The sequence below is a fragment of the Staurois parvus genome, unplaced genomic scaffold (assembly GCF_062004578.1).
Source record: "Staurois parvus isolate SC_StPar_1 unplaced genomic scaffold, SC_StPar_1.0 ptg001599l, whole genome shotgun sequence".
Taxonomy (NCBI): Eukaryota; Metazoa; Chordata; class Amphibia; order Anura; family Ranidae; genus Staurois; species Staurois parvus.
Window position 1 is genome coordinate 187,297 of NW_028319395.1, and position 72,089 is coordinate 259,385.

At 47.0% G+C, this 72,089-nt stretch overlaps 2 protein-coding genes across 2 annotated transcripts; one reads left to right on the forward strand and one right to left on the reverse strand.

The window, feature by feature from the left end:
• Positions 1-4,102: 4,102 nt before the first annotated feature.
• Positions 4,103-15,909, reverse strand: LOC149435136 (uncharacterized). The gene is made up of 4 exons (XM_089662979.1): positions 15,770-15,909; positions 11,395-11,473; positions 10,747-11,034; positions 4,103-4,252 (listed from the first exon to the last, which is right to left on the reverse strand). Exons 1-4 carry the CDS (start codon positions 15,907-15,909, stop codon positions 4,103-4,105), a joined length of 657 nt encoding a protein of 218 aa, XP_089519105.1.
• A 15,881-nt stretch (positions 15,910-31,790) lies between these two features.
• On the forward strand, positions 31,791-48,701 carry LOC149435137 (uncharacterized). The gene is made up of 3 exons (XM_089662984.1): positions 31,791-31,818; positions 40,711-40,869; positions 41,085-48,701. The coding sequence occupies exons 2-3, from the start codon at positions 40,732-40,734 to the stop codon at positions 48,588-48,590; spliced, it is 7,644 nt and encodes a 2,547-aa protein (XP_089519110.1). The 5' UTR covers positions 31,791-31,818; positions 40,711-40,731; the 3' UTR covers positions 48,591-48,701.
• The last annotated feature ends 23,388 nt before the right edge of the window (positions 48,702-72,089 follow it).

The following is a 72,089-nucleotide window of genomic DNA, read 5'->3' on the forward strand; positions in this document are numbered from 1 at the left end:
ACCAAACCCAACCAATCCCTACTCCAGCCAAACCCAGCCAATCCCAGCACAAAGATATTGCTTTTGTGACCATTGAAGAAACGGAGAAGCCATCAACACCATCAACCATCAACAGCCTACAGTAAATCCCAACCAAACCCAACCAATCCCAACCAAACCCAGCCAATCCCGGCACAAAGATAATGATTTTGTGACCATCAAAGAAATGGAGAAGCCATCAGCACCATCAACCATCAACAGCCTACAGCCATTCCCAACCAATCCCAACCAAACCCAGCCAATCCCTAACCCAGCCAAACCCAGCCAATCCCGGCACAAAGATAATGCTTGTGTGACCATCGAAGAAATGGAGAAGCCATCAACACCATCAACAGCCTACAGCCAATCCCAACCAGACCCAAACAATCCCAATCAAACCCAAACAATCCCTACCCCAGCCAATCCCTACCCCAGCCAAACCCAGCCAATCCCGGCACAAAGATAATGCTTGTGTGACCATCGAAGAAATGGAGAAGCCATCAACACCATCAACAGCCTACAGCCAATCCCAACCAGACCCAAACAATCCCAACCAAACCCAAACAATCCCTACCCTAGCCAATCCCTACCCCAGCCAAACCTAGCCAATCCCGGCACAAAGATAATGATTTTGTGACCATCAAAGAAATGGAGAAGCCATCAGCACCATCAACCATCAACAGCCTACAGCCATTCCCAACCAATCCCAACCAAACCCAGCCAATCCCTAACCCAGCCAAACCCAGCCAATCCCGGCACAAAGATAATGCTTGTGTGACCATCGAAGAAATGGAGAAGCCATCAACACCATCAACAGCCTACAGCCAATCCCAACCAGACCCAAACAATCCCAACCAAACCCAAACAATCCCTACCCTAGCCAATCCCTACCCCAGCCAAACCTAGCCAATCCCGGCACAAAGATAATGATTTTGTGACCATCCAAGAAACAGAGAAGCCATCAACACCATCAACAGCCTACAGCCATTCCCAACCAAACCCAACCAATCCCAACCAAACCCAACCAATCCCTACTCCAGCCAAACCCAGCCAATCCCGGCACAAAGATAATGATTTTGTAATTACGACAAAAATTCAACGTCAAATCAAAATCACGTAAAAGACCCCTCAGGATGAGTTTATATCGACCCAAACGAAGCTCCCGCCTCCATTTCTGGTAGACTTTTATCTTATTCATCCGCCGAGATCGTTACAAAACCGCAAATCCAAATTGATGTGTCAGCCACAACGTTAATGACACCGACGACGTGTCTGAGGAAATAATTACCCAATAAAAAAGAGTCAGAAATCTGCCGTCAGGAGATGTATATTCCTACAGAAAATATTCACAAATAGAGGATCTGTATGTATCGGTCTACAGCGGGTATAGAAGAGAATCCCCCCCCCCCCCCGCCCTTTAAAACAATCCCATTTTGTTGAAATGAAGACAGACACAGTTTTTGTTTTATCCAGCTTATAATTTATAACACCAACATGTCAGGAAAAAAATAAAAAATAGAATCATTGAGTTGGAAAAGGGATCCCCCCTCCTAAAAAAAAAACTCAATCAGGCTGCCCTAGGGTTCAATAACCAATTCTGACTGGGGGGGGGAGCACCAATTTTGATAATGCTTAAAGGGCAACCTTAAAGAATGCACAATTCCTTAAAATACCATTCCTGGGGGGGGGGGTGCCCTGACAACGTCATTGCCCAAGTATGGCCATGTACCGTGTAGTCACATTTAATCAGTGATGTCATCATTATCCCGCCCCTGTTTTCACATGGCTGGGGATACCTGGCCAGCAAATAAATGGGGCTAGGTGATGTCACTGGTTGCTAGGGAAGGGGCGGGTGCTGGCCCCCTCTGCTTCCTTAGCAACCATTGACAGATCCTTATCAATGATGAACGATGCCCGCTAACTCACCAAAAGAAGAGAAAACATGGCCTGATCCCATTGGATCACTCACCACAAAAGACAGCTCTGGTCCCTGCTGCTAAAAGTAAGCAAAGGGGGTGGGGAATACCCAGTGATGTCATTGCCCAAATATGGCATTCTCCCCTCCCCTGTGTTAACATGACCAGCAAATAAATGGGACTGGGTGACGTCACTGGTTGCTAGGGAAGAGGCAGGCGCTGGTATCCAATGTCATTGCCCAAGTATGGCCATGTAGCAACATTTCATCAGTGATGTCATCATTATCCCGCCCCTGCTTTTACACGGCTGGGGATACCTGGCCAGCAAATAAATGGGGCTGGGTGACATCACCGGTTGCTAGGGAAGAGGCGGGAGCTGGTATCCAATGTCTTTGCCCAAGTATGGCCATATAGTCACATTTAGTCAGTGATGTCATCATTATCCCGCCTCCTGCTTATACATGGCTGGGGATACCTGGCCAGCAAATAAATGGGGCTGGGTGACATCACCGGTTGCTAGGGAAGGGGAAAGTGCTGGCCCCCTCTGCTTCTTTAACAACCATTCACAGATCCTCATCAACCATGAATGATGCCCGTCAACTCACCAGAAGAAGACAAAACACGGCCCGATCCCATTGGTACACTCACCACAAAAAGACAGCTCTGGTCCCTGCAGCTAAAAGTAAACAAAGGGGGTGGGGAATACTCAGTGATGTCATTGCCCAAATAGGGTCACGTGACCATACTTGGTCAGTGATGTCAGCACTCTCCCCTCCCCTGTGTTAACATGATTTGGGATACTCGGCCAGCAAATAAATGGGGCTGGGTGACATCACCGGTTGCTAGGGAAGAGGCGGGCACTGTTATCCACTGCTTCTTTAACAACCATTGACAGATCCTCATCAACCATGAATGATGCCCGTCAACTCAACAAAAGAAGAGAAAACACGGCCCGATCCCATTGGTACACTCACCACAAAAGACAGCTCTGGTCCCTGCTGCTAAAAGTAGTCACATTTCATCAGTGATGTCATCATTATCCCGCCCCTGCTTTTACATGGCTGGGGATACCTGGCCAGCAAAATAAACGGGGCTGGGTGATGTCACCGGTTGCTAGAAAAGGGGCGGGTGCTGGCCCCCTCTGCTTCCTTAGCAACCATTGACAGATCCTCATTAATGATGAATGATGCCCATCAACTCATGGTCATGTGACCATACTTGGTCAGTGATGTCAGCATTCTCCCCTCCCCTGTGTTAACATGACCAGCAAATAAATGGGACTGGGTGACGTCACTGGTTGCTAGGGAAGAGGCGGGCGCTATCTATCTTACCTAGACCTCCAGCCATGGTGATATCTAGTTAGAGATTCTCCTAGTTATCTATTTATCTAATTATCTTGGTTCTTGGCTTCCCTATCAATGATAACTAGACCTCCAGCCTTGGTGAATTGTTGGTTGAGTATCTGGTTGTGGGGTGTCCTAGTCTATCTATCTATCTATCTATCTATCTATCTATCTATCTATCTATCTATCTATCTATCTATCTATCATCTATCTATCTACTCATCTTCTTTCATTCTATCTCTTTCTAATTATCTCAGTTATGGCCTCGCTATCAATGATAGATAGACCTCTAGTCTTGGTGGATTGTGAATGGTGTTATCTAGTTGAGGTGCTCCTAATTATCTATCTAATTTATTATCTATCTATCTATCTATCTATCTATTATCTATCTATCTATTATCTATCTATCTATTATCTATCTATCTTACCTAGACCTCCAGCCATGGTGAGTATCTAGTTAGAGGTTCTCCTAGTTATCTATCTAATTATCTTGGTTCTTGGCTTCCTTATCAATGATAACTAGACCTCCAACCTTGGCGAATTGTTGGTTGAGTATCTGGTTGTGGGGTGTCCTAGTCTATCTATCTATCTATCTATCTATCTATCTATCTATCTATCTATCTATCTATATCTCAGTATCTCGGTGTAGGTAATGGCAGGAAGATTTTCCTGTTTCCCGATTGCTCTGTCAGGGTTTTCGGAAGCTGCACCTCCCTCCTCATTAATGGTGCCATAGTAGAAGGTCGGATTAGGTTTAATAGAGCGTGGAGTCTTTTCTAGAACATTACAGGGGATGTGGAGGGATAAAGGTGGTTTTAGGGACATTTACAGGCTAGGCGTGTGGCAGGAGTTCTTGTCTCTGTAGAAAATCTGTAAAGCCTTCAATATGGCGCTCCGTAATCCTGAGATTGTCTCCTGAGCCGGGACAGCTGCCGGTGAAAAGTGACAGAGACCGGGGCAGGGATGGCGACACGTCTGTGTAGAAGAAGAGTGACAAATCGAAGCCCATCGTTGTCCTACCTGCCCCCTGAGGAATGTAGTCCTAGTTGTGCTCCTGGAAATGTCATGATACAGGTTTTATTCAGATTTGTTTGGAATAGAAAGGGGCGAGAACTGCTGTCAGGTTTTCATTGCTGTCTGAGACCCCTCTGGAGAGATTCACCATTGTCACCTTCACCTCTACGGGGGTCCAGAGTGACCCTGAGTGTCCAGTATTCTAGTCCTAATCTCTAGCCAAAATGGCCTCCTAATAGCTGGGAGCATGCAATGAGATATTTTATAGATACTGAAGATATGAAGGAACAGAGGAACCCAAATACTAACCATATCCCTAATGCCGACTGTACCCTTAATGATAACTAGAACCCCAATCTCAACTGTAACCCCATCCTTACCTCCAATGGTAGTCCTCGCTCTAGTCCTCACCCTGACTCCAATGCTTACCCTATCCTTAAATCTAATCCGATCCCTAACCCTAATGTTCACCCTATCCTTAACTGTCAGGCTCCGCCCAACGGGATCTCTAGTGGTCCACGGCACGGGGTCTCCCAGGACGCGGAGTCTAAGTCCCAGTCTGCCTTTTCACCAGGGCCCCTGATGGTGGGGATGGACTTGGTGCAAGACTGAAACCAGGTCGCGTCCCTGGGCACCCCCGGCGGTGGCAGAGGGGTCCCGCTGAGGGTATGTGCCCGGGTAGAGCCTGCTGTGAAGGGGATGACAGATCCCGATCCGAGCGGGATGGATAGGATGACAGATCCTGATCCGAGCGGGATGGATGGGCAGCTATCAGGAGTAGGCGAGGTCAGACTAGCCGGGTCGGTATTGTGCGGGCAGCGTGGTACGGGGGAGTAAGCGGAGAATGGTCGGGGTCACAAGCCAGGTTCAGCAGGTAGCGGGCAGCGCGGTGCAGGAGGTCAGGCAGAAGGATGGTCAGGGACGAGCCAGGGTCAGAGCAGGAGAAGGTCAGCAAAAACAGGACAGGCAGAGTTTGGCAACAAGAAGCGTACTTACAGGAACAGGAACGAGACCTTGCGGCAACTTGGAGATGCACAGGCAGCTTTAAATAGGGCGCCCTGCTCTCCCATTGGTGCGGCCGCGATCGCTACTGCGCATGCGCGGCCGCCGCGATCGCCGAGGATTCTGCGCTCGCCGGCTGGGACGGATCGGCGGTCTGCGCATGCGCGCGCCGCCGAGGACCCGGGATCCCTGACATTGCCCCCCCCCTACGGGCAACCTCCGGATGCCCAACCGACCCCTACTCAACGGCTGGTTCCGAAAAAATTCCCGCACAAGCCTTGGGGCGTGCACATTTTGGGCCGGCTCCCATGAATTCTCCTCTGCCCCATATCCTTTCCATTTAACCAGAAACTGAGTTTGGCCTCCCCTCTTCCTGCAATCTAAGATAGCTTCAACTTCAAATTCCTCCTCCCCATCCACGTCTACTGCCTCCGGTGGCTTAGACCTTCGATCCGGGAAGGGGTCTGGAGTTGCCGGTTTCAACAGGGACACATGGAAGACCGGATGAACCTTCATAGATTCGAGCAGTGCCAGCTCGTATGCCACCTCGTTGACCTTACGTTTGACCCGGAAAGGCCCCAAGAACTTGGGAGCCAATTTCTTTGAAGGGCAGGACATTTTTAAATTTGCGGTGGACAACCAAACCTGGTCCTCTGGCCGCAAACTCAATTCCCCTCTTCTCTTCCTATCAAACGCCCTCTTGTTGTCATCCTGGGCCTTTGCCATTGCTTCCTGCAATACCTTGCTATTGGTTGACAGAAAGGTCAACATATCCTGCGTGGCTGGGACTGCGACCTCTGGGATTAGATCTGGCAGGAATACAGGGTGGAACCCATAGTTTGCGAAAAACGGGGACTGTCTAGTAGCAGAGTGACTCGCATTATTATATGCGAATTCCGCAAGCGGCAGGAGAGTAACCCAGTCATCTTGGAGGAAGGTGGTATAGCACCTGAGGTACTGCTCTAGGGTCTGGTTTGTACGCTCCGTCTGGCCATTGGTCTGTGGGTGATAAGCAGAAGAGAACGATAACTTAATCCCCAGGGTTTCACATAGAGCTTTCCAGAACCTGGACGTAAACTGAACCCCTCTGTCAGATACAATGTCCCTGGGAATTCCGTGGAGTCTTACCACTTCCTTAATAAACACACGTGCTGTTTCAAGGGCCGTAGGTGTGTCCTTTAAGGGTACAAAATGGGCCATCTTGGACAGGCGGTCCACAATCACGAAGATTGCTGTGTGGTCCTGAGAAGGTGGAAGTTCCACGATAAAGTCAATGGAAATCATGGTCCATGGCCTGTCGGGAATGGGTAATGGGCGCAAGAGACCCCAAGCTTTATTCCTAGTGGGTTTGTTTCTCTGACACACGGGACAGGTTTTAATGTAGGTTTCGCACTCCCTGGCCATATTAGGCCACCAGAAAGTACGCTGCAGCAGCTCCAAGGTCTTACGTACCCCGAAGTGCCCGGCCAGCGGGTGATCGTGGCAGTATCCTAATACCAATGTACGGGCCTCCTTAGGGACCACAATCTGATCCTCCTTCCAAAAAAGTCCTTCCCTATTTAGTAAGGGAACCCCAGGTGGACCTTGCATTCCTACGGACGCGGTCTGCAGTTGAGAATGGAGCTCCGATTGGAGGACTAGGAAATTTCCTGGGGACAGGATAGTGTCTGGCTTGGGGTTCTCTTCGGGATCCCCAAACATGCGGGAGAGCGCGTCTGGTTTTGTGTTCTTGGACCCTGGCCTATAGGTTATATGGAAAAAGAACCGTGAAAAGAACAGCGCCCACCTGGCTTGACGTGGCCTCAGACGTTTAGCTGTCCTCAGATACTCTAGGTTCTTATGATCCGTAAAAATCAATATTGGGTGTACCGCCCCTTCTAACAAGTATCTCCATTCCTCTAGTGCCACCTTAATCGCCAAGAGCTCCCGATCCCCGATATCATAATTCCTTTCCGCAGGAGTCAGTTTCCTGGAGAAGAAAGCCACTGGGTGCATGAGTTCTTTGATGCCCTTCCTCTGGGACAGGATCGCCCCGACCGCATTCTCGAATGCGTCCACCTCCAAGATATATGGCAAGGACGAATCAGGGTGGCTCAGAATAGGAGCCGCCGTAAACAATTCCTTCAAGGCTTCGAAAGCCCTCTGTGCCTCGGGTGTCCATTGAAAGCGAACCCCCTGCCTGGTCAGCTGGGTGATTGGGGACACTAGGCCCGAAAAGTTCTTAATGAACTTTCTGTAGAAATTCGCGAAGCCGATGAAGCGTTGGACCGCTTTCTTATCGGCGGGGGCTGGCCAATCTAAAATGGCCGAAACCTTTTGAGGATCCATGGCTATTCCCGTGGGAGAGATGGTTAGACCCAGAAACGAAATGCTACTCTGTTCAAAGCAGCACTTGTCTGCCTTGGCATATAAGCTGTGTTGGCGGAGCCGTTCTAACACGCGCCTCACGTGACCTCTATGGTCCTCCAAGGTTGGGGAAAAGACAAGGATATCGTCCAGGTATACAATGACGAAGATATCTAGGTAGTCCCTGAACACATCGTTTATGAAATGTTGGAAGGTGGCAGGGGCGTTGCATAGGCCGAAGGGCATAACCAAGTATTCAAAGTGTCCGAATCTGGTACGGAATGCTGTCTTCCACTCGTCCCCCTCTCTGATACGAACTAAATTATAGGCACCTCTCAAGTCTAGTTTAGTGAAGACAGATGCTGACTTCAGCCTCTGAAACAGCTCGGGGACTAGTGGCAGCGGGTAACGGTTTTTTACTGTGACCTTATTCAAGTCCCGGTAATCTACGCAGGGCCGGAGGGACTTGTCTTTTTTCTCCACAAAGAAAATGCCCGCCCCGGCTGGTGACGTGGAGGGTCTAATAAACCCCTTATGGAGGTTTTCATCTATATACTCCTTTAGTACCCCTAACTCCCGCTCAGATAAGGGGAATATCCGCCCAAATGGGATTTCCGACCCCGGGAGGAGATCAATTGGGCAGTCATAAGCTCGGTGCGGAGGGAGAATGTCCGCCCCCCGCTTGCTAAACACGTCCAGAAAATTATGGTAAACTGACGGAATGACTTGCGCCAGCTCTGCATCTGTCTCCAGACACAACAAAGTCGGTGGAATCGGGGAGATCTTAGGGAGGCAATGCTGCTGGCAGTATGGGGAGAGGAACTGCATAGAACCCGCCTTCCAGTCCACCTGGGGATTATGGGCTCGTAACCACGGGAGCCCCAAAATAATTGGAAATAGTGGGGATGCTATGGCGTCCAACCGAAGGAGTTCTTCATGATGGGTCGATATGGTAGTACGGATAGGTGGGGTCTCGTGGTCCACCACCCCTGACTTAATACGTGATCCATCTGCTAGAAAAATATTCAATCCCACCTCCTTGGTTTGTAGGGGAATTTGTTGCTGAACTGCAAAGTCTAAATCAATGAAGCAACTACACGCCCCAGAATCCACAATAGCCGTGGTCACCACTGTTCTCCCCGGCAGCTGAAGTGACACAGGTACCGCCAGATAGCTAGTATTGCCCACACTGTTAGAAGTGACTGTAGAGAAAACAGCGGAACACTTACCCCTCTTGGCTGGACAGGTACGTACCATATGGCCTGCTCCCCCACAGTAGAGGCAGAGATGGTTGGCAAGACGCCTCTGGCGTTCCTCAGGCGTAAGTGTCGGTAGGATCCTTCCCGATGGCCCGGTCTCGGGTGAATCCATGGCAACCTGATTCTGGCCTGCCGGCTGTAACTGGGTAGAGGCCTGAGGGGGTGTTCCAGTTGATCCTTGTCCTTGGTTGCATCTTCCCTGCCTGTGCTCCCGTAACCGGCGGTCAATTCGAATAGTCAAAGCTATCAAGGCCTCCAAAGTGCTAGGTACGTCTATTCGGGCCAATTCGTCCTTCAGGGGTTCAGCTAACCCTACGCGGAACTGGTGGTGCAGAGCCGCCTCGTTCCATTGGCAGTCACTATGCCAACGCCTGAATTCGGCGGCATAGTCCTCCACTGTCCGGTGACCCTGCCTGAGTGTATATAGGGCCCTCTCGGCCGTTGCGGTGCGCAGCGGGTCGTCATACAAGAGGGCCATAGCCTCAAAAAATACCGTCACTGACTGCAATAGTGGGTCTCGCTTCTCTCGGAGACGGTGGGCCCAGTCTTGGGGTCCCCCCTGTAGTAGGGAAATAATGAACCCTACCCTCACTGATTCGGAGGAAAAGGTCTGAGGCTGGAGGTCAAAGTATAACTGACAGGAGTTACGAAAGGCCCTGAATCTACTTCGGTCTCCGGAAAAACGTTCCGGTGTGGGGACACGGGGTTCTGGTGCGGGTAACAACCCCGGAGTCTTCCTAATGGGTTCCCCAGACCCCCTGGTAGGGGTAGCTAAGGTCTGCGTGCGTCTGTCCAATACCGTATAACCTTCCTGTAGGCCCCTAATTCCCAGTGTAAGGGTCTCCATCTGTCGACAGATGTCGTCCAGAGGGGAAGTTCCCCTTCCAGGCTCAGTCATGGCCACAAGGTACTGTCAGGCTCCGCCCAACGGGATCTCTAGTGGTCCACGGCACGGGGTCCCCCAGGACGCGGAGTCTAAGTCCCAGTCTGCCTTTTCACCAGGGCCCCTGATGGTGGGGATGGACTTGGTGCAAGACTGAAACCAGGTCGCGTCCCTGGGCACCCCCGGCGGTGGCAGAGGGGTCCCGCTGAGGGTATGTGCCCGGGTAGAGCCTGCTGTGAAGGGGATGACAGATCCCGATCCGAGCGGGATGGATAGGATGACAGATCCTGATCCGAGCGGGATGGATGGGCAGCTATCAGGAGTAGGCGAGGTCAGACTAGCCGGGTCGGTATTGTGCGGGCAGCGTGGTACAGGGGGAGTAAGCGGAGAATGGTCAGGGTCACAAGCCAGGTTCAGCAGGTAGCGGGCAGCGCGGTGCAGGAGGTCAGGCAGAAGGATGGTCAGGGACGAGCCAGGGTCAGAGCAGGAGAAGGTCAGCAAAAACAGGACAGGCAGAGTTTGGCAACAAGAAGCGTACTTACAGGAACAGGAACGAGACCTTGCGGCAACTTGGAGATGCACAGGGCAGCTTTAAATAGGGCGCCCTGCTCTCCCATTGGTGCGGCCGCGATCGCTACTGCGCATGCGCGGCCGCCGCGATCGCCGAGGATTCTGCGCTCGCCGGCTGGGACGGATCGGCGGTCTGCGCATGCGCGCGCCGCTGAGGACCCGGGATCCCTGACATTAACCCTTATGCTTACACTATCCCTAATGTTGACCCTAGTCCTAATTCTGACCCTTTCCCTAATTCTTATGTTAACCCCATCCCTAACCCTAATGCTGACCCCATCTTCAATCTTAATGTTAACCCCATCCCTACCCCAAATGTTGATCCTTACCTTAACCCTAATGCTGACCCCATCCCTATCCCTAATGCTGACCCTATTCCTAACCCTAATGCTGACCCCATCCCTATCCCTAACGCTGACCTCATCCCTATCCCTAACGCTGACCCCATCCCTATCCCTAATGCTGGCCCCATCCCTATCCCTAATGCTGACCCCATCCCTATCCCTAACGCCTACCCCATCCCTATCCCTACTGCTGACCCCATCCCTATCCCTAATGCTGACCTCATCCCTATCCCTAATGCTGACCTCATCCCTATCCCTAATGCTGACCTCATCCCTATCCCTATTGCTGACCCCATCCCTATCCCTATTGCTGACCTCATCCCTATAACTAATGCTGACCTTATCCCTATCCCAAACGCTGACCCCATCCCTATCCATAATGCTGACCTCATCCCTATCCCTAACGCTGACCTCATCCCTATCCCTAACGCTTACCTCATCCCTATCCCTAATGCTGACCCCATCCCTATCCCTAACGCTGACCTCATCCCTATCCCTAACGCTGACCTCATCCCTATCCCTAATGCTGACCCCATCCCTATCCCTAACGCTGACCTCATCCCTATCCCTAATGCTGACCCCATCCCTATCCCTAATGCTGGCCCCATCCCTATCCCTAATGCTGACCCCATCCCTATCCCTAACGCTTACCCCATCCCTATCCCTAACGCTGACCCCATCCCTATCCCTAATGCTGACCTCATCCCTATCCCTAACGCTGACCCCATCCCTATCCCTAATGCTGACCCCATCCCTATCCCTAATGCTGACCTCATCCCTATCCCTAACGCTGACCCCATCCCTATCCCTAATGCTGACCCCATCCCTATCCCTAACGCTGACCTCATCCCTATCCCTAACGCTGACCCCATCCCTATCCCTAACGCTGACCCCATCCCTATCCCTAATGCTGACCTCATCCCTATCCCTAACGCTGACCTCATCCCTATCCCTAACGCTGACCCCATCCCTATCCCTAATGCTGACCCCATCCCTATCCCTAACGCTGACCTCATCCCTATCCCTAACGCTGACCCCATCCCTATCCCTAATGCTGACCCCATCCCTATCCCTAACGCTGACCTCATCCCTATCCCTAACGCTGACCCCATCCCTATCCCTAACGCTGACCTCATCCCTATCCCTAACGCTGACCCCATCCCTATCCCTAATGCTGACCCCATCCCTATCCCTAACGCTGACCCCATCCCTATCCCTAACGCTGACCCCATTTCTATCCCTAACGCTGACCCCATCCCTATCCCTAACGCTGACCTCATCCCTATCCCTAACGCTGACCCCATCCATCCAAGCCTAACCCATGCTAGAAAACAAAGCCATTTGATTTTTTTTCATAAGAACCTGTAATCTAAGCAGCCACACGTTTAAATTTGCAGCAATTTCCTATAAAATTTTGGTAAATTTGCATTCGGTGAGATGACTACATTCCACGTTGTCACCTCTCTTTGTCTGCCAAGAAAAACGACAGAAGTACCTATAGAATCTTTTCCCCCTTCGCATGATTTTCAATGAGAATGGTGTGTGGGGATTGTTGTGATCGAGTCGTCGGATGGAAATGTCGGCACCTTCTCACAGAACTTCATAAATGATAGATGATAATAATGGCGCAGGGTGTTCTAGACACACCAGATATAATGGGTTGATTAGGGCCGCAGCTTAGGTGACCGCTGAGAGTCTTCTCAGAGGACATCAAAGGTCCAATCAATGATGTGACCATCCCAAACCGATCAAACAGCACGAGATGACGGGACAATTGGTGACAACAGGCAAAGGCGTCATAACAAGCTGTTCCCTCCCGTCTTTCATGCTGTGTGACGGACTCTAATAGGGACATCATTACATTCTATTGTGTGAAGATCCGGAAGGATCCCGGAGATGAGCCGGAGGAGAGGCGGATAACCCCTCTGATCCCAGGCATCTTCACAGGGCAGAAACTAGGATAAACTATCAGAAGTATGGAGGACATTCTGTATTTCTGGTATCTCAGAGCGGATCATTCACGGGAGGAGCTCAGAGAGAACCAGAAGAAGGAAAGAGAGAGAAAAAAGAGGTGTGGGGGGGGGGGGAGCAGAGGGAAGGAAAAGAAGGAAAGAAAGAGAAAAAAGAGGTGGGGGGGGCAGAGGGAAGGAAAGGGAAGGTACATAAGGAAATGAAAAGAAAAAGGAAAGGAATGAGGAAAGAAAAGGAATGAGGAAAGGAACAAGGAAAGGAAAGGAAAGGAACGAGGAAAGGAAAGGAACGAGGAAAGGAAAGGAACGAGGAAAGGAAAGGAAAGGAATGAGGAAAGGAAGAAGGAAAGGAAAGGAACGAGGAAAGGAAAGGAACGAGGAAAGGAAGAAGGAAAGGAAAGGAACGAGGAAAGGAACAAGGAAAGGAACAAGGAAAGGAAAGGAAAGGAACGAGGAAAGGAAAGGAACGTGGAAAGGAAAGGAACGAGGAAAGGAAAGGAAAGGAATGAGGAAAGGAAGAAGGAAAGGAAAGGAACGAGGAAAGGAAAGGAACGAGGAAAGGAACAAGGAAAGGAAAGGAAAGGAAAGGAACGAGGAAAGGAACGAGGAAAGGAAAGGAACGAGGAAAGGAAGGAGGAAAGGAATGAGGAAAGGAAAGGAAAGGAAGGAGGAAAGGAAAGGAAAGGAAGGAGGAAAGGAACGAGGAAAGGAAAGGAAGGCGGAAAGGAAAGGAATGAGGAAAGGAAAGGAAAGGAAGGAGGAAAGGAACAAGGAAAGGAAAGGAAAGGAAGGTGGAAAGGAAAGGAATGAGGAAAGGAAAGGAAAAGAAGGAGGAAAGGAAAGGAAGGAGGAAAGGAACGAGGAAAGGAAAGGAAAGGAAGGCGGAAAGGAAAGGAATGAGGAAAGGAAAGGAAAGGAAGGAGGAAAGGAAAGGAAGGAGTATAGGAACGAGGAAAGGAAAGGAAGGCGAAAAGGAAAGGAAAGGAATGAGGAAAGGAACGAGAAAAGGAAAGGAAAGGAAGGGGGAAAGGAAAGGAACAAGGAAAAGAAAGGAAAGAAACGAGGAAAGGAAAGGAACGAGGAAAGGAAAGAGGAAAGGAAAGGAACGAGGAAAGGAAAGGAATGAGGAAAGGAGCGAGGAAAGGAAAGGAAGGCGGAAAGGAAAGGAATGAGGAAAGGAAAGGAAGGAGGAAAGGAACGAGGAAAGGAAAGGAAAGGAAGGTGGAAAGGAAAGGAATGAGGAAAGGAAAGGAAGGAGGAAAGGAAAGGAAGGAGGAAAGGAACGAGGAAAGGAAAGGAAGGCGGAAAGGAAAGGAATGAGGAAAGGAAAGGAAAGGAAGGAGGAAAGGAAAGGAAGGAGGATAGGAACGAGGAAAGGAAAGAAAGGCGAAAAGGAAAGGAATGAGGAAAGGAACGAGAAAAGGAAAGGAAAGGAAGGGGGAAAGGAAAGGAACGAGGAAAAGAAAGGAAAGGAACGAGGAAAGGAAAGGAACGAGGAAAGGAGCGAGGAAAGGAAAGGAACGAGGAAAGGAAAGGAACGAGGAAAGGAGCGAGGAAAGGAAAGGAACGAGGAAAGGAAAGGAACGAGGAAAGGAAAGGAACGAGGAAAGGAAAGGAACGAGGAAAGAAAAGGAAAGGAACGAGAAAAGGAAACGAATGAGGAAAGGAAAGGAACGAGGAAAGGAAAGGAACGAGGAAAGGAAAGGAAAGGAAAGGAAGGGAAAGGAAGGGAAAAGAAAAGAAAAAGGAAATGAACAAGGAAAGGAAAAAGGAAAGGAAAGGAAAGGAAAAGAGGAAAGGAAAGAAAGGGAAAGGAGAAAGGAAAGTAAAAAAGAAAAGAAAATGGAAAAGAAGAAGGAAAGTAAAGAAAAAAGGAAAGGGAAAGGAAAGGAACCTATTTAATGACTGGCCAGGAATCCCTGTGACATCATTGACCTAATATGGTCCTATCCATATTTTTCAAAGATGTCACCCGGGAGACTCCGCCCCTTTGTTTATATCAGATATCATTCATCGGAGTTGTCGATGGTCAGCCAGGTTTTCCTTTCAGCAGGTTGGTGGGCATTGTTCACTGTGGCTGACATGATCTGCAGTGCTGGATGGTATGATATACTATAAATGGAAATTGTTGGGCCATTTTTAAAGGACTTATCAAAAATATTAAAAACCGTTACTCTTTCACATGGGGGGTATCTGGGGGCCCCATCATTGTTAAAGTGGGCTTCCAGATTCTAATAAGCCCCCGCTCGCAGACCCCCACAACCTCCAGACCAGGGTTGTGGAGAAGAGGCCCTTGCCCTCATCAACGTGGGGACAAGGTTCATTGGAAGGATAGTCACTCCCTGGCAAGGTACCCTGCATATGTTGAAGGCATGTGGCCTGGTATGGTTCGGGGGGGTGTATAGTTGGGTAAAGGACTGGAGTTTTGGAGGGAACCCCACTCATTTATTTCTTGACTTCTAGCACTTTTAATTTGTTTGTTATGGACCCCCCTTGACATCCATACTGGATCTTCATCAAGGATAAGGGTCTGGCATGTACTTTTCGGGGCAACCCTAAACCATTTTTGTTTGTGGGACCCCCTATTAAAATCTATACTAGATCCTCGTTTAGGATAAGGGTCTGGTATAGATGAAGGGAATCCTCCGCCAAATGGAGACTTTCTCTATTTGTATGTTTAGTACATGTCCCCCAGGGCAATGCCCAGCCCCCCCCCCTAATGCCATCTCTTTGACGATCCCTTGCCTATTAACCTAGAAATAGGCCAAAACCGAATTTTAACCTTTGGGCTCCCATTGACTTCAATGGGGCTCAGATTCGGAACCCAAACTTCTGTAATATTCGTGGAATCCAAGAGTGTTCGGCCAGAACTGAATTTTAACCTTTGGGCTCCCATTGACTTCAGTAGGGCTTGGATTTGGCACCAGAACTTCTGTAATATTCGTGGAATCCAGGAACGTTAGGCCAGAACTGGATTTAAATCTTTGGGCCCTCATTGACTTCAATGGGGCTCAGATTCAGCACCAGAACTTCAGTAAGTAGTATTCGTGGAATCCAAGAACGTTAGGCCAGAACTGAATTGTAACCTATGGGCTCCCACTGACGTTAGGCCAGAACTGAATTGTAACCTTTGGGCTCCCATGGACTTCAATGGGGCTCGGATTTGGTACCAGAACTTCTGTAATATCTTTGTGGAATCCAGGAACGTTAGACCAGAACTGAATTTTAACCTTTGGGCTCCCATGGACTTCAATGGGGATCAGATTCAGCACCAGAACTTCTGTAATATTCATGGAATCCAGGAACGTTAGGAGAGAACTGAATTTTAACCTTTGGGCTTCCACTGATGTTAGGCCAGAACTGAATTTTAACCTTTGGGCTCCCATGGACTTCAATGGGGCTCAGATTCTGGACCCGAAATTCTGTAATATCTTCGTGGAATCCAGGAACGTTAGACCAGAACTGAATTGTAACCTTTGGGCTCCCATGGACTTCAACGGGGCCTGGATTCAGCACCAGAACTTCAGTAGTATTTGTGGAATCCAGGAACATTAGACCAGAACTGAATTTTAACCTTTGGGCTCCCATGGACTTCAGCGGGGCCTGGATTCAGCACCAGAACTTCAGTAGTATTCGTGGAATCCAAGAACGTTAGGAGAGAACTGAATTTTAACCTTTGGGCTTCCACTGATGTTAGGCCAGAACTGAATTTTAACCTTTGGGCTCCCATGGACTTCAATGGGGCTCAGATTCTGGACCCGAAATTCTGTAATATCTTCGTGGAATCCAGGAACGTTAGGCCACAACTGAATTTTAACCTTTGGCATCCCATGGACTTCAGGGGGGCTCGGATTCAGCACCCGAACTTCAGTAATATTCATGGAATCCAAGAACTTTAGGCCAGAACTGAATTTTAACCTTTGGGCTCCCATGGACTTCAGCGGGGCCTGGATTCAGCACCAGAACTTCAGTAGTATTCGTGGAATCCAAGAACGTTAGGAGAGAACTGAATTTTAACCTTTGGGCTTCCACTGATGTTAGGCCAGAACTGAATTTTAACCTTTGGGCTCCCATGGACTTCAATGGGGCTCAGATTCTGGACCCGAAATTCTGTAATATCTTCGTGGAATCCAGGAACGTTAGGCCACAACTGAATTGTAACCTTTGGGCTCCCATGACCTTCAACGGGGCTCAGATTCAGTACCAGAACTTCTGTAATATTCATGGAATCCAGGAACGTTCGGCTCATCCATAACTAACCCCCCATCTAGGTGACACTACACTCTATATATAGAAGATGATTCTGAACCCCATTAAGTGACCCAAAAGAAAAAAAAGGAAAACAAAGTATCATGACGGACTTCGTGTGACTCACTTGTGTACAAACATCCGTCATACATACCTGAGCTGCCATTAGGCCGCGGTCTACAGAACGCACCATCAGCCGCATTCCTGGGCAGCGTTACGCCGCTTACGACTCACAATTAAGGAACACGAAGTATTATGTCGATGCAAAAACACGAAGAAAGGAATGAACACAGAATGGAAGTCATTGGATTGCGGATCCATTGTTCAGGGATTTCCACGCATTTATTTCTAAGATGACTTTAATTGCCATGTGACTGATAATGACGGAGTCGTTGCTGAAGAGGGATTTAGGAAAGCTCCGTCTCGTAATGGGAAGGATAAATGTTTTACGGAATGCTGGTCTCCCGGCTGGCCGTAAGTGAAAACTCCAGCTACACCGCGCTGCAAAAGTCTTAGGCAGGTGTGACGCCGTAAACGAAGAACGCTTTCGGAAATCGAAACGTTAATCGTTTAATTTTTTACAAAAATGGAAATCCAAATCCAATCAATATTGGGCGTGACCGCCCTTTGCCTTCTTCTAGGTCAAAGGAACTGGGCAGGTAAGGCGTTCCAAACATGGAGAACCTCTCAGATAGGCTCCATAATGGGGAGATCAGGGCTCTGTGGGGGCCACACCATCACTTCCACGGCTCCTTGTTCTTCTTAATGACATTGGCTGGATGTTTGGGGGTGGTTGTCCTGCTGCAGAATAAATTTCTTGCGAAGCCTTTATAAACAGGCCCCAGGGAACTCAACAGGTTGGAAGATGTTGACCAACGTTCTGGAGACCTTGCCCTACCGATCTGTGGCGTCAGCCAGTTGCTTGGGACACAAATGATTTTTTTGGGACATTGAACGTGTTCGTACGCCTCACAGAATACATTTGGGGCCAATCACACGCCGATGGAGCAGCATCTGCCTGTATTTCTCACCATTGATCCTGACCGAACCTCCATTCCTCCAGGAATCTCCACTATGCTTCACAGTTGGTCGCAGACACTCTTTGTACCGCTCTCCAGCCCATCCGTCAACAAGCTGCCTCCTGCTACAGCCAAATATTTCAAATTTTGACTCCTTTTTTCTGTCATAGGAGGAGGGTGGAAATAATTGGAAGGAGTTTAGGATTTTTACCATCGATAGACGTTTTAATAATATTTATCGATATTGTTATATTGGGGTATTTATCAAAGCTAAAGGTAACCCAAGTCATACACACACGGGGGGCGACTTCTTCTAGAAACCTCTCTGAAGGAGGCTACAAGTGGCCTCCAATGAACCTCACTTGGCCTATAATGGATCCCTACAGGAGGTTTTGTAGGAAATACGAGAGGTCTTCAAAAAGAGGTAAAAAAAGTGAGGAAACATGTTGAAGGACCCTCGTATAAAAACAACAATTAATATTTGAGGTGTTTTTGTTAGAGATACAGTCACCGGAACGTACATATTTGATATCATGTTCAAAAAGTTCCTCGTAGATCTGAGGGTCCTCCGTACACTTCTTGGCAATCCACATTTTCCTATCGGTAAAGTTTTGGACCAGATGGAAGAAATGGGTGGGGGGAGTTTGCTTCAATCAGTCAGGATGGAAGGACGATAAAGGATGACATCACAATTGTTCTCAGTTTTTTAAACCAAATAAAGCGATTACTCCGCTCATTCATTCCATTTCCATTCATTTCAACCGAGGTCGAAGGAACCCAACATTTCAACCAAGGTTGAAGGAACCCAGCATTTCAACCAAGGTTGAAGGAACCCAACATTTCAACCAAGGTCGAAGGAACCCAACATTTCAACCGAGGTCGAAGGAACCCAACATTTCAAGCAAGGTCGAAGGAACCCAACATTTCAACCAAGGTCGAAGGAACCCAACATTTCAACCAAGGTCGAAGGAATCCAATATTTCAACCAAGGTTGAAGGAACCCAACATTTCAACCAAGGTCGAAGGAACCCAACATTTCAAGCAAGGTCGAAGGAACCCAACATTTCAACCAAGGTCGAAGGAACCCAACATTTCAACCAAGGTCGAAGGAACCCAACATTTCAACCAAGGTCGAAGGAACCCAGCATTTCAACCAAGGTCAAAGGAACCCAGCATTTCAACCAAGGTTGAAGGAAGCCAACATTTCAACCAAGGTTGAAGGAAACCAACAGGAACTATTCAACAGATCATCGATGACGTGATTTATCCAAGAGTTCCTGCTGGGTTCCTTTGACCTTGGTTGAAAGGAAAAACTTTTGGCTAATTTTTTTTAGAGAGGAACTCCAAATTTTAACAATTTTTAAAATTCCATCCCATCCTTTGAACCAAAGGGAAGCAGATCATCATGTTTTTTTTTTTTTTACATTTTGTATATATATACATATATATATACATATATATATATATATATATATATATATATATATATCTATCTCAAAAATATAAAATAGATATCTAATAAAAGAAAATTATCCCTACAGACCTGGCCCAGAAATTAATATATATATTATAAATATATATATATATATATATATATATATATATATATATATATATATATATATATAAAATAAATATAGAAAATAGATATCTAATAAAAGAAAATTATCCCTACAGGCCTGGCCCAGAAGTTAATGTGTGTTCCTAAATGAATGCAATGACAATAAAAACAATAAAAATAAATAATATGACATATAAAATATACAAAGAAATTATTATAAAAATTGTATGGGGTATATATGGGGTCCAATAGTTCCTGCTGGGTTCCTTTGACCTTGGTTGAAAGGAAAAACTTTCAGCTCACTTTTAGAGAGGAACTACAAATTTTACCAATTTTTAAAATCCCATCCCATCCTTTGAACCGCAGGGGAGCAGATCATCATGTTTTTGTTTTTTTTTACATGTCGTATATTTATATATATCGCAAAAGTATAAAATAGATATCCAATAAAAGAAAATTATCCCTACAGACCTGGCCCAGAAATTAATGTGTATTTCTAAATAATGCAATATAAATAAATTAAATGGTGTATAAAATATACAAATAAATTATTATAAAAATGGTATGGGGTATATATGACATCTTATTGGCATAAATATTTTAAATGTAATAAAATTGAATATTTTAAATGTAATAAAATGTGACCTTATCTACGAGGTATAAAAAAAAAAATGCAAATAAACTACTCTAAGTGTTTGTTGGCTTTTCATCGCAGTAAGTTTCCATTTTTACTTTATTTTAATTTTTAATATTTTGGTTTATAATCGCCTATTTATATATTTTTATGAATTTATTTTATAAATATTTTAGATATTTATTTTATATTTTTCCACGACTCTTTTCCAGTTCGGAGAACTGGATGTCGGCAAGTTCTCTGATGGTTTTATGAAGTTTTCCCAAAGGACCGGGGTGCTTACAGTCACTGGTTCTTACACTGAAGGGCTGGGGGCCCGGAGGAGCTATCTGTTGGGCACCACTGTTGAGATGGGGTGTCCCGGGTTGACTGCGGCCAGTTGGAGGCAGGGTTGCTGTTGGAAACAATGGAGCCCCATACAGCCAACCTGACAGCCCTCCCCCCAGGTTGACTGAGAGGCCAGTTGGAGGCAGGGTTGCCGTTGGAAACAATGGAGCCTCATGCAGCCAACCTGACAGCCCCCTCCCCTGGGTTGACTGCGGCCAGTTGGAGGCAGGGTTGCTGTTGGAAACAATGGAGCCCCATGCAGTCAACCTGACAGGGCCCTCCCCCCAGGTTGACTGCAGCCAGTTGGAGGCAGGGTTGCTGACGGAAACAATGGAGCCCCATGCAGTCAACCTGACAGGGCACCCCCCCAGGTTGACTGCAGCCAGTTGGAGGCAGGGTTGCTGACGGAAACAATGGAGCCCCATGCAGCCAACCTGACAGCCCTTCCCCCCTGGAGCCCCATGCAGCCAACCTGACAGCCCTTCCCCCCCGGGTTGACTGAGAGGCCAGTTGGAGGCAGGGTTGCTGTTGAAAACAATGGAGCCCCATGCAGCCAACCTGACAGCCCTTCCCCCCGGGTTGACTGAGAGGCCAGTTGGAGGCAGGGTTGCTGTTGGAAACAATGGAGCCCCATGCAGCAAACCTGACAGCCCCCCCCCAGGTTGACTGCAGCCAGTTGGAGGCAGGGTTGCTGTTGGAAACAATGGAGCCCCATGCAGCCAACCTGAAAGCCCCCCCCGGGTTGACTGAGGCCAGTTGGAAGCAGGGTTGCTGTTGAAAACAACGGAGCCCCATACAGCCAACCTGACAGCCCCCCCAGGTTGACTGCGGCCAGTTGGAGGCAGGGTTGCCGTTGGAAACAATGGAGCCTCATGCAGCCAACCTGACAGCCCCCTCCCCTGGGTTGACTACGGCCAGTTGGAGGCAGGGTTGCTGTTGGAAACAATGGAGCCCCATGCAGTCAACCTGACAGGGCACCCCCCCAGGTTGACTGCAGCCAGTTGGAGGCAGGGTTGCTGACGGAAACAATGGAGCCCCATGCAGCCAACCTGACAGCCCTTCCCCCCTGGAGCCCCATGCAGCCAACCTGACAGCCCTTCCCCCCCGGGTTGACTGAGAGGCCAGTTGGAGGCAGGGTTGCTGTTGGAAACAATGAAGCCCCATGCAGCCAACCTGACAGCCCTTCCCCCCGGGTTGACTGAGAGGCCAGTTGGAGGCAGGGTTGCTGTTGGAAACAATGGAGCCCCATGCAGCCAACCTGACAGCCCCCCCCAGGTTGACTGCAGCCAGTTGGAGGCAGGGTTGCTGTTGGAAACAATGGAGCCCCATGCAGCCAACCTGACAGCCCCCCCCCGGGTTGACTGAGGCCAGTTGGAAGCAGGGTTGCTGTTGGAAACAATGGAGCCCCATGCAGCCAACCTGACAGCCCCCCCCGGGTTGACTGAGGCCAGTTGGAAGCAGGGTTGCTGTTGAAAACAACGGAGCCCCATACAGCCAACCTGACAGCCCCCCCAGGTTGACTGCGGCCAGTTGGAGGCAGGGTTGCCGTTGGAAACAATGGAGCCTCATGCAGCCAACCTGACAGCCCCCTCCCCTGGGTTGACTACGGCCAGTTGGAGGCAGGGTTGCTGTTGGAAACAATGGAGCCCCATGCAGTCAACCTGACAGGGCACCCCCCCAGGTTGACTGCAGCCAGTTGGAGGCAGGGTTGCTGATGGAAACAATGGAGCCCCATGCAGCCAACCTGACAGCCCTTCCCCCCTGGAGCCCCATGCAGCCAACCTGACAGCCCTTCCCCCCCGGGTTGACTGAGAGGCCAGTTGGAGGCAGGGTTGCTGTTGGAAACAATGGAGCCCCATGCAGCCAACCTGACAGCCCCCCCCCCGGGTTGACTGAGGCCAGTTGGAAGCAGGGTTGCTGTTGAAAACAACGGAGCCCCATACAGCCAACCTGACAGCCCCCCCAGGTTGACTGCGGCCAGTTGGAGGCAGGGTTGCCATTGGAAACAATGGAGCCTCATGCAGCCAACCTGACAGCCCCCTCCCCTGGGTTGACTGCGGCCAGTTGGAGGCAGGGTTGCTGTTGGAAACAATGGAGCCCCATGCAGTCAACCTGACAGGGCACCCCCCCAGGTTGACTGCAGCCAGTTGGAGGCAGGGTTGCTGACGGAAACAATGGAGCCCCATGCAGCCAACCTGACAGCCCTTCCCCCCCGGGTTGACTGAGAGGCCAGTTGGAGGCAGGGTTGCTGTTGGAAACAATGAAGCCCCATGCAGCCAACCTGACAGCCCCCCCCCCCCCCCCCAGGTTGACTGCAGTCAATTGGAGGCAGGGTTGCTGTTGAAAGCAATGGAGCCCCATGCAGCCAACCTGACAGCCCCCCCCAGGTTGACTGCAGCCAGTTGGAGGCAGGATTGCTGTTGGAAACAATGGAGCCCCATGCAACCAACCTGACAGCCCTTCCCCCCGGGTTGACTGAGAGGCCAGTTGGAGGCAGGGTTGCTGTTGGAAACAATGGAGCCCCATGCAGCCAACCTGACAGACCCCCCCCCCCCAAAAAAAAAAAAAACAACCCAGTTGTGAATGAACACAGTGAGTGAGTGGTACTAATCACTCATTGTGTTCATTCAGGAAAGGAAGGTGCTGGTAAATGTGCCATATGTACCAGACCCTTCCCCCACTCTCCATCCTGAAGGTTCCTATTGTGTGCTTCAAGCTGCTGGTGGGAAGAAGAGGAGGAAAGCCAACAGCACTGCGGGGTGGGGGGACTGGGAAGCAGGGGGAAGGGCATGGTGCACAGGGAGGGTGATGGGTGTGGGAAACCTGGATGATGGGTGTGGGAATCCTGGATGATGGGTGTGGGAATCCTCAAACCGATCCCGTTTGGCTCTCTCTCCAGTCGAGGAAAACCAGAAGGAAGGACAGGAGAAGATGCTGGCTTTCAGCTGCTTCAGAGAGAGCCATACAGGGGATCAGTTCCAGTAATTGCCCCCATCACTGCCCACATCCAAGTCACCCATCTGCCTGGGGCACCCTACTGGCCTGGTCCCTGTACAGGAGGACTGGTGGCACCCCCTTATCCATGGCCCTGGCTGGACGTAGAGTGGGCTTCTCTTGTGAAGGCCCCGGGAACTCAACAGGTTGGAAGATGTTGACCAACGTTCTGGAGACCTTGCCCTCCCGATCTGTGGAGTCGGCCAGTTGCTCGGGACACAAATTATTTTTTCGGGACATTGAACGTGTTCGTGCACAGTTGCAAAACATAATTCTGTCAGGTCCCTCCCTCTGATCCCTTAACCCGTATTCATTTACAAGTGTTTTTTTTGCCGTATAATTAAGGCGCTGAGTCTTTAGTAATATGAAAACTCCATACAACCCGATGCCTTAACGAGACAACTAATTCCCAACCCGAAGGCAAAGAGGCCTCCAAAAGTCCAAAGCTTTGTCAAGGCCAGAGGGACTTTATCTTGACACCCACCCCGACCTCCGTTCCTCACGTCCTTGGCCTGTTGGATGTAGGGGGTAAGGGTTAATGTGGAAGCCTCCTTCTCCGTATTGAGAAGAAATTCAGAAACGCATTCTTTAGTCATTATGAACCTCGCAGATTGACAGATGGTAATTTCAGTAATTAAGCTTTAATTTCTGTTCACTCCTCGGCTGTTTTCCATCTTTAGCCGAGCTTGTTAACCTTTAAATCACTAGTAAGGACTTAAGGAGGCATTTATGAAGAACGTCACGGCTTAGGTTGATTGGGTAGTAATGGATGAACAGGGAATGGTGGGTTTAGGTTCGGTGAAGGTGGCTACTAAACGTAGGGAGGCATTTATGAAGAACATCACGGCTTTAGTTGATTGGGCAGTAATGGGCGAACAGGGAATGGTGGGTTTAGGTTCGGTGAAGGTGGCTACTAAACATAGGGAGGCATTTATGAAGAACATCACGGCTTTAGTTGATTGGGCAGTAATGGGCGAACAGGGAATGGTGGGTTTAGGTTCGGTAAAGGTGGCTGCTAAACGTAGGGAGGTATTTATGAAGACCGTCACGGCTTTAGTTGATTGGGTAGTAATGGGCGAATAGGGAATGGTGGGTTTAGGTTCGATGAAGGTCCCTGCTATACTTGGGGAGGTGTTTATGAAGAACATCACGGCTTAGGTTGATTGGGTAGTAATGGGCAATCAGGGAATGGTGGGTTTAGGTTCGGTGAAGGTGGCTGCTAAACTTAGGGAGGTGTTTATGAAGACCGTCACGGCTTTAGTTGATTGGGTAGTAATGGGTGAACAGGGAATGGTGGGTTTAGGTTCGGTGAAGGTGCCTGCTAAACATAGGGAGGTGTTTATGAAGAACATCACGGCTTTAGTTGATTGGGTAGTAATGGACGAACAGGGAATGGTGGGTTTAGGTTCGGTGAAGGTGGCTGCTAAACTTAGGGAGGTATTTATGAAGAACGTCACGGCTTTAGTTGATTGGGTAGTAATGGGCGAAAAGGGAATGGTGGGTTTAGGTTCGATGAAGGTCCCTGCTATACTTGGGGAGGTGTTTATGAAGAACGTCACGGCTTAGTTGATTGGGTAGTAATGGGCGAACAGGGAATGGTGGGTTTAGGTTCGGTGAAGGTGGCTGCTAAACTTGGGAAGGTGTTTATGAAGAACATCACAGCTTAGGTTGATTGGGTAGTGATGGGCGCACAGGGAATGGTGGGTTTAGGTTCCGTAAAGGTGGCTACTGAACGTAGGGAGGTGTTTATGAAGAACATCACGGCTTTAGTTGATTGGGTAGTGATGGGCGAACAGGGAATGGTGGGTTTAGGTTCGGTGAAGGTGGCTACTAAACATAGGGAGGTGTTTATGAAGAACATCACGGCTTTAGTTGATTGGGTAGTGATGGGCGAACAGGGAATGGTGGGTTTAGGTTGGGTGAAGGTGGCTGCTAAACGTAGGGAGGTGTTTATGAAGAACGTCACGGCTTTAGTTGATTGGGTAGTAATGGGTGAACAGGGAATGGTGGGTTTAGGTTCTATGAAGGTGCCTGCTAAACTTGGGGAGGTGTTTATGAAGAACGTCATGGCTTAGTTGATTGGGTAGTAATGGGCGAACAGGGAATGGTGGGTTTAGGTTCGGTGAAAGTGGCTGCTAAACTTAGGGAGGTGTTTATGAAGAACGTCATGGCTTAGTTGATTGGGTAGTAATGGGCGAACAGGGAATGGTGGGTTTAGGTTCGGTGAAGGTGGCTGCTAAACTTGGGAAGGTGTTTATGAAGAACATCACAGCTTAGGTTGATTGGGTAGTGATGGGCGCACAGGGAATGGTGGGTTTAGGTTCCGTAAAGGTGGCTACTGAACGTAGGGAGGTGTTTATGAAGAACATCATGGCTTTAATTGATTGGGTAGTAATGGGTGAACAGGGAATGGTGGGTTTAGGTTCTATGAAGGTGCCTGCTAAACTTGGAGAGGTGTTTATGAAGAACGTCACGGCTGACTCAGTTGACTGGGTAGTAATGGGTAATCAGGGAATGGTGGGTTTAGGTTCGGTGAAGGTGGCTTCTAAACGTAGGGAGGTATTTATGAAGAACGTCACGGCTGACTCAGTTGACTGGGAAGTAATGGGCAATCAGGGAATGGTGGGTTTAGGTTCAGTGAAGGTGGCTACTGAACTTGGGGAGGTGTTTATGAAGAACATCACGGCTTTAGTTGATTGGGTAGTGATGGGCGAACAGAGAATGGTGGGTTTAGGTTCGGTGAAGGTGGCTGCTCAACCAATCTTCAAAAAATTGTAGGTTAAACTTGGCGATTCTACATGGCAAGAGTCAGTCCACCCGAAAAGGGGGCCGGATAGGCTGTGTCCACCATTGGCTGCTTGTATTTTCTTTTTGGGGCTCAAAAGATAATCCTTAGGATATGCTACAGCAAATGGAGAAGGGGAGCCATGATGAGGAGGTTCGCGAATTTTTTGAATATCTACAGAATTTGGCTACACCCACCCTGCCATCTCCAGCAGTATCCTTTGTCCCCCCGTGGTTCGTTTGGCACCCAACTTGTGGTCTTAATGTTCGTGCTGTCTTCTGCAAAATAAAAATACATGGAGATCCAAGCAGGTAGAGTGGGAACCCCTTGAAATGTCCACGTTTAGGTGCTTAGCCCAAAGGCCTCAAGATTACAGAGCGCCCCCCCCCCCCCCCCCCCCGGAAATAGAAGAGATTGTTTGTTTGTGATGTTTTATTCGATTTATGTGTGAACTCGGATTCATAAAATTCAATCGTTTGAACTTTTCTGTTAAAAAAAATAAAGGGGGACCTGACCAGAAGAGGACACTGACCGCCAGTGAGAGGGGCGCTGACCACCAACATAATGGGTCACTCACAGCTGCCCACCAGCATAAGAAGGAGCTCATCACTGACCACCAACATAGATCACTCATCACTGACCACCAACATATTGGGTCAGAAGAGGGCTTGCCTGGATTTGTCTTGATAGACCTTTCAATTCAACATAAGGACTGACCAGCAATGTAGGAAATCACTCACTGACCACCAATATAAGGGATCACTCATCACTGACCACCAATATAAGGGATCACTCATCACTGACCACCAATATAAGGGATCACTCATCACTGACCACCAATATAAGGGATCACTCATCACTGACCACCAATATAAGGGATCACTCATCACTGACCACCAACACAGATCACTCATCACTGACCACCAACACAGATCACTCATCACTGACCACCAACATAGATCACTCATCACTGACCACCAACATAAGGGATCACTCATCACTGACCACCAACATAGATCACTCATCCCTGACCACCAACATAAGGGATCACTCATCACTGACCACCAACATAAGGGATCACTCATCACTGACCACCAACACAAGGGATCACTCACCATAGACCACCAACATAAGAGATCACTCATCACTGACCACCAACATAAGGGATCACTCACCATAGACCACCAACATAAGAGATCACTCATCACTGACCACCAACATAAGGGATCACTCATCATAGACCACCAACATAAGAGATCACTCATCACTGACCACCAACATAAGGGATCACTCACCATAGACCACCAACATAAGAGATCACTCATCACTGACCACCAACATAAGGGATCACTCACCATAGACCACCAACATAAGGGATCACACATCACTGACCACCAACATAAGGGATCACTCATCACTGACCACCAACATAAGGGATCACACATCACTGACTTGGATTCCTCCAATAGGAGCTGGATTTTATGTTTGGGCAAAGCAATACATGGGCCAGCTTGCTGAAGCAGCTTTCCATGCCACCCCAACCCTGATCTGGTGACTTGTCTTCACACCACCAAGAAGGTCTTTGCTGTCCCACATGCTGTACCTTCACAACTCATTGAAGAATAAGATATACATGAAATGTTGATGAATTCATATTCATTATTGGGTTCTACTCATGTTCTGTGCTTCTCATAGCACCTCAGACAACCCTCTGCTGACATCCTTCACACCACCAAGAAGATCTTTTTCGTCCCAGAAGCTGTACCTTCACAGCTCATTGAAGATTGGTTTGTGGCTCTCATAGCACCTCAGACAACCCCTCCATTGAAACCCAACAAGTCATCGCAGAGGTTTAACAATCCATGAAATGGTAACATTGTGTTATGATTAGGGTCCTACGGTGGCGCCAATAAAAGCCAGTTCCTCCCAGTGCCATCACATCTAGCGTCGAAGGTCCAAAGAGAAAGATGGGTGGCTGTGCTTGGACTCCTATTATGCGCTTGAGAGGATGAAAATTAGATGCTTGTGCCTTGACGTAGGCCTACCACCCATAGAACTGTAGAAAATAAAAGGCACCAAAACACCTTCAGGTAAAACCTCACACTTTACTGAAGATCCATCAAGACGTAAAAAGAATCGGTTCCTACAGTAAGAACGGACTCGTTTCTGCCATGTGGGCCTTAGTCATGAGTCTGAAACGTGTCACTGCTTACTGTAGGAACCAATTCTTTTTACGTCTTGATGGATCTTCAGTAAAGTGCGGGATTTTACCTGATGGTGTTTTGGTGCCTTCATGGGTGATAGGCCTACGTCAAGGCACAAACATCTGATTTTCATCCTCTCAAGTGCATAATAGGAGTCCAAGCACAGCCACCCATCTTTCTCTTTGGACCTTCTACAGTAGATGTGATGGCACTGGGAGGAACTGGCCTTTACTGGCGCCACCGTAGAACCCTAATCATAACACAATGTTACGATTTCATGGATTGTTAAACCTCTGCGATGACTTGTTGGGATTCAGTGGAGGGGTTGTCTGAGGTGTTATGAGAACCACAAACCAATCTTCAATGAGTTGTGAAGGTACAGCATCTGGGACGAAAAAGATCTTCTTGGTGGTGTGAAGGATGTCAACAGAGGGTTGTCTGAGGTGCTATGAGAAGAACATGGGCAGAACTCAATAATGAATATGAATTTATTAACATTTCATGTATATCTTATTCTTCTTCAATGAGTTGTGAAGGTACAGCATCTGGGACAGCAAAAACCTTCTTGGTGGTGTGAAGACAAGTCACTAGATCAGGGTTGGGGTGGCATGGAAAGATGCTTCAGCAAGCTGGCCCATGTATTGCTTTGGCCCAAAAACAAAATGCAGCTCTTATTGGAGGAATCCAAGTCATTTTCCTGGCCAGTTTGGCAATATAATTCCTCTATCCTGGTCCGTGTCTTTGCCAAGACCTCCTCCAAGTCAAGGAGACCATGTCCTACTCCTAAAGGTCTTGGTGGTATGAAGGATGTCAACAGAGGGTTGTCTGAGGTGCTATGAGAAGCACAGAACATGGGCAGAACCCAATAATGAATATGAATTTATTAACATTTCATGTATATCTTATACTTCAATGAGTTGTGAAGGTACAGCATCTGGGACAGCAAAGACCTTCTTGGTGGTGTGAAGACAAGTCACCAGATCAGGGTTGGGGTGGCATGGAAAGATGCTTCAGCAAGCTGGCCCATGTATTGCTTTGGCCCAAACACAACATCTAGCTCTCATTGAAGGAATCCAAGTCATTTTCCTGGCCAGGTTGGCAATATAATTCCTTTATCCTGGTCCGTGTCTTTGCCAAGGCCTTCTCCAAGTCAAGGAAACCGTGTCCTGCTCCTAAAGGTGCCTTCCACCAGATCAGGGTTGGGGTGGCATGGAAAGCTGCTTCAGCAAGCTGGCCCATGTATTGCTTTGGCCCAAACACAACATCCAGCTCTCATTGAAGGAATCCAAGTCATTTTCCTGGCCAGTTTGGCAATATAATTCCTCTATCCTGGTCTGTCTTTGCCAAGACCTCCTCCAAGTCAAGGAAACCGTGTTCTGCTCCTGAAGGTCTTGGTGGTGTGAAGGATGTCAACAGAGGGTTGTCTGAGGTGCTATGAGAGCGAGATTTTTACCTGAAGGCGTTTTGGCGCCGGACCTCCTATAGAAGGTCTAAGGTCTGACCGCAAGGAAAGATTTGAGGCAGTAGACCCTCTACAACCTCTGATGGCATGGAAGGCCCACCACGCTCACCCCAGCATCTACACCAAATTAGGTCACCAGACGGATCTCGGGAGCAGCGATTATCTTCGGTTAAGAAGGAAGAAGTCATATATGAAGATAACGATGTGATTTGGTAAGGTTGCCGCGCTCCCTATCATTTCCTAAGTACGGGTTCCCGGTAATTATTGCTCCTCGGGATCGCAGCGGGAGAGGCCACGCCAGAAGAAGAGATTGTTCCTCCCGCAGTGTGCCCCACCTTCCATAATTCATAATCATTCTGCAAAGTATGTCTTTAATTTGGGTGTCCCTCCTGAACCCTGGCCAAGCCTCGGTGCCCGTGGCTTCATTAGATGTAATTGACAGCCTGGAGTAGATGGAATGTGTCCGGACCGCATGCTTCTGGTCCTGATAGCAGATATTACCTAACCAGCCAATGGCGGCCCATCATGGAATGTGGTCCAAGGAAAGGAGACCACCTAGTGTTGGGTTAGAATCATTGCAGCACTGCTGCCCAAGTGACTGTGGGGGACATTAGAGTGTAAGCTCCTCTGGTACAGAGACTGATGGGACTGTGGGGGAGGGGACATTAGAGTGTAAGCTCCTCCGGTGCAGAGACTGATGTGACTGTGGGGGAGGGGACATTAGAGCGTAAGCTCCTCTGTACGGAGACTGATGGGACTGTGGGGGAGGGGACATTAGAGTGTAAACTCCTCTGGTGCAGAGACTGATGTGACTGCGGGGGAGGGGACATTAGAGCGTAAGCTCCTCTGTACGGAGACTGATGGGACTGTGGGGGGAGGGGACATTAGAATGTAAGCTCCTCTGGTACAGAGACTGATGGGACTGCAGGGGAGGGGACATTAGAGCGTAAGCTCCTCTGTACAGAGAGTGATGGGACTGTGGGGGGGGTGGGCATTAGAGTGTAAGCTCCTCTGGTACAGAGAATGATGTGACTGTGGGGGAGGGGACATTAGAGTGTAAGCTCCTCTGTACAGAGACTGATGTGACTGTGGGGGAGGGGACGTTAGAGTGTAAGCTCCTCTGGTACAGAGACTGATGTAACTGTGGGGGAGGGGACGTTAGAGCGTAAGCTCCTCTGGTACAGAGACTGATGGGACTGTGGGGGAGGGGACATTAGAGCGTAAGCTCCTCTGGTACAGAGACTGATGTGACTGTGGGGGAGGGGACATTAGAGCGTAAGCTCCTCTGGTGCAGAGACTGATGGGACTGTGGGGGAGGGGACATTAGAGTGTAAGCTCCTCTGATATGGAGACTGATGTGACTGTGGGGGAGGGGACATTAGAGTGTAAGCTGCTCTGTACAGAGACTGGTGGGACTGTGGGGGAGGGGACATTAGAGCGTAAGCTCCTCTGGTACAGAGACTGATGGGACTGTGGGGGAGGGGACATTAGAGTGTCAGCTCCTCTGGCTCAGTGATCTCTGTACAGCGCTGTGGTATATGTCAGAGATATATAAATGTATAATAAATAACACGGAGTCCGGGGGGGGGGGTTGGGAGGGGGGTGCAGTGACCACGTGCCGGGTTTATTACAGGGGGGGGTCACCTGTGTGCAGGTAGGACGTGACAGGTGACGATACGCCCAGCAAATGGAAGGCAGCTTAAAACGGATCTTTTATGGGTCGAGTTGCTCCGGGAAGATTAATGGTGTCACTTATCCAGCATCCCGCAGCTATAATCAGAGAGGAACACTCACTATGACATCATCGCCTCGATGTGTCAACCTGGATGAACCGGGACATCAAAGCCATATATATAGAGGCCCCGCGTTCCGTGCTGTACTGTATGGATCACTGCTCCTCGCTCACACGAAACTCGCAGGTAAGTGACGCCAGCCGCAGCAAAAAGGAACGCAACATTATACATTGATGTATTTTAGCCACATAGCAAACACCAGCAACTGGTATTTCATTTGTTTTCATTAAATGCATTATTCTTTTATTTATTTACAATATTTTTATTTCTCTATTTTTATTTTTCACATCACATTTAGCGATAAAAATCCAGGACTGTTTTTTTTTTTTTTAATAATAAAATGCATTATTCTTTTATTTTATTTATTTCTTTATTTTTGCAGCACATTTATTGATATTTTTTCCATGCTCCTGGCAATAATGATTTCAATAAAATATTACAATCCGCAAAATATACATCCAGGATTTTTTTTTTTAATGCATTATTCGTTATATTTTTTCTATAGAATGCATTATTTCAATTCATTTTTTTTTTTTGCCCTATTTGTTGATTTTTTTCCATGCTCCTAGCAATAATGATTTCAATAAAATATTACCAGCCACAAAGTATACATACAGGATTTTTTTTTAATGCATTATTTGTTCATTTTATTTATTTATTTATTTATTTATTTATTTTTGCAGCACATTTATTGATTTTTTTCCATGCTCCTAGCAATAATGATTTCAATAAAATATTACAAGCCACAAAATATACATCTAGGATTTTTTTTTAATGCATTATTCTTTCATTTGATTTTTTTTTATCACATTTGTTGATTTTTTTTTTCATCACATTTGTTGATTTTTTTTTTAATGTTGCTAGCAATAATCGATATGTTCTATAAAAAAAAATTACTAGATTCTTGATAAACATACAGTCCTATTTTTTTTTTCTATAGAATGCATTATTTAATTCATTTTTGTTACCGTATTTGGTGATTTTTTTCCATGCTCCTAGCAATAATGGTATCAATAAAATATTACAAGCCACAAAATATACATCTAGGATTTCTTTTAATGCATTATTCTTTCATTTTATTTATTTATTTTTGCAGCACATTTATTGATTTTTTTTTTCATGCTCCTAGCAATAATGATTTCAATCAAATATTACAAGCCACAAAATATACATCCAGGATTTTTTTTTTTTTTAATGCATTATTCGTTATATTTTTTCTATAGAATGCATTATTTCATTTCATTTTTTTTTTTGCCCTATTTGTTGATTTTTTTCCATGCTCCTAGCAATAATGATTTCAATAAAATATTACAATCCGCAAAATATACATCCAGGATTTTTTTTAATGCATTATTTGTTCATTTTATTTATTTATTTATGCAGCACATTTATTGATATTTTTTTTCCATGCTCCTAGCAATAACAAATTCCCTCAAATATTACAAGCCACAAAGTATACATCCAGGATTTTTTTTTAATGTATTATTCTTTCATTTTATTTATTTATTTATTTATTTATTTATTTATTTATTTATTTTTGCAGCACATTTATTGATATTTTTTTTCCATGCTCCTAGCAAAAATGATTTCAATAAAATATTATAAGCCACAAAGTATACATCCAGGATTTTTTTTTTAATGCATTATTCGTTATATTTTTTCTATAGAATGCATTATTTCATTTCATTTTTTTTTTTGCCGTATTTGTTGATTTTTTTTCCATGCTCCTAGCAATAATAATTTCAATCAAATATTACAAGCCACAAAATATACATACAGGATTTTTTTCTAATGCATTATTCTTTCATTTTATTTTTTTTTTTTTATGACATTTATTGATTTTTTTTCCATGCTGCTAGCAATAATGATTTCCCTCAAATATTACAAGCCACAAAGTATACATCCAGGATTTTTTTTTAATGCATTATTCTTTAATTTGATTTTTTTTTTTTTTTATCACATTTGTTGATTTTTTTTTTAATGTTGCTAGTAATAATCAATATGTTCTATAAAAAAAAATTACTAGATGCCTAATAAACATACAGTCCTATTTTTTTTTCTATAGAATGCATTATTTAATTCATTTTTGTTACCGTATTTGGTGATTTTTTTTCATGCTCCTAGCAATAAAGATTTCAATAAAATATTACAAGCCATAAAATATACATCCAGGATTTTTTTTTAATGTATTATTCTTTCATTTTATTTATTTATTTTTGCACACATTTATTGATATTTTTTCCATGCTCCTAGCAATAATGATTTCAATAAAATATTACAAGCCACAAAATATACATCTAGGATTTTTTTTTAATGCATTATTCTTTCATTTGATTTTTATTTTTTTAACACATTTGTTGATTTTTTCTTTAATGTTGCTAGCAATAATCGATGTTCTATAAAAAAAATTACTAGATGCTTAATAAACATACAGTCCTATTTCTTTTTCTATAAAATGCATTATTTAATTTATTTTTTTACCGTATTTGGTGATTTGTTTCCATGCTCCAAGCAATAATGATATCAATAAAATATTACAAGCCACAAAATATACATCTAGGATTTTTTTTATGCATTATTCTTTCATTTGATTTTTTTTTTTTTATCACATTTATTGATTTTTTTTTTCATCACATTTGTTGATTTTTTTTTTAATGTTGCTAGCAATAATCGATATGTTCTATAAAAAAAATTACTAGATGCTTAATAAGCATACAGTCCTATTTTTTTCTATAGAATACATTATTTAATTCATTTTTGTTACAGTATTTGGTGATTTTTTTCCATGCTCCTAGCAATAATGATTTTCCTCAAATATTACAAGCCACAAAGTATACATCCAGGATTTTTTTTTAATGTATTATTCTTTCATTTTATTTATTTATTTATTTTTGCAGCACATTTATTGATATTTTTTTTCCATGCTCCTAGCAATAATGATTTCAATCAAATATTACAAGCCACAAAATATACATCTAGGATTTTCTTTAATGCATTATTCTTTCATTTTATTTTTTTTTTTATGACATTTATTGATTTTTTTTTCCATGCTCCTAGCAATAATGATTTCCCTCAAATATTACAAGCCACAAAGTATACATCCAGGATTTTTTTTTAATGTATTATTCTTTCATTTTATTTATTTATTTTTGCACACATTTATTGATATTTTTTCCATGCTCCTAGCAATAATGATTTCAATAAAATATTACAAGCCATAAAATATACATCCAGGATTTTTTCTAATGCATTATTCTTTCATTTGATTTTTTTTTCATCACATTTGTTGATTTTTTTTTAATGTTGCTAGCAATAATCAATATGTTCTATAAAAAAAAATTACTAGATGCTTAATAAACATACAGTCCTATTTTTTTTTCTATAAAATGCATTATTTAATTCATTTTTTTTACTGTATTTGGTGATTTTTTTCCATGCTCCTGGCAATAATGATTTCAATAAAATATTACCAGCCACAAAGTATACATACAGGATTTTTTTTTAATGCATTATTCGTTCACTTTATTTATTTATTTATTTATTAATTTATTTTTGCAGCACATTTATTGATATTTTTTTTTCCATGCTCCTAGCAATAATGATTTCAATAAAATATTACAAGCCACAAAATATACATCTAGGAATTTTATTTATTGCATTATTCTTTCATTTGATTTTTTTTTTTCATCACATTTGTTGATTTTCTTTTCATCACATTTGTTGATTTTTTTTTTCATCACATTTGTTTTTATTTTTTTCATCACATTTGTTGATTTTTTTTTTCATCACATTTGTTGGTTTTTTTTTCATCACATTTGTTGATTTTTTTTTAATGTTGCTAGCAATAATCGATATGTTCTATAAAAAAAATTACTAGATGCTTAATAAACATACAGTCCTATTTTTTTTTCTATAGAATGCATTATTTAATTCATTTTTTTAAATGTATTTGGTGATTTTTTTCCATGCTCCTAGCAATAATGGTATCAACAAAATATTACCAGCCACAAAATATACATCTAGGATTTCTTTTAATGCATTATTCTTTCATTTGATTTTTTTTATCACATTTGTTGATTTTTTTTTTCATCACATTTGTTGATTTTTTTTTTAATGTTGCTAGCAATAATCGATATGGTCTATGAAAAAAAATTACTAGATGCTTAATAAACATACAGTCCTATTTTTTTCTATAGAATACATTATTTAATTAATTTTTTTTACCGTATTTGGTGATTTTTTTCCATGCTCCTAGCAATAATGATTTCAATAAAATATTACAAGCCACAAAGTATACATCCAGGATTTTTTTTTAATGTATTATTCTTTCATTTTATTTATTTATTTATTTTTGCAGCACATTTGTTGATTTTTTTTTCATCACATTTGTTGATTTTTTTTTTTCATCACATTTGTTGATTTTTTTTTTTCATCACATTTGTTGATTTTTTTTTTCATCACATTTGTTGATTTTTTTTTTAATGTTGCTAGCAATAATCGATATGGTCTATGAAAAAAAATTACTAGATGCTTAATAAACATACAGTCCTATTTTTTTCTATAGAATACATTATTTAATTCATTTTTTTTACCGTATTTGGTGATTTTTTTCCATGCTCCTAGCAATAATGATTTCAATAAAATATTACAAGCCACAAAATATACATCCAGGATTTTTTTTTAATGTATTATTCCTTCATTTTATTTATTTCTTTATTTTTGCAGCACATTTATTGATATTTTTTTTCCATGCTCCTAGCAATAATGATTTCAATAAAATATTACAAGCCACAAAGTATACATCCAGGATTTTTTTTTAATGTATTATTCTTTCATTTTATTTATTTATTTTTGCAGCACATTTATTGATTTTTTTTCCATGCTCCTAGCAATAATGATTTCAGTAAAATATTACAAGCCGCAAAGTATACATCCAGGATTTTTTTTTTTATGCATTATTGCTTCATTTGATTTTTTTTTCATCACATTTGTTGATTTTTTTTTCATCACATTTGTTGATTTTTTTTTTTTCATCACATTTGTTGATTTTTTTTTTCATCACATTTGTTGATTTTTTTTTTAATGTTGCTAGCAATAATCGATATGGTCTATGAAAAAAAATTACTAGATGCTTAATAAACATACAGTCCTATTTTTTTCTATAGAATACATTATTTAATTCATTTTTTTTACCGTATTTGGTGGATTTTTTTCCATGCTCCTAGCAATAATGATTTCAATAAAATATTACAAGCCACAAAGTATACATCCAGGATTTTTTTTTAATGTATTATTCTTTCATTTTATTTATTTATTTATTTTTGCAGCACATTTATTGATATTTTTTCCATGCTCCTAGCAATAATGATTTCAATAAAATATTACAAGTCACAAAATATACATCCAGGATTTTTTTTTAATGTATTATTCCTTCATTTTATTTATTTCTTTATTTTTGCAGCACATTTGTTGATTTTTTTTTTTAATGTTGCTAGCAATAAGTTCTAAAAAAAAATTACTAGATGCTTAGTAAACATCCAGTCCTATTTTTTTTTTCTATAGAATGGATTATTTAATTTCATTTCAATTCATTTTTTTGTACCATATTTGTTGATTTTTTTTCCATGCTCCTAGCAATAATGATCTCAATAAAATATTACAAACCACAAAGTATACATCCAGGATTTTTTTAATGCATTATTCTTTCATTTGATTTTTTTTCATCACATTTGTTGATTTTTTTTTTATATATTGCTAGCAATTAATAATATCTTCTAAAAAAAAAAAAAACTAGATACTTACTAAACATCCAGGTAAATTTTTTTTTCTGTAAAATGCATTATTTAAATTTTTTTCATCATATTTGTTGATTTTTTTTTCATGATGCTAGCAATAACGAAGTCTCCCAAATATTACAAGCCACAAAGAATACATCCAGGACTTTTTTTTTTGCTTTAAATACATTATTCTTTCATATGATTTTTTTTTCATCACATTTGTTGATTTTTTTATTTCATGCTGCTAGCAATAATTGATATTTTTTTTTAAAAAAATGACTAGATACTTAGTACACATCCAGGACTATATATTTTTTTTTCTATAAAATCCATTATTTCATTTCATGTCATTTTTTTTTCATCATATTTGTTGATTTTTTTGTTTTTGTGCTGCTAGCAATAATGGATTATATACAAAATATTACTAGATACGTAAACATCCAGGACTATTATTTTTTTTTATATAAAATGCATTATTCTTTCATTTAGTTCTCCCTATATATTCATTTTTTTCATGCTGACAGCAATAATGGATTCCATCCAAAATATTACTAGATACTTAGTACACATTTAGAAATATATATATATAAATATTTTTTTTTTTATTTAATTATTTTAATATATATTTTTTAATTTAATTATTTTTTATTATTATTTAATTATTTATTCTTTTTTTTGGTTTAGTTCTTTTTACAAAAAAAATCTAGCAATTGTTTTCATGCTCTTACACTGCCATTTTTTATTCTGATCAATTAATAAATCTAGACAATTTTTTTTATTATTTCATATTTTATTATTATATATTATTTATAATATTTAAATATTGTAATTTTCTTTCGGTGCTACTATGTTTCAGTGTTCCCTCGCACATCTGCAACGTTCTAGTTTTAATTTAAATATATTTAATTTACTTTATTTTATGAATGTATTTATTTAAAATATTTTATTATTTATTTTTATTTTATTTTTAATTAATATTGTTTTCCTGTTACTTCAGTATTAGGGATGTGAAAAAATACAGCAAAATGTTTTATAATATTTTACCGGAACTTTTGACTTTAATTCTAACCAAATAATATCGCCGAAACGTCATAATACCTTCCATAACTCCTCCCACCTCTTCTGTAACTCCTCCTAGATCAACTATATCGCTTTCCATAATCCCTCCCACATCAGTTTCCATGACACCTACATGCATAGTCCAACATCTCCTCCCATAACTTCTACGCCTCCTTCTATTGCTCCTCCCACATCTCCATCCTGCAGTTCTCCTATATCTCCTCCCATAACTCCTCCCACATCATCCATTACTCCTCCCCACATCTCCATCCTGCAGTACTCCCATATCTCCTCCCATACCTCATCCTACCCCCCCATAACTCATCCTACCCCCCCATGCCTCATCCTACCCCCCCATACTTCATCCTACCCCCCCATACTTCATCCTACATCTCCTCCCATGCCTCATTCTACCCCCCTCAAAACTTAATTCTTCCCCCCCCATACCTCATCCTACCCCCCCATACTTCATCCTACATCTCCTTCCATACCTCATCCTACCCCCCATACTTCATCCTACATCTCCTCCCATGCCACATTCTACCCCCCTCAAAACTTCATCCTACCCCCCCAATGCCTCATCCCCCATACCTCATTCTACCCCCCCATACCTCATCCTACCCCCCCCCATACCTCATCCTACACCTCCTCCCATACCTCATCCTACCCCCCCCCCCCATACCTCATCCTACACCTCCTCCCATACCTCATCCTCCCCCCCCCCATACTTCATCTTACATTTCCTTCCATGCCTCATCCTACCCCCCCATACCCCTCATCCTACCCCCCCCATACTTCATCCTACACCTCATACCTCATCCTACACCTCCTCCCATGCCTCTCATCCTACCCCCCCCCCCCCCATACCTCATCCTACACCTCCTCCATACCTCATCCTACATCTACTTCCATACCTCATTCTACCCCCCCATACCTCATCCTACCCCCCCCCATACCTCATCCTACACCTCCTCCCATGCCTCTCATCCTACCCCCCCCCCCATACCTCATCCTACACCTCCTCCATACCTCATCCTACATCTACTTCCATACCTCATTCTACCCCCCCATACCTCATCCTACCCCCCCCCCCATACCTCATCCTACACCTCCTTCCATACCTCATTCTACACCTTCTCCATACCTCATCCTACCTACCCCCCATACCTCATCCTACACCTCCTCCCATACCTCATCCTACACCTCCTCCATACCTCATCCTACCCCCGCATACTTCGTCCTACACCTCACACCTCATCCTACACCTCCTCCATACCTCATGCATCTTCTCTCACCCCTCATGCACCTTCTCCCACACCTCATCCTACACCTCCTCCATACCTCATCCTACACCTTCTCCCATACCTCATCCTACACCTCCTCCATACCTCATCCTACACCACCTCCCATACCTCATCCTACACCTCCTCCCACACCTCATCCTACACCTCCTCCATACCTCATCCTACATCTCCTTCCATACCTCATCCTACACCTCCTCCCATACCTCATGCTACACCTCCTCCATACCTCACCCTACACCTCCTCCCATACCCAATGCTACACCTCCTCCATACCTCATCCTACATCTACTTCCATACCTCATCCTACCCCCACATACTTTGTCCTACACCTCACCCCTCATCCTACACCTCCTCCATACCTCATGCACCTTCTCCCATACCTCATCCTACACCTCCTCCATACCTCATGCACCTTCTCCCACACCTCATCCTACACCTCCTCCATACCTCATCCTACACCTCCTCCATACCTCATCCTACACCTCCTCCATACCTCATGCACCTTCTCCCACACCTCATCCTACACCTCCTCCATACCTCATCCTACACCTCCTCCATACCTCAACCTACACCTCCTCCATACCTCATGCACCTTCTCCCATACCTCATCCTACACCTCCTCCATACCTCATGCACCTTCTCCCATACCTCATCCTACACCTCCTCCATACCTCATCCTACACCTCCTCCATACCTCATGCATCTTCTCTCACCCCTCATGCACCTTCCCCCACACCTCATCCTGTGCACACTTTCCGTAACTCTCTCCTTCTTCTGATACTTTTACGGTTTCTAAACAGAAGATTCGTACATCGACTTCAAACTCGGCACATTATTCATCACCAATATGATCTCACGTTTCATCCAATCGTTTTCAGGTTTTACAAACAACATCCAAGATGTCTGACCTCATGCAAGCCATCAACACGCTCGTAGACATCTATGAGAAGTATTCCAAGAGCCTCTGTCATGGTCAGAACCTGAAACCTGCAGAGATGGAGCAGCTCATACAGGTGGAGCTGTCCGAGGCCATCAAAGTAAGTATGGACCTGCCAACGGGGGGGGGGGGGGGGGGTTGATGGATCACACCTTGAAAGCTTTATTAGTCTGTGCTTCAGGAACGGTCAACAGCGTCCATGCTCAACGATGGTCAGAGACAAGCCTTGGCGCGGAGGTGTATCGAAAAAATAGACTTTACCTTGGATCTACATAAAAAGCAAAAAATTGACCATTTCTCTCATTTCTCCTACAGAACTCAGGAGATGCAGAAACGATCGGCCTCGTTTTGAAAGCCGTGGACAAAAACCGAGACGGTGAGATCAGCTTCAGAGAATACATCACGTTGGTGTGTGTGGTCGGCAAGGCCTACTACAAGCATCTGCTCAAGGCGAGGAGCTCACTGCCTTGTATCGCCCAACAGCCAGCTTCTGCCGGTCAACAACCAACCGCTGGCGGTCCACCACCACCACCACCACCACCACAGCCAGCTGTCCAAGATCCAAGTCAAGTGTCTCCACAGCAAGGACTGCTTCCACCACCAACAGTGGCTCAAGGTCAACAGGGTGCACCAGCTCAACCAACCGGCACACCATCTGCCCAAGGACAGCAAGGATTACCACCCCAATCAGAAGTTTACCTTCAGCAAGTGCCAATTCAGACAGTTGGCCACCCATTTGTGTCTTCATGGGGAAGCTTACAACCTGCAGCTCCTCTGGCACCTGCACCACAAGTGCCAGCTCATCAGGTTCCTGCAGCAACAGTACCAGTTACTCAGGCCCCTGCACCACAAGTGGTGGCTCCTCAGGTCCTTGCACCACAAGTGGTGGCTCCTCAGGTCCCTGCAGCACAAGTGCCAGTTCCTCAGGTACTTCCTCCACAAGTGGCAACTTCTCAAGCTCCTGCACCACAAGTGCCAGCTCCTCAGGTCCTTGCATCACAGGTGCCAGTTCCTCAGGTCCTTGCATCACAGGTGCCAGTTCCTCAGCAACCTGCACCACAACTGCCAGCTCCTCAGGTCCCTGCAGCAGCAGTGCAAGCACCTCAGATTCCTGTAGTACAATATCCATACCATAGTTATTGCCAGTGGCAATATCAAGAACCACTACAGCAAACTATAGTTCCCATATCAGTGCCAGTTCCTCAGGTTCCTGCATCAGTGCCAGTTCCTCAGGTTCCCGTATCACTGCCAGTTCCTCAGGTTCCTGCATCAGTGCCAGTTCCTCAGGTTCCCGTATCACTGCCAGTTCCTCAGGTTCCTGCATCAGTGCCAGTTCCTCAGGTTCCCGTATCACTGCCAGTTCCTCAGGTTCCTGCATCAGTGCCAGTTCCTCAGGTTCCTGCATCAGTGCCAGTTCCTCAGGTTCCTGCATCAGTACCAGTTCCTCAGGCACCTGCAGCACAAGTGGTGGCTCCTCAGCTCCCTGCAGCACAAGTGGTGGCTCCTCAGCTCCCTGCAGCACAAGTGCCAGTTCCTCAGGTCCTTGCTCCACAAGTGGCAACTTCTCAGGCTCCTGCACCACAACTGCCAGCTCCTCAGGTCCCTGCAGCAGCAGTGCAAGCACCTCATATTCCTGTAGTACAATATCCATACCATAGTTATAGCCAGTGGCAATATCAGGAACCACTACAGCAAACTATAGTTCCTGCATCAGTGCCAGTTCCTCAGGTTCCTGCATCAGTGCCAGTTCCTCAGGTTCCTGCATCAGTGCCAGTTCCTCAGGTTCCTTTATCAGTGCCAGCTCCTCAGGCTCCTGCACCACAAGTGCTAGTTCCACAGGTGCTAGTTCCTCAGGTCCCTGCACCACAAGTGCTAGCTACTCAGGTCCTTGCACCACAAGTGCTAGCTCCTCAGGTCCCTGCACCACAGGTGCTAGCTCCTCAGGTACTTGCACAACAAGTGCTAGCTCCTCAGGTCCCTGCACCACAAGTGCTAGCTCCTCAGGTCCCTGCACCACAGGTGCTAGCTCCTCAGGCCCCTGCACCACAGGTGCTAGCTCCTCAGGCCCCTGCACCACAAGTAGTAACTCCTCAGGTCCCTGCACCACAAGTGCTAGCTCCTCAGGTCCCTGCACCACAACTGCTAGCTCCTCAGGTCCCTGCACCACAAGTGCTAGCTCCTCAGATCCTTGTACCACAAGTGCTAGCTCCTCAGGTCCCCGCACCACAGGTGCTAGCTCCTCAGGTCCCCGCACCACAGGTGCTAGCTCCTCAGGTCCCCGCACCACAAGTGCTAGCCACTCAGGTCCCCACAACACAAGTGCTAGCCCCTCAGGTCCCTGCACCACAAGTGGCAATTCCTCAGGTCCCTGCACCACAAGTGCTAGCTCCTCAAATTCCTGCACCACAAGTGGTAGCTCCTCAGGTCCCTGCACCACAAGTGCTAGCTCCTCAAATTCCTGCACCACAAGTTCTAGCTCCTCAAATTCCTGTACCACAAGTGGTAGCTCCTCAGGTCCCTTTGCCACAAGTGCAAGCTCCTCAGGTCCCTGCACCACAAGTGCTAGCTCCTCAGGTCCCTGCAACACAAGTGCTAGCTCCTCAGGTCCCTGCAACACAAGTGCTAGCTCCTCAGGTCCCTGCACCACAAGTGCTAGCTCCTCAGGTCCCTGCACCTCAAGTGCTAGCTCCTCAGGTCCCTGTACCACAAGTGTCAATTCCTCAGGTCCCTGTACCACAAGTGGTAGCTCCTCAGGTCCCTGTACCACAAGTGGCAATTCCTCAGGTCCCTTTGCCACAAGTGCTAGCTCCTCAGGTCCCTGTACCACAAGTGGTAGTTCCTCAGGTCCCTGCACCACAAGTACCAATTCCTCAGTTCCCTGCACCACAAGTGGTAGCTCCTCAGGTCCCTGTACCACAAGTGCCAGTTCCTCAGGTCCCTGCACCACAAGTAGCAATTCCTCAGGTCCCTGCACCACAAGTGGTAGTTCCTCAGGTCCCTGCACCACAAGTGCCAGTTCCTCAGGTCCCTGTAGTACAATATCCATATTACAGTTCTTGCCATTGGCAATATCAAGAACCACTACAACAAGATTTAGCTCTTGCACCTCAAGTGCTAGCTCCTCAGGCCCCTGCACCTCAAGTGCTAGCTCCTCAGGTCCCTGTACCACAAGTGGCAATTCCTCAGGTCCCTGTACCACAAGTGCTAGCTCCTCAGGTCCCTGCACCACAAGTGGCAATTCCTCAGGTCCCTTTGCCACAAGTGCTAGCTCCTCAGGTCCCTGTACCACAAGTGCCAGCTCCTCAGGTCCCTGCACCACAAGTGGTAGCTCCTCAGGTCCCTGCACCACAAGTGCTAGCTCCTCAGGTCCCTGCACCACAAGTGCCAGCTCCTCAGGTCCCTGTACCACAAGTGGTAGCTCCTCAGGTCCCTGTACCACAAGTGCCAGTTCCTCAGGTCCCTGCACCACAAGTAGCATTTCCTCAGGTCCCTGCACCACAAGTGCCAGTTCCTCAGGTCCCTGTAGTACAATATCCATATTACAGTTCTTGCCATTGGCAATATCAAGAACCACTACAACAAGATTTAGCTCCTGCACCAGTGCCAGCTCCTCAGGTCCCTGCACCACAAGTGCTAGCTCCTCAGGTCCCTGCACCACAAGTGCTAGCTCCTCAGGCCCCTGCAGCTCATGTGCTAGCCCCTCAGGTCCCTGCACCATTAGTGCTAGCTCCTCAGGTCCCTGTACCACAAGTGCTAGCTCCTCAGGCCCCTGCACCACAAGCGCTAGCTCCTCAGGTCCCTGTACTACAAGCGCTAGCTCCTCAGGTCCCTGCACCACAAGTGCTAGCTCCTCAGGCCCCTGCACCACAAGTGTCAGTTCCTCAGGTCCCTGCACCACAGGTGTTAGCTCCTCAGGTCCTTCCACCACAAGTGGTAGCTCCTCAGGTCCTTCCACCACAAGTGCTAGCTCCTCAGGTCCCTGCACCACAAGTACTAGCTCCTCAGGCCCCTGCACCACAAGTGTCAGTTCCTCAGGTCCCTGCACCACAGGTGTTAGCTCCTCAGGTCCTTCCACCACAAGTGGTAGCTCCTCAGGTCTTTGCTCCACAAGTGCTAGCTCCTCAGGTCTTTGCTCCACAAGTGCTAGCTCCTCAGATCCCTGCACCACAAGTGTCAGTTCCTCAGGTCCCTGCACCACAAGTGTTAGCTCCTCAGGTCCTTCCACCACAAGTGTTAGCTCCTCAGGTCCCTGCACCTCAAGTGGTAGCTCCTCAGGTCCCTGCACCACAAGTGGTAGCTCCTCAGGCCCCTGCACCTCAAGTGGTAGCTCCTCAGGTCTTTGCTCCACAAGTGCTAGTTCCTCAGGTCCCTGCACCACAAGTGTCAGTTCCTCAGGTCCCTGCACCACAAGTGTTAGCTCCTCAGGTCCTTCCACCACAAGTGTTAGCTCCTCAGGTCCCTGCACCTCAAGTGGTAGCTCCTCAGGTCCCTGCACCACAAGTGGTAGCTTCTCAGGCCCCAGCACCTCAAGTGGCAGCTCCTCAGGTCTTTGTTCCACGAGTGCTAGCTCTTCAGGTCCCCGCACCACAAGTGCCAGCTCCTCAGGTCCTTGCTCCACAAGTGCCAGTTCCTCAGGCCCCTGCACCACAAGTTGTAGCTCCTCAGGTCACTGCACTACAAGTGGTAGCACCTCAGGCCCCTGCAGCTGAAGTGCCAGTTCCTCAGGTCCCTGCACCACAAGTGGTAGCTCCTCAGGTCCTTGCTCCACAAGTGCTAGCTCCTCAGGTCCTTGCTCCACAAGTGCTAGCACCTCAGGTCCCTGGACTACAAGTGGTAGCTCCTCAGGCCCCTGCAGCACAAGTGCCAGCTCCTCAGGTTCTTGCACCACAAGTGGCAGTTCCTCAGGTCCTTGCACCACAAGTGATAGCTCCTCAAGCCCCTGCACCACAAGTTCCAGTTCCTCAGGTCCCTGCACCACAAGTGGTAGCTCTTCAGGTCCCTGCAGCACAAGTTCCAGTTCCTCAGGTCCCTGCACCACAAGTGGTAGCTCTTCAGGTCCCTGCAGCACAAGTTCCAGCTCCTCAGGTCCCGGCAGCCCAATATCCATACTATAATTTTTCCCAGTGGCAAAATCAAGCACCACAACAGCAATTTGTAGCTCCTGCACCAGTGTTAGCTCCTCAGGTCCCTGCACCTCAAGTGTCAGCTCCTCAGGTCCCCGCACCTCAAGTGTCAGCTCCTCAGGTCCCCGCACCTCAAGTGTCAGCTCCTCAGGTCCCTGCACCTCAAGTGGTAGCTCCTCAGGTCCCTGCACCACAAGTGGTAGCTCCTCAGGTCCTTGCTCCACAAGTGTCAGTTCCCCAGGCCCCTGCACCACAAGTGTTTGCTCCTCAGGTCCCTGCTCCACAAGTGCGAGCTCCTCAGGTCCTTGCTCCACAAGTGCTAGCTCCTCAGGCCCCTGCACCACAAATGTTTGCTCCTCAGGCCCCTGCTCCACAAGTGCCAGCTCCTCAGGTCCTTGCTCCACAAGTGCTAGCTCCTCAGGCCCCTGCACAACAAGTGTTTGCTCCTCAGGCCCCTGCTCCACAAGTGCCAGCTCTTCAGGTCCCTGCACCACAAGTGCTAGCCCCTCAGGTCCCTGCACTACAAGTGGTAACTCCTCAGGCCCCAGCACTTCAAAGGGTAGCTCCTCAGGTCCTTGCTCCCCAAGTGCCAGCTCCTCAGGTCCCCGCACCTCAAGTTGTAGCTCCTCAGGTCTTTGCTCCACAAGTGGTAGCTCCTCAGGTCCTTGCTCCACAAGTGCCCGCTCCTCAGGTCCTTGCTCCACAAGTGCCAGTTCCTCAGGCCCCTGCACCACAAGTGCCAGTTCCTCAGGCCCCTGCACCACAAGTGTTAGCCCCTCAGGTCCCTGCACTACAAGTGGTAGCTCCTCAGGCCTATGTTGCACAAGTGGTAGCTCCTCAGGTCCCTGCAGCACAAGTGCAAGTTCCTCAGGTCCCTGCACAACAAGTGGTAGCTCCTCAGGCCTATGCTGCACAAGTGGTAGCTCCTCAGGTCCCTGCAGCACAAGTGCAAGTTCCTCAGGTCCCTGCACAACAAGTGGTAGCTCCTCAGGCCTATGCTGCACAAGTGATAGCTCCTCAAGCCCCTGCACCACAAATGGTAGCTCCTCAGGTCCCTACACCACAAGTTCCAGTTCCTCAGGCCCCTGCACCACAGGTGGTGGCTCCTCAGGTCCCTGCACTACAAGTTCCAGTTCCTCAGGCTCCTGCACCTCAGGTGGTGGCTCCTCAGGTCCCTGCACCACAATATCCATACTTTAATGTTTGCCAGTGGCAATATCAAGCACCACTACAACAAGTTGTAGCTCCTGCACCAGTGCTGGCTCCTCAGGTCCCTGCACCACAAATGCCAGTTTCTCAGATACCTGCACCACAAGTGCTAGCTCCTCAGGTCCCTGCACCACAAGTGCCAATTCCTCAGGTTCCTGCACCACAAGTGCCAGTTCCTCAGGTCCCTGCACCACAAATGCCAGTTTCTCAGATACCTGCACCACAAGTACTAGCTCCACAGGTCCCTGCACCACAAGTGCCAGTTCCTCAGGTCCCTGCACCACAAGTGCTAATTCCTCAGGTCCCTGCACCACAAGTGCTAATTCCTCAGGTCCCTGCACCACAAGTGCTAATTCCTCAGGTCCCTGCACCACAAGTGCTAATTCCTCAGGTCCCTGCACCACAAGTGCTAATTCCTCAGGTCCCTGCGCCACAAGTGCTAATTCCTCAGGTCCCTGCACCACAAGTGTCAGCTTTTCAGGTCCTTGCACCACAAATGCTTGTTCCTCAGGTCCCTGCACCACAAGTGGTAGCTCCTCAAGCACCTGCAGCACAAGTGGCAGTTCCACAGGTTCCAACAACACAAGTGGCAGTTCCTCAGGTGCCAGCAACACAAGTGGCAGTTCCTCAAGCCCCAGTAGCACAAGTGGCAGTTCCTCAGGTGCCAGCAGCACAAGTGGCAGTTCCTCAGGTGCCAGCAGCACAAGTGGCAGTTCCTCAGGTCCCAGCAACACAAGTGGCAGTTCCTCAGGTCCCAGCAGCACAAGTGGCAGTTCCTCAAGCCCCTGCAGCACAAGTGGCAGTTCCTCAGGTCCCAACAACACAATTGGCAGTTCCTCAGGTGCCAGTAGCACAAGTGGCAGTTCCTCAGGTCCTAACAACACAACTGGCAGTTCCTCAAGTGCCAGCAACACAAGTGGCAGTTCCTCAGGCCCCAGTAGCACAAGTGGCAGTTCCTCAGGTACCAGCAGCACAAGTGGCAGTTCCACAGGTTCTAGCAACAAAAGTGGCAGTTCCTCAGGTGCCAGCAACACAAGTGGCAGTTCTGCAGGTTCCAACAACACAAGTGGCAGTTCCTCAGGTGCCAGCAACACAAGTGGCAGTTCCTCAGGTGCCAGCAACACAAGTGGCAGTTCCTCAGGTGCCAGCAACACAAGTGGCAGTTCCTCAGGTGCCAGCAACACAAGTGGCAGTTCCTCAGGTACCAGCAGCACAAGTAGCAGTTCCACAGGTTCCAGCAACACAAGTGGCAGTTCCTCAGGTGCCAGCAACACAAGTGGCAGTTCCTCAGGTGCCAGCAACACAAGTGGCAGTTCCTCAGGTGCCAGCAACACAAGTGGCAGTTCCTCAGGCTCCGGCTTCACAGGCATATACTCAAGCTGCATGTCAAGTTAGCACTCGGCAGGATTTATTCCTGGTGCCATATTGCCGATGTGACGGCACTACCGGCTTCGCACTGTGGACTCCAAATGGATTTTACTATTACTAGTGGAATTGGCCTGTATCAGTGAAGATGTAATCCTACCGAACCTCCATTGTCTGCTCTCCTCCATGTTCTTGTAGTCTGTATAGAAGCTGGAATAAAACATCGCGCTCAGCATCTGCTTGTGGTGTGCTTTATCTGTACGTTGTATGTGCTGCAGCAGAAATGATGATGAGACTCCCATCTCCTCTATATGCAGAGCCCTGGAGGGAGGATAGGGAATGCTACCCAACCCCCCCCCAATGGGCCCAGGAGAGAAAACCTTCACTTATGGGGTCCCACCAGCCTCAGCTGCCCCCCGAGGGGGTGGGGGGTATTGACTCCTCTGAGTCAAACCTGCTGAGGTTCATAACAGTTTGTACCTTATGGGCCTCCAGGGGAAGGGATGGAATGTCTGTGTGTGTCCCCATCTGGGAGATTTGCAGCACTTCCTGCTTCCAGAGGTACTACCCCCCCCACCCCCCATCCACCACCACCACTACCAGTAATACCCCCACCACCATCACCTCTACCACTACCACCCCCACCCTCACCCCTACCACCACTACCAATTCCACCACCACCTCTACCACTACCACCACTACCAACACTACCACTACCACCACTACCACCACCACTACCAATACCACCACCACTACAACTACCACCACTACCACTACCACCACGACCACCACCACTACTACCACCACTACTAATACCACCACTACCAATACCACCACTACTACTATCACCACCACTACCATTACCACCACCACTACCACTACCACTACCAATACCACCATTACCAATACCACCACCATCATTACCAATACCACTACTACCACCACTACTAATACCACCACTACCAATACCACCACTACTACTATCACCACCACTACCATTACCACCACCACTACCACCACCACTACCAATACCACCATTACCAATACCACCACCATCATTACCAATACCACTACTACCACCACCCCCACCACCATTACCCCCACCATTACCACCACCACCAAATCCACCCTCACCCCTAGCACCCCCACCACCACCACTACCATGTGATAGGCCTGAATGGAAAGGTGAATGTAACAACCACAAAGCTGTAGGAAATTTTACTTCTAAAAAGTAAAACTGAAGCCCTCAAGTTTGTATCAATTGGCCACTGGCACGGTGGTTTAGTTGTATGGGATGTGTACGAAGACGAAGCGTACAAAAACTTAACTCCACGTTCCCTCAACCCACTGGCGGACTGACCATTTGGAAACTCGGGCACTGCCCGAGGGCCCGGGGTCATTAGGGGGCCCCATGAGATGCCCCTGGTACCTTTTTCATAGGCTTTTTTGAGTTTGGGCAAGGACACAGGGGCCCCATGATCCCCTATTGCCCGGGGGCCCCATGAGTTGTCAGTCCCCCCTGCCTCAACCCCCTCCCATCCCCCATAACTCAAATTATTCCCACAATCTCACAAATTTTAAGCTATGAAACTCCCCATCCTACAACATTATCAAATATCCATGGCTTCTTGTGACAGGGAGGTAAGTCTCACCATGGGCTTCAGAGTCGTAGGATATGCCGTGTCAACTGGGGATGGAGGGGCCCTGGGCCACAATGAGGAGGGTCAAGTGAGGGCTGAAATCTCTGCAGAAGGCCCCTGCCTTCTTCAGCATTGTCCTGCCCCCCACCCTGTGGTTCATGCCCATGTTCTCACCCAATTGGTGGATTCTGCCAAATAAAAATACATGGATTCCACGAGGCAGAGTGGGACCACACTGCAATGTCCACAACAGGTATGAAGATCAAGGAACGTAGCCCAAAGGCCCCACCACCACCACGGTTCCCGAGAAATAGGACAGACTGTTGTTTTGATAAGCTTTATCTGTTCAATATACAACTCTAATTCGTACTATTCGATAGACCAACAATAGAAGGGGCACTGACCACCAACAAAAGGGGTACTCATCACTGACCCCCAACAAAAGGGGTACTCATCACTGACCACCAACAAAAGGGGTACTCATCACTGACCACCAACAAAAGGGGTACTCATCACTGACCACCAACAAAAGGGGTACTCATCACTGACCACCAACAAAAGGGGTACTCATCACTGACCCCCAACAAAAGGGGTACTCATCACTGACCACCATCAGGGGTCACTCATCACTGACCCCCAACAAAAGGGGTACTCATCACTGACCACCAACAAAAGGGGTACTCATCACTGACCACCATCAGGGGTCACTCATAACTGACCCCCAACAAAAGGGGTACTCATCACTGACCACCAACATCAGGGGTCACTCATCACTGACCACCAACATCAGGGATCACTCATCACTGACCACCAACATAGATCACTCATCACTGACCACCAACATCAGGGATCACTCATCACAGACCACCAACATAAGGGATCACTCATCACTGACCACCAACATAGATCACTCATCACTGACCACCAACATAAGGGATCACTCATCACTGACCACCAACATGAAGGGTCACTTATCACTGACCACCAACAAAAGGGATCACTCATCACTGACCACCAACATGAAGGGTCACTCATCACTGACCACCAACAAAAGGGGTACTCATCACTGACCACCAACATGAAGGGTCACTCATCACTGACCACCAACAAAAGGGGTACTCATCACTGACCACCAACATCAGGGGTCACTCATCACTGACCACCAACAAAAGGGGTACTCATCACTGACCACCAACATCAGGGGTCACTCATCACTGACCACCAACATAAAGGGTCAATCATCACTGACCACCAACAAAAGAGGTACTCATCACTGACCACTAACAAAAGGGGTACTCATCACTGACCACCAACAAAAGGGGTACTCATCACTGACCCCCAACAAAAGGGGTACTCATCACTGACCACCAACAAAAGGGGTACTCATCACTGACCACCAACAAAAGGGTTACTCATCACTGACCACCATCAGGGGTCACTCATCACTGACCCCCAACAAAAGGGGTACTCATCACTGACCACCAACAAAAGGGGTACTCATCACTGACCACCATCAGGGGTCACTCATAACTGACCCCCAACAAAAGGGGTACTCATCACTTACCACCAACATCAGGGGTCACTCATCACTGACCACCAACATCAGGGATCACTCATCACTGACCACCAACATAGATCACTCATCACTGACCACCAACATAAGGGATCACTCATCACTGACCACCAACAAAAGGGGTACTCATCACTGACCACCAACATGAAGGGTCACTCATCACTGACCACCAACAAAAGGGGTACTCATCACTGACCACCAACATCAGGGGTCACTCATCACTGACCACCAATATAAAGGGTCACTTATCACTGACCACCAACAAAAGGGATCACTCATCACTGACCACCAACATGAAGGGTCACTCATCACTGACCACCAACAAAAGGGGTACTCATCACTGACCACCAACATGAAGGGTCACTCATCACTGACCACCAACAAAAGGGGTACTCATCACTGACCACCAACATCAGGGGTCACTCATCACTGACCACCAACATAAAGGGTCACTCATCACTGACCACCAACATAAAGGGTCAATCATCACTGACCACCAACAAAAGAGGTACTCATCACTGACCACTAACAAAAGGGGTACTCATCACTGACCACCAACAAAAGGGGTACTCATCACTGACCCCCAACATAAGGGGTACTCATCACTGACCCCCAACATAAGGGGTACTCATCACTGACAACTAACATAAAGGGTCAATCATCACTGACCACCAACAAAAGGGGTACTCATCACTGACCACCAACATAAGGGGTACTCACACTGACCACCAACAAAAGGGGTACTCATCACTGACCACCAACAAAAGGGGTACTCATCACTGACCACTAACAAAAGGGGTACTCATCACTGACCACTAACAAAAGGGGTACTCATCACAGACCACCAACATAAGGGATCACTCATCACTGACCACCAACATAAAGGGTCACTCATCACTGACCACCAACATAAGGGATCACTCATCACTGACCACCAACATAAGGGGTCACTCATCACTGACCACCAATATAAGGGATCACTCATCACTGACCACCAACATAGATCACTCATCACTGACCACCAACATAAAGGGTCACTCATCACTGACCACCAATATAAGGGATCACTCATCACTGACCACCAACATAAAGGGTCACTCATCACTGACCACCAACATAAGGGATCACTCACCACTGACCACGAATATAATGGATCACTCATCATAGACCCCCAACATAAGGGATCACTCATCATAGACCACCAACATAAGGGGTCACTCATCACTGACCACCAACATAAGGGATCACTCATCATAGACCACCAACATAAGGGGTCACTCATCACTGACCACCAACATAAGGGATCACTCACCATAGACCCCCAACATAAGGGATCACTCATCACTGGACACCAACATAAGGGATCACTCATCATAGACCACCAATATAAGGGATCACTCATCACTGACCACCAACATAAGGGATCACTCACCATAGACCACCAACATAGATCACTCATCATAGACCACCAATATAAGGGATCACTCATCAATGACCTCCAACATAAGGGATCACTCATCACTGACCACCAACATAAGGGATCACTCACCACTGACCACGAATATAAGGGATCACTCATCATAGACCCCCAACATAAGGGATCACTCATTACTGACCTTCAACATAAGGGGTCACTCATCACTGACCACCAACATAAGGGATCACTCATCACTGACCACCAACATAAGGGATCACTCATCACTGACCACCAACATAAGGGATCACTCATCACTGACCACCAACATAATGGATCACTCATCAATGACCTCCAACATAAGGGGTCACCCATCACTGACCACCAACATAAGGGATCACTCACCACTGACCACGAATATAATGGATCACTCATCATAGACCCCCAACATAAGTGATCACTCATTACTGACCTTCAACATAAGGGATCACTCATCACTGACCAACAACATAAGGGATCACTCATCACTGACCACCAACATAAGGGATCACTCATCACTGACCAACAACATAAGGGATCACTCATCACTGACCCCCAACATAAGGGATCACTCATCACTGACCACCAACATAAGGGATCACTCACCATAGACCACCAACATAAGGGACCACACATCACTGACCCCCAACATAAGGGATCACTCATCACTGACCCCCAACATAAGGGATCACTCATCATAGACCACCAACATAGATCACTCATCACAGACCACCAACACAAGGGATCACTCATCACTGACCCCCAACATAAGGGATCACTCATCACTGACCACCAACATAAGGGATCACTCATCACTGACCCCCAACATAAGGGATCACTCATTATAGACCACCAACATAAGGGATCACTCATCACTGACCACCAACATAAGGGATCACTCATCATAGACCCCCAACATAAGGGATCACTCATCACTGACCCCCAACATAAGGGATCACTCATCACTGACTCCCAACATAAGGGATCACTCATCACTGACCCCCAACATAAGGGATCACTCATCATAGACCACCAACATAGATCACTCATCACAGACCACCAACATAAGGGATCACTCATCATAGACCACCAACATAGATCACTCATCACAGACCACCAACATAAGGGATCACTCATCACTGACCCCCAACATAAGGGATCACTCATCATAGACCACCAACATAGATCACTCATCACAGACCACCAACATAAGGGATCACACATCCCTGACCACCAACATAAGGGATCACTCATCACTGACCACCAACATAAGGGATCACTCATCACTGACCACCAACATAAGGGATCACTCACCGTAGACCACCAACATAAGGGATCACTCATCACTGACCACCAATATAAGGGATCACTTATCACTGACCACTAACAAAAGGGATTACTCATCACTGACCACCAACATAGATCACTCATCACTGACCACCAACATAAGGGATCACCCATCACTGACCACCAACATAAGGGATCACTCATCATAGACCACCAACATAAGGGATCTCTCATCACTGACCACCAACATAGATCACTCATCACTGACCACCAACATAAGGGATCACTCATCACTGACCACCAACATAAGGGATCACTCATCACTGACCCACAACATAGATCACTCATCACTGACCACCAACATAAGGGATCACTCATCACTGGCCACCAATATAAGGGATCACTCATCACTGACCACCAACATAAGGGATCACTCATCACTGACCACCAACATAAGGGATCACTCATCACTGACCACCAACATAGATCACTCATCACTGACCACCAACATAAGGGATCACTCATCACTGACCACCAACATAAGGGATCACTTATCACTGACCAACAACTTAAGGGATCACCAGGGGCGGACTGACAACTCATGGGGCTCCCGGGCAATAGGGGATCATGGGGGCCCAGTGTCCTTGCCCAAACTCAAAAAAGCCTATGAAAAAGGTACCAGGGGCATCTCATGGGGCCCCCTACTGACCCCGGGCCCTCGGGCAGTGCCCGAGTTACCAAATGGTCGGTCTGCTCCTGGGGATCACTCATCACTGACCATCAATATAAGGGATCACTCTTCATAGACCACCAACATAAGAGATCACTCATCACTGACCACCAACATAAAGGGTCACTCATCACTGACCAACAATATAAGGGATCACTCATCACTGACCACAGACATAAGGGATCACTCATCATAGACCACTAACATAAGGGATCACTCATCACTGATCACCAACATAGATCACTCATCACTGACCACCAACATAGATCACTCATCAATGACCACCAACATAAGGGATCACTCATCACTGACCACCAATATAAGGGATCACTCATCACTGACCACCAACATAGATCACTCATCACTGACCACCAACATAGATCACTCATCACTGACCACCAACATAAGGGATCACTCATCACTGACCACCAACATAGATCACTCATCACTGACCACCAACATAGATCACTCATCACTGACCACCAACATAGATCACTCATCACTGACCACCAATATAAGGGATCACTCATCACTGACCCTCAACATAGATCACTCATCACTGACCACCAATATAAGGGATCACTCATCACTGATCACCAACATAGATCACTCATCACTGACCACCAACATAGATCACTCATCAATGACCACCAACATAAGGGATCACTCATCACTGACCACCAACATAAGGGATCACTCATCACTGACCACCAATATAAGGGATCACTCATCACTGACCACCAACATAGATCACTCATCACTGACCACCAATATAGATCACTCATCACTGACCACCAACATAGATCACTCATCACTGACCACCAACATAGATCACTCATCACTGACCACCAACATAGATCACTCATCACTGACCCTCAACATAGATCACTCATCACTGACCACCAATATAAGGGATCACTCATCACTGATCACCAACATAGATCACTCATCACTGACCACCAACATAAGGGATCACTCATCACTGACCACCAACATAAGGGATCACTCATCACTGATCACCAACATAGATCACTCATCACTGACCACCAACATAGATCACTCATCACTGACCACCAACATAAGGGATCACTCATCACTGACCACCAATATAAGGGATCATTCATCACTGACCACCAATATAAGGGATCACTCACCATGGACCACCAACATAAGGGATCATTCATCACTGGCCACCAACATAAGGGATCACTCATCACTGACCACCAACATAAGGGATCACTCATCACCGGCCACCAACATAAGGGATCACTCATCACTGAACACCAACATAAGGGATCACTCATCACCGGCCACCAACATAAGGAATCACTCATTACTGACCACCAACATAAGGGATCACTTATCACTGACCAACAACTTAAGGGATCACCAGGGGCGGACTGACAACTCATGGGGCTCCCGGGCAATAGGGGATCATGGGGCCCCTGTGTCCTTGCCCAAACTCAAAAAAGCCTATGAAAAAGGTACCAGGGGCATCTCATTGGGCCCCCTACTGACCCTGGGCCCTCGGGCAGTGCCCGAGTTACCAAATGGTCGGTCTGCTCCTGTGGATCACTCATCACTGACCATCAATATAAGGGATCACTCATCATTGACCACCAACATAAGAGATCACTCATCACTGACCACCAACATATGGGATCACTCATCATAGACCACCAACATAAGAGATCACTCATCACTGACCACCAACATAGATCACTCATCACTGACCACCAACATAGATCACTCATCACTGACCACCAATATAAGGGATCACTCATCACTGACCACCAACATAGATCACTCATCACTGACCACAAACATAGATCACTCATCACTGACCACCAATATAAGGGATCACTCATCACTGACCACCAACATAGATCACTCATCACTGACCACAAACATAGATCACTCATCACTGACCACCAACATAAAGGGATCACTCATCACTGACCACCAACATAGATCACTCATCACTGACCACCAACATAAGGGATCACTCATCATAGACCACCAACATAAGGGATCACTCATCACTGACCACCAACATAAGGGATCACTCATCACTGACCACCAACATAAGGGATCACTCATCACTGACCACCAACATAAGGGATCACTCATCACTGACCACCAATATAAGGGATCACTCATCACTGACCACCAACATATGGGATCACTTATCACTGACCACCAATATTAGGGGTCAGTAATGGCTTTTTCTTCATTAATCTTTATTGTTTTATAGTTTTAAAATAAAAGTCACCATTTGTCTGTAAAGAAGAGTGAATACATATCTGAAGAGCCAAAACCTTTTCTGAGATAGAAGCCAGTTGACGTGTCAGGGTGTCTCCACTGGAAGACACCGTTAGAGGTAAGGCAAGAATTTCCCCCTTTGGTAGAGGGTCTGGGAAATGCCCTGACCAGGATTGTGGAATCATTTTGCCAAACTGGCCTGAAATGACTTTAGAGCCTCCAATCAGAGCTGGAGTTTTTGTTTAGGTAAAGCCTTGCTTGGTCCAGCTTGCTCAGCTAGCTGCCCATACAGCCCTAGGAGGAACTAGCGACTGGCCTCCTCACCACCGAGAAGATCTTTCGTAACACGTTGAAGCAGCAGATATAAATACCACGTTAATAAATTGAATTTGTTTTTATTATAGGGTTCTGCCTACTTTTGTGGATCTTATACCACCTCGGCCAACCCTCCATCGGCACCCTTTGCACCACCAAGTCATTACGAATGTTTTACGACCTATGAAATTGTAACGTTGCGTCATAATTAGGGATCTCCGGTGCAGATCTGCGGCGCCAACACAAGGCAGTTCCTCCAAGCGGCAGGGTATTTTTGGAAGGTTGGCAACGTCCCAGGAACAGTTTACATAGAAATACGGGAGTAGTAAAAGGTTTATTTTTAAAAAGTTATTGCTGTGGAGGAGCTCGTTGTAAATCACATTGCAGTGATAAGAGGACACATGACGAGCCCCAATTCACCGACGTGTTATTTGCTGAAAATCCATGTGACGGTTCTCATTGGCCTTTGTTTGGGTATCACGTACCTGGTGATGGAGGCCAATGGAGAGAGGGCTTCCCTTGCGGCTAAGTTCTGGACTCCCCTGAGAGTGGGACAGCGGGAGTCTGGCCCAAAGTTGCACAGGTCGCCTGTAGGAGTGCTGCTTGGTGGTCCACTCAGAAGCACAGCTGGAGCACGGAGATAGGTCTGCAGACAGGAGGCGCCTGTGCGTGGTATGCAAGCCCTTCCGGGATTTAGATGTTCACTGGGTAGTCTGTTCAAGCCACGGTCAGGTACCAGGTGGGAATCAGAGCGGACGTAGTCAGATGGGATAGCCGAGGTCATACACAGAGGAACGAGAGAGAGAGAGAGAGAGAGTATCCGTAAGCCAAGCCAAGGTCAGGTACCAGGTGGGAATCAGAGCAGACGTAGTCAGATGGGATAGCCGAGGTCATACACAGAGGAACGAGAGAGAGAGAGAGAGAGAGTATCCGTAAGCCAAGCCAAGGTCAGGTACCAGGTGGGAATCAGAGCAGACGTAGTCAGATGGGATAGCCGAGGTCATACACAGAGGAGCGAGAGAGAGAGAGAGAGAGAGAGAGTATCCGTAAGCCAAGCCAAGGTCAGGTACCAGGTGGGAATCAGAGCAGACGTAGTCAGATGGGATAGCCGAGGTCATACACAGAGGAACGAGAGAGAGAGAGTATCCGTAAGCCAAGCCGAGGTCAGATCAGGGGTAAAGCAGAGTAGACAGGTCCAGGAGCAAGCCGAGTCGGTAACAGGAAATCACGGGTCAAAGTCACAGGAAACAGGGCACGGGGAGCTAGAGATCATCCAGCAACTTGAGGAAGTGATGAGCCTCCTTATAAAGGTCATCTGGCACCAAACTGAGGCTGATGTGTCCTTCTGCGGCCATGCAGGGTACTGGCAGAAATGCCAGATCTTCCAGAATTTCTGCAGTGGACAGGACCCTGACATTGGGTTTGCGAACCACTGATCAAAGTGGTTACACGTGGCCCATTGGCCCACCCGAAAACCCTTGGCCACTGAAACGTAAATGTATTTGGTCAATGGCTTCACCCAGGATTCCGTCCTTTAGTGGCGGTAGTGTGGTGGGGCAACATTGGATGGCGGGTCATCACGATTGATGTTGGATTTACATATGGATGATGTGATGGATGATCGGTCTACATGGTGGAACATTACTTACCTTTTTCTAATTTCATTCTTTTTTATTAAAGGACTTTGTCACGGGGTTAATGAGTGTTAATACCCCACACTCATTCCACTGGGCGCGTGGTGGAAATCTGGGGCCTCTTACTATAAAGGAGGCTGCCATATTTCTATGAAACCTCCAAAATCACATTGAGGGACAGGATTTGGGGAAGAGGCCTTTGTCTCTCAACACTTGTGCTTCTCCCCTCCCCCCCCCAAATGTTGAAATTCAAGCGGATGGCTGGTGCAGTGGTATGTAGCAGGGGCGGACTGACCATTTGGAAACTCGGGCACTGCCCGAGGGCCTGGGGTCAGTAGGGGGCCCCGTGAGATGCCCCTGGTACCTTTCATAGGCTTTTTTGGGTGTGGTTTGAGTGTGGGCAAGGACACAGGGGCCCTATGATCCCCTGTTGCCCGGGGGCCCCATGATTTGTCAGTACGCCCCTGGTATGTAGTGAGATGGAGGTAGCTGGTACATTGGTGAGTGGTGAGAGTGGGGGGTTGGCTGGCATGGTGATAGGTAATGAGAGGGGGGTAGCTGGTACATTGGTGGCTGGTGAGAGTGGGGGGCTGGCTGGCATGGTGATAGGTAATGAGAGGGGGGTAGCTGGTACATTGGTGGGTGGTGAGAGTGGGGGGCTGGCTGGCACGGTGATAGGTAATGGGAGGGGGGTAGCTGGTACATTGGTGGCTGGTGAGAGTGGGGGGCTGGTTGGCACGGTGATAGGTAATGAGAGGGGGGTAGCTGGTACATTGTTGGGTGATGAGAGTGGGGGGGGGGGGCTGGCTGGCACAGTGATAGGTAATGAGAGAGGGGTAGCTGGTACATTGGTGGCTGGTGAGAGTGGGGGGCTGGCTGGCACGGTGATAGGTAATGGGAGGGGGGTAGCTGGTACATTGGTGGCTGGTGAGAGTGGGGGGCTGGTTGGCACGGTGATAGGTAATGAGGAGGTAGCTGGTATAGTGGTGGGTGGTGAGAGTGCAGGGTTGGCTGACATAGTGGTGGTCAGAGTAGGGGTTGGGGGTTGCAGTGGGGGGTGAGGATGGGAAGGCTGGTGTAGTTGTAGAGAGTTGTTAGATGGTGAGAGTGGGGGGCTGGCAGGCACAGTGGGGGGCTGGCTGGCACAGTGGGGGGCTGGCTGGCACAGTGGTAGGCAGTGAGAGAAGAAGGGGGATTGGCTGGTGCAGTGGAGTTGGTGAGGATGGAGTGGCTGATGCAGTTGTAGATAGTAAGAGTGAGGGGTTGGCTGGAACAGAGGAGGTGGTGAGTGTGGGGGGGGGGGGGGGTGGCTGGTGCAGTGGTAGGTGGTGAAGGTGCATGGTTGGTGCAGTGGTAGGTGGAGAAGGTGCGTGCCTGGTGCAGTGGTAGGTGGTGAGAGTGTGGGGGTTGGGAGGTGCCTGGTGCAGTGGTAGGTGGTGAAGGTAGGTGCCTGGTGCAGTGGTAGGTGGTGAGAGTGGGGATCATGTTCTAATCCCCCGACCTCGCCCATTTGGGGGCGGGCACACTGTCTTAGTTGTATATATATAATAAACACCGTGCCAAGCCCAATACGGGGGGGTGTTGGGCGGTGCGGGGGGGGTGTTGGGGGGTGCAATGCCCAAGTACTGGTATCACTATGGAGGGTCACCGGTGGAGGTCGCCCGTTTGCGGGCGAGATGTGACAGGTGACGATACGCCCAGCAGATGGAATGCAGTTAAAAATGAAATCTTTTATGGGTCGAGTTGCTCCGGGAAGATTAATGGTGTCACTTATCCAGCATCCCGCAGCTATAATCAGAGAGGAACACTCACTATGACATCATCGCCTCAAGGTGTCACCCGGAGGAACTGGGACACCGGGACCGTATATATAGAGAGCGGAGGAGCTCGGTGCTGTACTGTATGGACAACTGCTCTACGCCGCATGACAACATCACCGCAGGTAAGTGGCCGCCACATCCCGAAAAAAGGATGGAAAAAATAGCAAGATTTCTTTTTTCACGCTGCCGGCATTGATGCATTTTTTCCAAAATACGGGCCGCCTAGTAAACATCCAAGACTATTATTTTATTTTTATTATAAAATCCATTATCCTTTCATTTTATTTTATTTATCTATTTTTATCACATTTACTGGATTTTTTTTCATGCGGCTGGAAATGATGAATTCCTCCCGAATATATATATATAGTAAACTTCCAGGAATATTATTTTAATGTTAGAAAATGCATTATTCCTTTTTTTTTTTTTTTTTTTAAATAAATAAATGAATTAATAAATTCATTTATTCATGCATTTATTAATTAATCAATTAATTAATTTATATATTTATTTATTCTTTTGGCATAGATGTATGATTTTGTTTCATGCTGCTAGAAATGATGAATTCCTCCCGAATATATTACTAGCCGTACAGTAAACTTCCGGGAATATTATTTTAATGTTAGAAAATGCATTATTCTTTTTCTTTTTTTTTTAAATAAATAAATGAATTAATAAATTCATTCATTTATTCAAGCATTTATTAATTAATTAATTAATTTATTTATTTATTTATTCTTTTGGCATAGATGTATGATTTTTTTTCATGCTGCTAGAAATGATGAATTTCTTCTGAATATATTACTAGCCGTATAGAAAACTTCCGGGAATATTATTTTAATGTTAGAAAATGCATTATTCTTATATTTTTTATTATTAATTAATTTCTTCATTCATTCATTTATTAACTCATTCATTTATATATTGTTTTGGCATAAGATGTATTTTTTTTTTCATGCTTCTAGTAACAATAACATTTTTATATATAAAAAACATTATTTTTCATTTTTTCCCCCATCACATTTATTGATTCATCAATAAATCTATCAATAATGAATTCCTTCCAAATTATTACTAGCCGCATAGGAAAGATCCAGTGCTTTAATTTTATTTATTTATTTATTTATTTTTTTAAATAAAATGCATTATTCTTTAATTTTATTTATGTCATTTTACATTTTACGTTTATTAAATGTCTGCCAAAAAATGTAGCAATTGTTTTAGAGCAAGTTCGTTGGCATTTCTTTATCATATCATCCATACATCTTGTTCCATTTCTCCTCTTACATCTTCTGTAACCAGGGGCGGACCGACCATTTGGAAACTCGGGCACTGCCCGAGGGCCCGGGGTCAGTAGGGGGCCCCATGAGATGCCCCTGGTACCTTTTTCATAGGCTTTTTTGACTTTGGGCAAGGACACAGGGGCCCCATGATCCCCTATTGCCCGGGGGCCCCATGAGTTGTCAGTCCGCCCCTGTCTGTAACTCATCCGTAATCTCCCTAAATATCATCCTCAAGGTTTCCTTCCTGGAGGCCTCCTACATCTTCTATCATGACGTCTCCCCGTATCATCCATACATTTCCTGAAGTATTCATATATCAAGAGCTTTAGATCTTCTTCCATGCCTCTTATTACATCTTCTTTGATACCCCCTCCTATATACCTTCCGAAACCTTGACATTCCCTTCATTACCAGCCCCCAACTCTTCCAAAACACCTCCCGTATTTTGTATCATTTCTCCAACAATATGTCCTCCTATAATCCTTCCAAACACCTTCCTATATCAGGAGCAGTTCCCAAGGTGCCTTCAATAGCCAATCTCCTTACGTGACTTCCATACCCTTTCCATTCTTCCTCTCAAATCTTCTATGAATTAAATATCTTCGGGAATGACTGCCCCTTCAATGACTTTCATGACTTTCCCCATTTTCCCCAAACTTCATATCTTAAATAGCTTCTTCAGCAACTTATTCAAAAACCTTCTGCACGTCCTTACAGAATCTCCACCCCCCCAACATCTCCTTACATGACTCTTATGCTACCTCATTCCAGATCTTCCAATACAATGCACCCTATTGATCAATAGCCTCTCCTACATCTTCTGTCTCCATAACATGGACCCATCCTCTCATGTCTCAATAACATGGACCCATCCTCTCATGTCTCAATAACATGGACCCATCCTCTCATGTCTCAATAACATGGACCCATCCTCTCATGTCTCAATAACATGGACCCATCCTCTCATGTCTCAATAACATGGACCCATCCTCTCATGTCTCAATCTATACCATCTACCGTAAATATTCCTCCTTCTACACCTTCAGTAATGACTCCAATATCTGCTCTTCTGGCTCATCCTTCTCCTCCTCCATACCTCAACCAACACTTCCATCCTTACCTCATCCTACACCTCCTTCCATACCTCCATACTTCCTTCCATATCTCTCTCCAACACCTCTATCTATACCACATCCTACACCTACCTCCATACCTCATTATTCCTATTTATACCTCAGTCTTCTCCTTCTGCCATAACTCATCCTAGACCGCCCTCTGTAACTCCTTATCTCCTTCCATACCTCATCCTACAACAACTTCCATACCTCATCCTACATTCCTCTTCCATGCCTCACTCTGTACCTCCTTCCATATATCATCCTTTACCTCCTCCATACATCCGTCTACACCTCCCTCTATACTTCATCCTACCCCTTCTGCCATACCTCATCCTACAGCAACTTCCATACCTCATCCTACATTCCTCTTCCATGCCTCACTCTGTACCTCCTTCCATATATCATCCTTTACCTCCTCCATACATCTGTCTACACCTCCCTCTATACCTCATCCTACCCCTTCTGCCATACCTCATCCCACATCTCCTTCCATGTCCCCTCCTAAACCTCCTCCCATACATCACCTTTCACCTCTTTACATACCGCATCCAACACCTCCACTCATACTTCATCCTACACCTTCTTACATACCTCATCCTACACCTCATTCCATACCTCCATACTTCCTTCCATATCTCTCTCCAATGCCTCTATCTATACGACATCCTACACCTACCTCCATACCTCATTATTCCTATTTATACCTCAGTCTTCTCCTTCTGCCATAACTCATCCTAGAAATCCCTCTGTAACTCCTTATCTCCTTCCATACCTCATCCTAGACCACCCTCTGTAACTCCTTATCTCTTTCCATACCTCATCCTAAAACAACTTCCATACCTCATCCTACATTCCTCTTCCATACCTCACTCTGTACCTCCTTCCATATATCATCCTTTACCTCCTCCATACATCTGTCTACACCTCCCTCTATACCTCATCCTACCCCTTCTGCCATACCTCATCCTACAACAACTTCCATACCTCATCCTACATTCCTCTTCCATGCCTCACTCTGTACCTCCTTCCATATACCATCCTTTACCTCCTCCATACATCTGTCTACACCTCCCTCTATACCTCATCCTACCCCTTCTGCCATACCTCATCCCACATCTCCTTCCATGTCCCCTCCTAAACCTCCTCCCATACATCACCTTTCACCTCTTTACATACCGCATCCAACACCTCCACTCATACTTCATCCTTCACCTCCTTACATACCTCATTTTACACCTCCCATACCTCATCCTACATCTTCTCCTATACATCATCGTACATCTCCTCCCATACCTCATCCTACGCCATCTATACATCATCATACACCTCCTCCCATACCTTATCTTACACCATCTCACCTCATTTTATACCTTCTTACATGCCTCATCCTACACCTCCTTATATACCTCACCCTACACCTCCTTACATACCTCATTTTACACCTCCCATACCTCATCCTACATCTTCTCCTATACATCATCGTACATCTCCTCCCATACCTTATCTTACACCATCTCACCTCATTTTATACCTTCTTACATACCTCATCCTACACCTCATTATATACCTCATCCTACACCTCATTATATACCTCATCCTACACCTCCTTATATACCTCATCCTATACCTCCCTATATTCTTCATCCTATACCTCCTTATATTCTTCATCCTATACCTCCTTATCCTACATCTTGTTCCATGCCTCCTTCCATATCTCACCATACATCTTCTCCTATACTTCCATCACATACCTCCTCCTATACCTTGTCCTTCTCCTGCCATACCTCATCCTACACCTCCCTCTGTAACTAATTTTTCCCTTCCATAGCTCAAACACCCAATTCCACTCATACGTCTACATTTCCTTCCAGGTCTCATACTAAACCTTCTTCCATACCTAATCCTACACCTCCCTCTATACCTCATCTTAAACCTTTTCACATACTTCATCCTACATTCCCCTTCCATACCTCATTCTACTCCTCCTTACATATCCCAGTATATCTTTCCATACCTCATCCTACTCCTCCTCCCATACCTCATCCTACTCCTCCTTCCATACCTCATCCTACTCCTCCTTCCATACCTCATCCTACTCCTCCTTAGATGTCCCAATATATCTTTCCATATCTCATCCCACCCCTCCTTCCATACCTCATCCTACACCTCCTTCCATACCTCATCCTACTCCTGCTTAGATGTCCCAATATATCTTTCCATGTCTCATCCCACACCTCCTTCCATATATCATTCCTCACTTCCCTTTATACCTCATCCTAACCCTTCTTACATACCTCATCCTAAATCTTCTATACCTCATCCTACATCTCCTTCTATACCTCATCCTACATCTCTTTCTATACCTCATCCCACATTTCCTTCTATACCTCATCCTTCACCTCCTAACATACCTTGTTCAACACCTCCTCCCATACCTCATCCTAACCCTTCTTACATACCTCATCCTACATCTCCTTCTATACCTCATCCCACATCTCCTTCTATACCTCATCCTACATCTCCTTCTATACCTCATCCCACATCTCCTTCTATACCTCATCCCACATCTCCTTCTATACCTCATCCTACATCTCCTTCTATACCTCATCCTACATCTCCTTCTATACCTCATCCTACATCTCCTTCTATACCTCATTCTATACCTCCTTACATATATCATCCTTCACCTGCTAACATACCTTGTCCAACATCTCCCATACTTCATCCTACACCTCCTCCCATACCTCATCCTACACCTCCTCCCATACCTCATCCTACACCTTCTCCCATACCTCATCCTACACCTTCTCCCATACCTCATCCTACACCTCCTCCCATACCTCATCCTACACCTCCTCCCATACCTCATCCCACATCTTCTTCCATGTCCCCTCTTAAACCTCCTCCGATACATCACCCTTCACCTCCTTACATACCGCATCCAACACCTCCTCTCATACTTCATCCTACACCTCCTTACATACCTCATTTTACACCTCCAATACCTCATCCTTTGCCTTCTATACATCATCGTACATCTCCTCTCATATCTTATCCTTCACCTTCTCACAGACCTCATTTTATGAGGAAAGAACACACAGAGGGCGCACAGGCCGAGTGCATTACCATAAAAAATGTTTAATAAAAAATAAAGTATGTGTTGTACTCACAACCGACAATGTAGTCAAGGCACGTCATACAGAACAGCTGGGTCAGCACCGCGCTGAGTAACAGTCCGCACTGGGGAGTGTAGACATCCAATAGGCTGACGCGTTTCGAGGACTTGCCTCTTCCTCAGAGCTTAGACCTCGTTTTATACCTTCTCACATACCTCATCCCACATCTTTGTGAGGAGGTATAGAGTGAGGTATGGGGGAAGATGTACGATGAGGTATAGGAGGAGGTCTAGAACGAGGTGTGTGAGATGGTGTAGGATGAGGCATGGAGGAGGTATGGAAGCAGGTGTAGGATAAGGTATGGGAGATGTATGATGAGATATGGAAGGTGTAGGATGAGGTATGGGAGAAGATGTGTGTTGAGGTATGGGAGGAGGTATGGGAAAAGATGTAGGATGAGGTATGGGAGGAGGTGTAGGATGAGGTATGGGAGGAGGTGTAGGATGAGGTTTGTGAGGAGGTGTAGGATGAGGTATGGGAGAAGGTGTAGGATGAGGTATGGAAGGAGGTGTAGGATGAGGTATGGGAGGAGGTGTAGGATGAGGTATGGGAGGAGGTGTAGGATGAGGATTGTGAGGTGGTATAGGATGAGGTACAGTATATCAGAAGGTATAGAATGACATTTGTGGGGTGGTGTAGAATGAGGTATGGGAAGAGGTGTACAATGATACATGGGAGAAGGAGGTGTAGGATGAGGTGTGAGAGGAGGTATAGGATGAGGTATGGAGGAGGTGTAGGATGAGGTATGGAGGAGGTGTAGGATGAGGTATGGGAAAAGATGTAGGATGAGGTTTGGGAGGAGGAGTAGGATGAGGTTTGTGAGGACGTATCTCCCATGCATCATTGTACACCTCTTCCCATACCACATCTCATCCTATACCGCCTCACAATCCTCATCCTACACCTTCTCCCATACCTCATCCTATACCTCCTCACAAACCTCATCCTACACCTCCTCCCATACCTCATCCTACACCTCCTCCATACCTCATCCTATACCTCCTCTCACACCTCATCCTACGCCTCCTTCTCCCATGTATCATTGTACACCTATTCCCATACCTCATTCTACACCACCCCACAAATGTCATTCTATACCTTCTGATATACTGTACCTCATCCTACACCACCTCACAATCCTCATCCTACACCTCCTCCCATACCTCATCCTACACCTCCTCCCATACCTCATCCTACACCTCCTCCCATACCTCATCCTACACCTTTTCCCATACTTTATCCTATACCTCCTCCATACCTCATCCTACACCTTCTCCATACCTCATCCTATACCACCTCACAATCCTCATCCTACACCTCCTCCCATACCTCATCCTACACCTCCTCCATACCTCATCCTACACCTCCTCCCATACCTCATCCTACACCTTTTCCCATACCTTATCCTATACCTCCTCCATACCTCATCCTACACCTTCTCCATACCTCATCCTACACCTCCTCCATACCTCATCCTATACCTCCTCCCATACCTCATCCTATACCTCCTCCATACCTCATTCTACACCTCCTCCATACCTCATCCTACACCTCCTCCATACCTCATCCTACACCTCCTCCATACCTCATCCTACACCTCCTCCCATACCTCATGCTACACCTCCTCCCATACCTCATCCTATACCTCCTCTCACACCTCATTGTTATTAAAATGAATTATTCTTATTAACTACCAAACAAATCAGTAATTAACATTTTTCATTTTTTAAATTTTCAGGTTTTAGGAGAACAACATCCAAGATGTCTGACCTCATGCAAGTAATTAAGACACTTATTGAAATCTACGAGAAATATTTTCCCTGTCATGGTCAGCACCTAAAACCTGCACAAATGGAGCAGTTCATACAGGAGGAGCTATCTGAGGCCATCAACGTGAGTATGAGACCAGAAGTGGGGGGTGGAATTGATGGATCCAACATGGTAGGAGACAAGCCTTGACCATTTCTCCCGTTCCTCTTACAGAACTCGGGGGATGCAGAAACCATCGGCCTTGTCTGGAAAGCAGTGGACAGGAACCGAGACGGTGAAATCAGCTTTAAGGAATACATCTCGTTGGTGTGTGTGGTCGGCAAGGCCTACTACAAGCATCTGCTCAAGGCCAACGGCTCACTGCCTTGTATTGAGCCACAGCCAGGTTCTGCCGGTCAACAACCAACCGCTGGAGGTCCACCACCACCACCACCACAGCCACCACAGCCACCAACTGTCCACCTTCCAAGTCAAGTATCTCCACACCAAGCACTGCTTCCAGCAGAGGCTCGAGGTCTACAGGGTGCACCAGCTCAACCACCAGCTCCGGCACCCGGCACACCACCTGTCCAAGGATTGCCAGCTCCGGCACCCGGCACACCACCTGTCCAAGGATTGCCAGCTCCGGCACCCGGCACACCACCTGTCCAAGGACTGCCAGCTCAATCAGCAACTCAAGTTCACCAAGTGTCAACTCAGACGGCTGACAGTCCCTGTGTTTGTACATGGGAAAGCTTACAACCGGTTGCTCCTCAGCACCCAGCAACACAAGTCCCAGCCATGCCGGTGCCTGCTCATCAGGTCCCCGTTGCCTCAGTGCCAACTTCTCATCCTTCTGCACCACTTGTGCCTACTCCCCAGGGACCTACTGTAACTACACCAACTCCTCAAGTCCCTGTATCACAAGCTTTGCCTCCTCTTGTACCAGTGCCACTGGTGTCAGCTCCTCAGGTTCCTGCATTACCATCTTCTCAAGTCCCCGTGGGATCATTGACAGTTCCTCAGGGGTCTGGAGCACCAGTGCCAGCACATCAAGTCCCTGTACCCCAAGTGCCAGCTTCCCAAAAGACTGCAACGCCATTGCCAGCTTCTCAGAACCCTCCTCTACCAGTGCATTTACCTGAGCAACATGCAGTACCAGTGCCAGCTTCTCAGGTCCATACAGTACCAGTGCCAGTTCTTCAAGGCTATGGTGCACCAGTGTCAGTCCCTCAGACCCCTGCAGTACCAGTGCCAGCTCAGGCCTCAGCAGCACCACAGCATGCCTCTCAGGTCCCTGTGGTGCCAGTACTGGCTCACCATGACCCTACCGCATCTCAGGTCCCTGTGGTGCCAGGACTGGCTCACCATGACCCTACCGCATCTCAGGTCCCTGTGGTGCCAGGACTGGCTCACCATGACCCTACAGCATCTCAGGTCCCTGTGGTGCCAGAACTGGCTCACCATGACCCTACAGCATCTCAGGTCCCTGTGGTTCCAGGACAGGCTCACCATGACCCTACAGCATCTCAGGTCCCTGTGGTGCCAGGACAGGCTCACCATGACCCTACAGCATCTCAGGTCCCTGTGGTTCCAGGACAGGCTCACCATGACCCTACAGCATCTCAGGTCCCTGTGGTGCCAGTACTGGCTCACCATGACCCTACAGCATCTCAGGTCCCTGTGGTGCCAGGACAGGCTCACCATGACCCTACAGCATCTCAGGTCCCTGTGGTGCCAGTACTGGCTCACCATGACCCTACAGCATCTCAGGTCCCTGTGGTGCCAGTACTGGCTCACCATGACCCTACAGCATCTCAGGTCCCTGTGGTGCCAGTACTGGCTCACCATGACCCTACAGCATCTCAGGTCCCTGTGGTGCCAGGACAGGCTCACCATGACCCTACAGCATCTCAGGTCCCTGTGGTGCCAGTACTGGCTCACCATGACCCTACAGCATCTCAGGTCCCTGTGGTGCCAGTACTGGCTCACCATGACCCTACAGCAAATCAGGTCCCTGTGGTGCCAGGAAAGGCTCACCATGACCCTACAGCATATCAGGTCCCTGTGGTGCCAGGACAGGCTCACCATGACCCTACAGCAAATCAGGTCCCTGTGGTGCCAGGACAGGCTCACCATGACCCTACAGCATCTCAGGTCCCTGTGATGCCAGGACAGGCTCACCATGACCCTACAGCATATCAGGTCCCTGTGGTGCCAGGACAGGCTCACCATGACCCTACAGCATATCAGGTCCCTGTGGTGCCAGGACAGGCTCATCATGACCCTACAGCATCTCAGGTCCCTGTGGTGCCAGGACAGGCTCACCATGACCCTACAGCATATCAGGTCCCTGTGGTGCCAGGACAGGCTCACCATGACCCTACAGCAAATCAGGTCCCTGTGGTGCCAGGACTGGCTCACCATGACCCTACAGCATCTCAGGTCCCTGTGGTGCCAGTACTGGCTCAGCATGACCCTACAGCATATCAGGTCCCTGTGGTGCCAGGACAGGCTCACCATGACCCTTCAGCATCTCAGGTCCCTGTGGTGCCAGTACTGGCTCACCATGACCCTTCAGCATCTCAGGTCCCTGTGGTGCCAGGACAGGCTCACCATGACCCTACAGCATCTCAGGTCCCTGTGGTGCCAGTACTGGCTCACCATGACCCTTCAGCATCTCAGGTCCCTGTGGTGCCAGGACAGGCTCACCATGACCCTGCAGCACCAGTGCCAGTCCTTCAGGCTACTGTAGCATCACAACCAGCTCTTAATGTTCATCAGGTCCATACAGAAGCAGTGTCAGTTCATGAGATCCATGGTGCACCAGTGCCAGTCCCTCAGACCACTGCAGTACCAGTGCCAGCTCAGGCCCCAGCAGCACCACAGCATGCCTCTCAGGTCCCTGTGGTGCCAGTACAAGGTCACCATGTCCCTGTAGCACCAGTGCCAGTTCCTCAGGCTGTTGCACCTTCAGGACCAGCTCCTCGGGAACCTGGGCAACAAGTTCCCATTCCACATTCCCCCACAGCACCAGTGCCAGTCCCTCAGACCCCTACAGCACCAGTGCCAGTCCCTCAGACCCATACAGCACCAGTGCCAGTCCCTCAGACCCCTACAGCACCAGTGCCAGTCCCACAGACCCCTACAGCACCAGTGCCAGTCCCTCAGACCCATACAGCACCAGTGCCAGTCCCTCAGACCCATACAGCACCAGTGCCAGTCCCACAGACCCCTACAGCACCAGTGCCAGTCCCTCAGACCCCTACAGCACCAGTGCCAGTCCCTCAGACCCATACAGCACCAGTGCCAGTCCCTCAGACCCATACAGCACCAGTGCCAGTCCCTCAGACCCATACAGCACCAGTGCCAGTCCCTCAGACCCATACAGCACCAGTGCCAGTCCCTCAGACCCATACAGTACCAGTCCCTCAGACCCATACAGTACCAGTGCCAGTCCCTCAGACCCATGCAGCACCAGTGCCAGTCCCTCAGACCCCTGCAGTAACAGTGCCAGTTCAGGCCCAAGGAGCAGGATCTCCTATGCAACCAGTGTCAGTTCATCAGGACCCTATAGTACCAG

Excerpts from the sequence above, each read along its gene's own strand:
- LOC149435136 (XM_089662979.1), bottom strand. The coding sequence starts at position 15,909 with ATGGGAGCCCAAAGGTTAAAATTCAGTTCTGGTCTAACGTTCCTGGAT. Across the intron at positions 11,474-15,769 it reads CAATTCAGTTCTGGCCTAAC|GGATGAGGTCAGCATTAGGG; the intron begins GTCAGTGGGAGC and ends CGTTAGGGATAG. Across the intron at positions 4,253-10,746 it reads GCGTTAGGGATAGGGATGGG|ACGTGTCGCCATCCCTGCCC; the intron begins GTCAGCATTAGG and ends TCTTCTACACAG.
- LOC149435137 (XM_089662984.1), top strand. The coding sequence starts at position 40,732 with ATGTCTGACCTCATGCAAGCCATCAACACGCTCGTAGACATCTATGAG. Across the intron at positions 40,870-41,084 it reads AGCTGTCCGAGGCCATCAAA|AACTCAGGAGATGCAGAAAC; the intron begins GTAAGTATGGAC and ends TTTCTCCTACAG.